Source organism: Hordeum vulgare, chromosome 5H (genome assembly GCF_904849725.1).
Source record: "Hordeum vulgare subsp. vulgare chromosome 5H, MorexV3_pseudomolecules_assembly, whole genome shotgun sequence".
Taxonomy (NCBI): domain Eukaryota; kingdom Viridiplantae; phylum Streptophyta; class Magnoliopsida; order Poales; family Poaceae; genus Hordeum; species Hordeum vulgare.
In genome coordinates this window covers 560,777,546-560,848,892 of record NC_058522.1, presented here as the reverse complement: position 1 = coordinate 560,848,892, position 71,347 = coordinate 560,777,546, and the positions used below count along the sequence as shown (strand labels likewise).

The 71,347-nt window shown below is 45.6% G+C and overlaps 4 protein-coding genes across 4 annotated transcripts; 2 read left to right on the top strand and 2 right to left on the bottom strand.

Annotated features, from left to right (window-relative positions):
* The first annotated feature begins 26,744 nt into the window (after positions 1-26,744).
* On the top strand, positions 26,745-27,752 carry LOC123452991 (CASP-like protein 4B3). Its single transcript, XM_045129744.1, has 3 exons — positions 26,745-27,118; positions 27,195-27,333; positions 27,442-27,752. The coding sequence occupies exons 1-3, from the start codon at positions 26,883-26,885 to the stop codon at positions 27,631-27,633; spliced, it is 567 nt and encodes a 188-aa protein (XP_044985679.1). The 5' UTR covers positions 26,745-26,882; the 3' UTR covers positions 27,634-27,752.
* Positions 27,753-27,759: 7 nt separating this feature from the next.
* LOC123452990 (SCAR-like protein 1) lies at positions 27,760-37,582 on the bottom strand. Its single transcript, XM_045129743.1, has 11 exons — positions 37,348-37,582; positions 35,978-36,141; positions 35,761-35,884; positions 35,551-35,677; positions 34,778-34,836; positions 33,566-34,635; positions 33,064-33,462; positions 28,725-32,962; positions 28,473-28,637; positions 28,271-28,390; positions 27,760-28,183 (listed from the first exon to the last, which is right to left on the bottom strand). The coding sequence occupies exons 1-11, from the start codon at positions 37,497-37,499 to the stop codon at positions 28,136-28,138; spliced, it is 6,666 nt and encodes a 2,221-aa protein (XP_044985678.1). The 5' UTR covers positions 37,500-37,582; the 3' UTR covers positions 27,760-28,135.
* Positions 37,583-45,810: 8,228 nt separating this feature from the next.
* Positions 45,811-54,313, top strand: LOC123397309 (wall-associated receptor kinase 2-like). The gene is given in 4 exon segments (XM_045091909.1): positions 45,811-46,768; positions 51,237-51,386; positions 51,641-52,486; positions 53,070-54,313. Coding segments are annotated over 4 exon segments (3,198 nt in total).
* Positions 54,314-55,217: 904 nt separating this feature from the next.
* LOC123452988 (glucose-1-phosphate adenylyltransferase large subunit) lies at positions 55,218-60,043 on the bottom strand. The gene is made up of 15 exons (XM_045129740.1): positions 59,733-60,043; positions 59,532-59,645; positions 59,249-59,422; positions 58,991-59,083; positions 58,542-58,625; positions 58,405-58,460; positions 58,063-58,156; positions 57,792-57,904; positions 57,441-57,513; positions 56,834-56,914; positions 56,379-56,465; positions 56,076-56,180; positions 55,897-56,003; positions 55,734-55,794; positions 55,218-55,503 (listed from the first exon to the last, which is right to left on the bottom strand). Exons 1-15 carry the CDS (start codon positions 59,898-59,900, stop codon positions 55,402-55,404), a joined length of 1,512 nt encoding a protein of 503 aa, XP_044985675.1. The 5' UTR covers positions 59,901-60,043; the 3' UTR covers positions 55,218-55,401.
* Between the last annotated feature and the right edge of the window lie 11,304 nt (positions 60,044-71,347).

The following is a 71,347-nucleotide window of genomic DNA, read 5'->3' as shown; positions in this document are numbered from 1 at the left end:
TAGTTCAATCTTGTTACCGGCAAGTCTCTTTACTCGTTTCGTAATACAAGATCCCATGACTAACTTCTTAGTCACATTGCTTGCAAGTCTTATTGTGATGTTGTATTACGGAGTGGGCCCCGAGATACCTCTCCGTCACACGGTATCCCTCCGGTGTCCGGGAATTGCATGATCTCTTGGTCATAGGAACAGATACATTGACATGCAGAAAACAATAGCAATAAACTAAGACGATCATATGCTACGTTCATAGTTTGGGTCATGTCCATCACATCATTCTCCTAATGATGTGATCCCGTCATCAAGTGACAACACTTGTCTATGGCTGGGAAACCTTAACCAACTTTGATCAATGAGCTAGTCAACTAGAGGCTCACTAGGGACATTGTGTTGTCTGTGTATCCACACATGTATTTTGAGTTTCCAATCAATACAATTCTAGCATGAATAATAAACGATTATCATGAACAAGGAAATATAATAACCAATTTATTATTGTCTCTAGGGCATATTTCCAACAGTCTCCCACTTGCACTAGAGTCAGTAATCTAGTCCACATCACTATATGATTACAATGAACCTAACACCCATGGGGTTTGATCATATCTTACTTGTGAGAGAGGTTTTAGTCATCAGGTCTGAACCTTTCAGATCCATGTATGCTTTACAAATCTCTATGTCATCCTATAGATGCTGCTACCAAACACCATTTGGAACTATTCAAAATGACTGCTCCACTATACGAATCCGGTTTACTATTCATAGTTATTCGGATTAGTGTCAAAGGTTGCATCGACGAAACTCTTTACAACGAACTCTTTAATCACCTCCATAATTGAGAAAAATTCCTTAGTCCACCAGTTACTAAGGATAAGTTTTGACCGTTGTCCAGTAATCTATTCATGGATCACTTCTGTACCCCTTGACAGATTCATGGCAAGGCACACATCAGGTGCGGTACACAACATAGCATACTATAGAGCCTACGGCTAATGCATAGGGGACGACCTTCGTGCTTTCTCTTTCTTCTGCCGTGGTCGAGCTTTGAGTCTTATTCAAATTCACACATAACAACACAGCCAAGAACTCCTTCTTTGCCGATCTATTTTGAACTCCTTCAAAAACTTGTCAAGGCATGCATTTCACTGAAAGTTCTATTAAGCGTTATGATCTATCTCCATAGATCTTGGTGCTCAATGTTCAAGTAGCCCAATCCAAGTTTTCCTTTGAAAAACTCCTTTCAAGCAACCCTTTATGCTTTCCAGAAATTCTACATTATTCCCGATCAACAATATGTCAACCACATATACTAATCAGAAATTCTATAGTGCTCCCACTCACTTCTTTGGAAATACAACTTTCTCAAAAACTTTTATAAAACCCAATACTTTGATCATCTCATGAAAGCGTATATTCCAACTCCGAGATGCTTGCTCCAGTTCATAGAAGGATCGGTGGAGCTTGCATACTTGTTAGCATCCTCCTTGTCCTTCGGTATGTTACTTGCCCGAGATTTGATCGTTGGTATCCGTATACCTATTTCAATCTCGTTACCGACAAGTCTGTTTACTCGTTCCGTAATACAAGATCCCGTGACTTACACTTAGTCACATTGCTTGCAAGGCTTGTGTGTGATGTTGTATTACCGAGTGGGCCCCGAGATACCTCTCCATCACACGGAGTGACAAATCCCAGTCTTGATCCATACAAACTCAACGGACACCTTCGGAGATACCTGTAGAGCACCTTTATAGTCACCCAGTTACGTTGTGACGTTTGATACACACAAGGTATTCTTCCGGTGCCAGTGAATTATATGATTTCATGGTCATAGGAATAAATACTTGACACGCAGAAAACGATAGCAATAAAATGACACGATCAATATGCTACGTATATATTTTGGATCTTGTCCATCACATGATTCTCCTAATGATGTGATCCCGTTATCAAGTGACAACACTTGCCTATGGCTAGGAAACCTTGACCATCTTTGATCAACGAACTAGTCAACTAGAGGCTCACTAGAGACAGTGTTTTGTCTATGTATCTACACATGTATTTGAGTTTCCAATCAATACAATTATAGCATGGATAATAAACGATTATCACGAACAAAGAAATATAATAATAACTAATTTATTATTGCCTCTAGGGCATATTTCCAACAGTCTCCCACTTGCACTAGAGTCAATAATCTAGTTCACATCACCATGTGATTTTAACGAATCCAACACCCATATAGTTCTGGGGTTTGATCACGTCTTGCTCGTGAGAGAGGTTTTAGTCAACGGTTCTGAAACTTTCAGATCCGTGTGTGCTTTACAAATCTTTTTGTCATCTTATAGATGTTGCTACTACGTGCTATTCGGAAATACTCCAAATATCTACTCTACTATACGAATCCGTTTTACTACTCATAGTTATTCGGATTAGTGTCAAAGCTTGCATCAACGTAACCCTTTACGACGAACTCTTTAAGCACCTCCATAATCGAGAAAAATTCCTTAGTCCATTAGATACTAAGGATAACTTTGACCGTTGTTCAGTGATTCAATCCTGGATCACTCTCTGTACATCTTAACATACTTGTGGCAAGGCACACATCAGGTGCGCTACACAGCATGGCATACTGTAGAGTCTACGACTAAGGCATAGGGGATGACCTTCGTCCTTTCTCTTTCTTCTGCTGTGGTCGGACTTTTGAGTCTTACTCATATTCACACCTTACAACACAACCAAGAACTCCTTCTTTGACGATCTATTTTGAACTCCTTCAAAAAATTGTCAAGGCATGCATGTCATTTGAAAGTTCTGTTTAGCATTTTGATCTATCTCCATAGATCTTGGTGCTCATTGTTCAAGTAGCTCTTTCCAGGTCTTTCCTTTGAAAAAACCCTTTCAAACAACCTTTATGCTTTACAGAAATTCTACATTACTTCCGATCAACAATATGTCAACCACATATACTTATCAGAAATTCTATAGTGCTCCCACTCACTTCTTTGGAAATACAAGTTTCTCATAAACCTTGTACAAACCCAAAAGCTTTGATCATCTTATCAAAGTGTATATTGCAACTCCGAGATGCTTGCACCAGTCCATAGAAGGATCGATGGAGCTTGCATACTTGTTAGTATCCTTAGGATCGATAAAACCTTCTGGTTGTATCACATACAACCTTTGCTCAAGGAAACCGTTGAGGAAACAATGTTTTCACATCCTATGTGCAATATTTCATAAATAATGCAGCAACTACTAACATAATTCCAACATACTTTTAGCATCGCTACGAGTGAGAAAGTCTCGTCATAGTCAACTCTTTGATCTTGTCGGAAACATCTTTGTGACAAGTCGAGCTTTTCTTAATGGTGACTTTTCACCATCATCGTCTGTCTTCATTTCAAAGATCCATCTTTACTTTAATAGTCTTACTACCATCAAGTAGTTCTTCCAAAGTTTACACTTTGTCTTCATACATGGATCCTTTCTCGGATTTCATGGCCTCCAGCCATTTGTCGGAATCCGGGCCCACCATCGCTTCTCCATAGCTTGTAGGTTCATTGTTGTTCAACAACATGACCTCCAAGACAGGGTTACCGTACCACTGTGTAGTATTACGCGACTTTGTCGACCTACTAGGTTTGTAGTAACTTGATCCGAAGCTCTAATGATGTGATAGCCCGATGTCGACGCTACAGAAGATTCCCCTTTTAATTCGTTGTCGCAGTGTGTTTTATTTTGTTTGTTGCATTCATCACGCATCATGCATCATCTCCATCATCTCTGGTGTGATTGCTTCCCTTGTTGTGTTCATTTGTTTTTCCTCTTCTCCTAGCCACTCCTTGTTCCTTTCCTTTTCCCTTTGCTTTCATTTATTTGAGTTGCAGATTTAAGTGCTCAAATAAATGATTCGGTTGATCCCATAAATAATATCTATTGTATAGGGTCACCATCAAAAATCTCAGTCTTTTTGGGGTTGGTTTGGTTATGGTTTATAATTTAGGCAAGCCTGAAATATATTCAAACTCTTTCGAATTATATTCTGTAAAAATCCCCAAACCAATTTTATTAAATCCTCCCTATTTTTCTGGCTCCGGGAAAATATATCTCTTGTTGGAATTCCAATTGCAACCATTGTTTTATTTCTTTGCAAGTTGTTGTAACAGAAATAAAATTAAAAGGTTAAGAGAGGGAGAAAAGAGAGAGGCCCAGGCCCAAGCCTCCCTGACCTAGCCCAACCCGCAGCTCCCTTTCCTCCCGCAGCGCCTCCCTCTTCCCTGCTCGCCCCGCCATGCCCGCAATCGCGCCGCCTCGCTCCGCCGCCAGCAGCCCTGCGCGCCCCGCTCACATCCCGAGCCGCGCCGCGCCGCCGGCTTGTTCCAGCCCAAGCAGCCCCCGCGCGCCGCCTCTTCCCCTGCTGGTCGCCGGAGCCGTGCTCTCCTCGGGTGCTCGCCGTGCCCGCCATGCCCTGCTCCACGCCAGTGCGCCGCCTCGCATGCGTCGTTCCCCAGCGCCTCCTTCTCCCCTCGCCTGCAGGTCTCTCTGCTCCTCCCCGCGTGCTGCACCGTCGCCGTGCCGCTCCGCCTCGCCGCCCCTCGCCGTGTCGTCGTGCGCCGCCTCGCGCTGTGCCTCGCCGGCCTCCCGTCGTCGCCTTCCCTGCCGCTGTTCCCGGCCCCGAGCTCGCATGGCGCCGTTCCCCGTGCTCGCACCGCCGGCCGCTTCTTCCGCCGGTGCTCTGCTGCTCACCGGTGCAGCCGCCCCGCTCCCCGAAACCCTGCGCCGCCAGCAGCTCGCCGTGCTCGCCCCCGGCAGCCCATGCTGCTGCTCGCCGATCCCCCGCGCCGCGCTGCCGTTTTGCTAGCCTGCTATTGCGTTCTTTTTGCTGCTGCTATGTTGTTGCTGGTTACTGTCGCGTTGCTGCTGAAGCTGTTGCCTGCTGCTCGCCCTGCCCTGCCCATCGCCGATGCTGCTGTTATGCTGATGCTTGCTGCCGTGCCGTCTTGGTCCCGTTGCTAGCTGTTGTTCCGGGCCGTGTGTTGATGAGGATGCCGATTGCTGCCTGCCTGCTCGCGTTGCTGATGCCTGTTAGTTTGCCTGCAGCTTGCTGGCGCCTTGCTCTTGCTATGGTTTGTGCCGCTGCTGTGCCTGTTGCTGCTACTGATGCACGCCAACTTGCTTGCTGCCGTTTTGCTCGCCTGTTGCTGGTTGCTGCTCAGGTTGCTAGTGCCTGCTGTGATGCGATAGTTGTTGCTCCTACTAGTTGCTAGTTGCACTCCTTGCGTGTTGCTGTAGCTGTTGCTAATAGCTGCTAGATAGTTTCTTGCTTTGCTGCTTGCTTGCTGCTTAGCTAGTTTTAGTTGCTTATGTGTTGCTTGCCTGTAGTTGTAGTTGCTGTTGCGTGCTTGCTGCTGCCAGATGCTAGTTTCATTGCTCGGCTGTTAGCTTGCTGTAGATGATGTTGCTCCTAGCTTGCCTGCTTGCCGTAGTGTGTCGATGTAGTTTGTTGTAGTTGCTGTTGTGTCGCGTGCCGTCGCCGCATGCGTCGTTCCCCTCCGTCGTGGAACCAACAAGATCGCCGTGCACTACCACGTCCTCGACGACCCCGGAAGCGAGTTCGACTTCCTCGACGTTGCCGAAGACCCGTGATCGACTACCGACGCCGAAGACCGTGTACCACGACGTCGAGTACGACTACCGTCGACGAGACCCGAGTACCACTACTTCCACGACGACCACGACGATCGTTGATCTCCTTCACCGAACCGATCCGCTTCGAATCGCACGCTTCGAAGGTATAACGATGAGACGTGGCCGAGAACCGTATGCATGTGTTGTATGAGTTGTTTCGTGTGTATGCACCGTATATTGCCCGTTGCACATGTACTTATTTTGTTGTGCCTCGACACATGGGAACCTGGTAACCGGGATCACCCCATTCTTTTTTAGCGTTCCCGCACACGCTCCCTATTAGTTGGCATGATATCTCGACGAGATACCGGAATAGGAACGTTGCCGTGGCATCGTTTCCATTTTGCCGCCACGGTTCCCTCTCGCTCGCTGTGGCGACACTTGATTCTTTCTCTCCTTGCCCGTGTTGTTGTATCTTGCATGCATGGCGCATTCATGGCATGATATATTGTGTTGCATGTCTCTTGAGCCGTAGCTCCGATCTATGTTTCACGTGTTACCCGACTAGGATGTCGTGTAGGGCCATCGCTTCACCCTTGCTATGTTAACAACAATTAAATATTGCCGCGTAAATAATCGGGAGTGAATTAAATAATTAATCGTGGAGTTTTCGTCATATGCAACCCGTTGCATATCGAGCTTCATTTAATGTGTAGAGTTTGCTTGAGGTGAATTGCCATGCCATCCCTTGCATCTTAAACTGATCATGCATCATAGTAGGGTATGCATCATGTTGTGCATCGTGTGGTGAATATCTGTGTTGATGTTTGTTTCGGTTTGCTCCGTCTCGATAGAGTTCCGCAAGCGTGTCGGAATGTGAGGACCCGTTCAACTACGTTGGTTCGTCTGCTTCACGGAGGCATTCTTCTTCCAAGCGGGATCTCAGGCAAGATGACCATCTCCCGAGATACCATTACTATCATTGCCATGCTAGTTTATCGCTTCTATCGTTTATGTCTCGTTGCCTACCACCTGTTAAATTCAGCCTCTCAACAATGCCATGAAAACCTTCAACCTGTTCAACCTAGCAAACCACTGATTGGCTATGTTACCGCTTGCTTAACCCTGTTTTAGCGTTGCTAGTTGCAGGTGCAGATGCTTCCATGCGAAAGCATGGGTTCCTTGTTATATCACCATATCAATTGCTATCTAATTTAATGCACCTATATATTTGGTAAAAGGTGGAAGGCTCGGCCTTTCTAGCCTGGTGTTTTGTTCCACCTTTGCCCCCTTAGTTTCCGGCTACCGGTGTTATGTTCCATAATTGAGCGCTCCTAACACGATCGGGGTTGTTATGGGGACCCCCTTGGTAATTCGTTTTAGATTAAGACTGGTGTGGCAAGGCCCAACTTTGGTACTACATTTGCCTAAACACCTAATAAAATTGCATAGGGACTTTTCGGACCCCGAGAATAATTTCATCAACCCCCGGGCCAGTGCTCCTCATGAATGTTGGTCCAAATTGGCAGACTACGGGGCCACCGTGGGGCAACCCGAGGTTTGGTTCTCCTAGTGTGACCCATCCGTCGTGTCCTGAGAACGAGGTACGCGACTCCTATCGGGATCGTCGACACGTCGGGCGGTCTTGTTGGGTTAGTTTTACCTTTGACGAAATATCTTGTGCATCGGGATTCCGGTGATGCTTTGGGTAATCTCACAGTTGAGGTTTTCCACTAGGGAATCCGACGAGATCGCGAGCTTCGTGATTGAGGATTTCTATGCGGCTTGTGGTAATTTATGATGGACTAGTTGGAGCACCCCTGCAGGGTTAAATCTTTCGGAAAGTCGTGCCCGCGGTTATGTGGCAACGTGGAAACTTTGTTTAACACTGGTTCTAGATAACTTGAAGTTAACTTAATTAAAACTTGCCAACTGTGTACGTAACCGTGACTGTCTCTTTCGTGAGATACTTCTCCGATCGAGGACACGGTGGGGTTATGTCTGACGTAGTTAGGTGTACAGGATCATTCATTTGATCGTCAGTAGTTCACGTCCGTTATGCGTAGATCTTCCCCCTCTTATTTCTGGTACTCGTAAGTTTAGCCACCAAATATATGCTTAGTCACTGCTGCAGCCTCACCACTTAACCATACCTCACCCATTAAGCTTTGCTACTCTTGATACCTTTGGAAATGAGATTGCTGAGTCCCCTGTGGCTCACAGATTACTACAACACCAGTTGCAGGTACAGTAAAGGTTACTTGACGCGAGCGCGTTGATTGTTCATTTGGAGTTGCTTCTTCTTCTTCATCATCGATCTAGGATGGGTTCCAGGCCGGCAGCCTGGGATAGCAAGGATGGACGTCGTTCTTCTTTTGTTGTTTGTTTTCGTCCGTAGTCGGACCCTGCTCTTACTCTTGATGATTATGTAATGTACTGATGTGACTCTGATGTAGCATGTGGCGAGTGTAAGCCAACTCTGTTATATATATCTCTTCTTTTCAGTACATGTACTTGTAACGATATCCATTCTTGCGACACGACGAGATGCGCTTCTATCCCTGACAAGGCCTTCGTGCCAAATTGAGGATAGGGTCGCATCGTGGGCGTAACAAGTTGGTATCAGAGCAGTACCGACCTAGGAGCCCCCTTGATTGATCGAACTTGGCCGAGTCGAGTCTAGTGAAAAACTGCTTTGAGTCTAGTTATATATCGGAGTGTAGGATTCTTTTTTCTTCTCTTCTATGCTCTGGTGAGGAATCTTGACGTAATAATTTAATTCTACTCCTCTTCTCACTCAAATATTTTTAGGATCACGCGGATATTTTTGAGATCTATATGATGCCGATGTGACGGAGTTCTGTCTTGGTGCCTCCTATCTGCTCTAAGTCTCACGGGAGTTGAGCTCCAGGGGATTCTTGAGCACATCGTTATCATTCAGATTTCTTAGTATCTCAGAACGAAGGATGTTCGTAATTGCTTCAATACTAGTAGTGGCGAGATAACCCCGATGTCCCCAGTACTGGTGCAGATTGTTCGGGGGTACTGCCATACTTTGTATCATTGTGATCACGAGGGTCTGTTGTAGATGAAGGTCCGAAATTCTGGTCATGTGTTGACGGATGTGATACAGGTGACGGGTTAGTTTAGGAGTTGTGTGAAATACTCCTTGTATCCGTGTACCAGATTGCATGACCAGATATTTCGGGAATTCTTAGGTGGGAATTCAAGTAGTTTCTTATAGGACAATCTTCCAACAAATGCATGATGTTAGGTTGGGGTTCGACATCTAGTGGATTCGTTTGTTCACGGTCGACTTACAGCGGTACACGTTGTGTCTTAAAGAGTCCGTGTAGCTTGCTACGACTCGGGGACGCTTCGTATGTCAGGTGCACTGCCTTGCACTTGATGGCTACTGTAAATCGAGCCCGTGCGACCTTGTCCACGAAAATATCGGACGAGATCTTTCTCATGAGTTTGTTCTGGCTTGTTTCATAAGCCTCACCCGTTGTTTTGTTGGAGTATGGTAATTTGTGTTGCTTCGATGTCAAGTGGTGATTTCAGATCTTTCCTAAGCGGTGTTCTAATATTTTTGTGGGAATGCTAATTCTCTTTGCTCAAATCAATTGTCTTATCATTCTTGTCAACCGGAGTCGTCATGTTAATTATTTTCCAACCGGTGTGTTCTCTCCAAGTGGATTCAATCCTCTCCAATTTTTGCAAGATCATTCCCTCGTTTTATTCCGGAGTTCATCTCATATGTCCCATGTTGTCTTTGTTTTCCCGCCCTCCCACCCTTTTCTGCAGTGGTTCAATTTTCTTTTCATTATGCTTCCGCTGTGTGTTCTTTTCTCTCTTACCCGGTGATTCGTTGTGAAGATTCTCAGGAGCTTCGTGTTCATCTTTGTTCATTCTTGTCATCCTTACCAGTGAATTCAATTCAGTTGTCCGTGTTCATCATATCCTTTTCATCCTTGTAATTATTTCCTATGTTGGAAATTTTTATTAGTCTATCTTCTTGTTGCCGTTTCTCTCTATTCTATCCGGGGCGTTGAAGTTATCTCAGAATTCTTGTTCTCAATTATTTTAATTATTTCGAAGTGCTAAACTCATCAAGTTTTCTTTATACCGGTGCATTCAATCTTTCTTGCAATCTTTTCAACGGTGGTTTCTTTGAGTGGGCCCATAACCCACAGGTTCTTTTCCAGAATCTTACCTGGCTCTTGTAATCTTTTCCAGAGACCTCTAAATCTTTTCAACTATGACGTAAGTATGATTTCCATCAGTCATATTACTTCTTCATGTTCTATTTGAATTAAATTCTCTTATTTGGCTCAACCTTTCATTCTTCTCTATTCCGGAGTGTCTCAGTAATTCCTCGTGGTGTTCTTCTCATCATTCTCTTCTTTCAAGACCGAAGGAGTGTTTCTCTCGAATCTTGGTCCATTCTCTTGGAGATTCATCATTTCAGCTTTGTGCCATCATCTTAATTGTTGTCAGTCATGGGTAATTCCTTTCTGGCTATCCGGTGCATTTCTGAGTTGTTTTTTTATTCTCGATCCTCCGAAGGCCATCATTTTAGAAGATTCTTCGTTCTTAGCTTTTAGCTTTCATCCTCGATTCTTCTCAATTGTTGTCTCTTCATTTGTCTCTCGTTTATCCGGTGCCTTGTTCAAGTTTTCTCTCAGGTGGCTTATGCTCTATTCATTCTCATGTATCTCCATTAATTCGTGGTGTTCCCATTCAATTTTGAACTCTTACCGGTGCTTCCTTCGTTTATGCTTCATGTGGTGCATATCTCTCTCTCTCTTCAAGATTCTTTCAAGAAGAATAAGTTGTATGCTAAATCCGTTGCTAGTCATCAATTAAACTTGATGAAGGATAAGCATAACATGATTCTTATTCTTGTTCTTCCTTCTTCCAAGAGATTTCAATTCTTCTTCCGGAGTGGCTCATGATATCAATTCCTTTTTCTCAACTGTTATTATCTTTTCTTTTCCGGAGTTCCAAGTTTTCTCAAGAATCTCTTTGTGAAGCTTCATTTAAATCCTGGCAAGGTCATAATCTTATTCTTGTCTACCTTCATATCGTTGCATCATTCATTTGTATACGGAGGTCTTTCTCGGTGGTTCATCATCATATCAATTCATTCTCAAAGTGTTCTTCATGATTCAATTGGAGAACCTCAAGTTTTCTTATCTTGCATTTCCAAGTGCATTTGTTCCTCCTTTATCCTTTGAGGTGGTATTATAACATTCTTGTTAGTGTAGGAGCCTCGAAGAGTATTCCTTTCAGGAATGAGATAATTAAACCCACCAATTCTATGGTCATGAGATATTTCAACCCATGGTTTCTTCATTGAGCTATCTTGGTTTGGATTTCACCTAAAGCTTTTCCTATGGATTGTTGCTATCATGGTGCTTGTCTTTAATCTAAGTTCTCAATGTTTCCTCTTGGTGTAAGAAGTTTTGATTTCTTGTTGCTCCCAATCTATCCTTGGTTCTTTTGGTGGTTGTTTGTCACCTCATATATGTTGAGATGATGTTCATAAGCCCACTACTGTCTTCTTCTTTTCGTTGTTGTTTTTCCAACAACTTCATTCAATTCTTCTCGCAAAGGTGCTTGCCAAGTTCATTGGAGTTAGTAGTTGTCATTCTTTCTTCATTATCTTCTTCCGTATGAACTAGTTCATATTCTCTTCTTCCGGAGGCCTTGTGATGTTGCTCTTTTGGGGCTATTATCTTGTTCTCTCAAGATCATGGTGTTCCCTTGCTCTTTTTACTTGTTTGTTGTGAATATTGTCTAATTCTCCTACCTTTTCAAAAAAAAATTGTCCCATTTTCCTACCGAAGTGCTGCTGAAATTTTCCGTGAGTTCTTGCTTGTTTCTCATATCATTCCTCATCTCTTTGCAACCTTCAAGGATCGTTGGTTTCACTCGTTTGTCAAGAAGCGACTATGTTTTACCTCTTGTTCTTTCTCATCCTCTCCCCCTTTCATTCTTGGATCTCGGGGCGAGATCCTCTTGTAGTATAGGAGAGTTGTGACAGCCCGATGTCGACGCTACAGAAGATTCCCCTTTTAATTCGTTGTCGCAGTGTGTTTTATTTTGTTTGTTGCATTCATCACGCATCATGCATCATCTCCATCATCTCTGGTGTGATTGCTTCCCTTGTTGTGTTCATTTGTTTTTCCTCTTCTCCTAGTCACTCCTTGTTCCTTTCCTTTTCCCTTTGCTTTCATTTATTTGAGTTGCCGATTTAAGTGCTCAAATAAATGATTCGGCTGAGCCCATAAATAATATCTATTGTATAGGGTCACCATCAAAAATCTCAGTCTTTTTGGGGTTTGTTTGGTTATGGTTTATAATTTAGGCAAGCTTGAAATATATTCAAACTCGTCCGAATTATATTCTGTAAAAATCCCCAAACCAATTTTGTTAAATCCTCCCTACTTTTCTGGCTCCGGGAAAATATATCTCTTGTTGGAATTCCAACTGCAACCATTGTTTTATTTCTTTGCAAGTTGTTGTAACAGAAATAAAATTAAAAGGTTAAGAGAGGGAGAAAAGAGAGAGGCCCAGGCCCAAGCCTCCCTGACCTAGCCCAACCCGCAACTCCCTTTCCTCCCGCAGCGCCTCCCTCTTCCCTGCTCGCCCCGCCATGCCCACAGTCGCGCCGCCTCGCTCCCGCCGCCAGCAGCCCTGCGCGGCCCGCTCACCTCCCGAGCCGCGCCGCCCCGTCGTGCTCCCTTCCGCGCGCCGCCGGTTTGTTCCAGCCCAAGCAGCCCCCACGTGCCGCCTCTTCCCCTGCTGGTCGGCGGAGCCGTGCTCTCCTCGGGTGCTCGCCGTGCCCGCCATGGCCTGCTCCACGCCAGTGCGCCGCCTCGCATGCGCCGTTCCCCAGCGCCTCCTTCTCCCCTCGCCTGCAGGTCTCTCTGCTCCTCCCCGCGTGCTGCACCGTCGTCGTGCCGCTCCGCCTTGCCGCCCCTCGCCGTGTCGCCGTGCGCCGCCTCGCCCTGTGCCTCGCCGGCCTCCCGTCCTCGCCTTCCTGCCGCTGTTCCCGGCCCCGAGCTCGCATCGCGCCATTCCCCGTGCTCACCCCACCGGCCGCTTCTTCCGCCGGTGCTCTGCTGCTCGCCGGTGCAGCCGCCCCGCTCCCCGAACCCCTGCGCCGCCAGCAGCTCGCCGTGCTCGCCTCCGACAGCCCATGCTGCTGCTCGCCGATCCCCCGCGCCGCGCTGCCGTTTTGCTAGCCTGCTGTTGCGTTCTTTTTGCTGCTGCTATGTTGTTGCTGCTTACTGTTGCGTTGCTGCTGAAGTTGTTGCCTGCTGCTCGCCCTGCCCTGCCCGTCGCCGATGCTGCTGCTATGCTGATGCTTGTTGCCGTGTCGTCTTGGTCCCGCTGCTAGCTGCTGTTTTGGGCCATGTGTTGATGAGGATGTCGATTGTTGCCTGCCTGCGCGCGTTGCTGATGCCTGTTAGTTTACCTGCAGCTTGCTGGCGCCTTGCTCTTGTTGTGGTTTGTGTCGCTGCTGCGCCTGTTGCTGCTGACGATGCACGCCAACTTGCTTGCTGCCGTTTTGCTCGCCTGTTGTTGGTTGCTGCTCAGGTTGCTAGTGCATGATGTGCTGCGATAGTTGTTGCTCCTGCTAGTTGCTAGCTGCAGCCTCCTTGCGTGTTGCTGTAGCTGCTACTAATAGCTGCTAGATAGTTGCTTGCTTTGCTGCTTGCTTGCTGCTTAGCTAGTTTTAGTTGCTTATGTGCTGCTTGCCTGTAGTTGTAGTTGTTGTTGCGTGCTTGCTGCTGCCAGATGCTAGTTGCTTTGGTCGGCTGTTAGCTTGCTGTAGATGATGTTGCTCCCAGCTTGCCTGCTTGCCGTAGTGTGCCGATGTAGTTTGCTGTAGTTGCTGTTGTGTCGCGTGCCGTCGTGGAACCAACAAGATCTCCGTGCACTACCACGTCCTCGACGACCCCGGAAGCGAGTTCGACTTCCTCGACGTCGCCGAAGACCCGTGATCGACTACCGACGCCGAAGACCGTGTACCATGACGTCGAGTACGACTACCGTCGACGAGACCCGAGTACCACTACTTCCACGATGACCACAACGACCACTACTTCCACAACGTCCACGGCGATCGTTGATCTCCTTCACCGAACCGATCCGCTTCGAATCGCACGCTTCGAAGGTATAACGATGAGACGTGGCCGAGAACCATATGCATGTGTTGTATGAGTTGTATCGTGTGTATGCACCGTTTGTTGCCCGTTGCACGTGTACTTCTTTTGTTGTGCCTCGACACGTGGGAACCCGGTAACCGGGATCACCCCATTATTTTTTTAGCGTTCCCGCACACGCTCCCTATTAGTTGGCACGATATCTCGACGAGATTATCGGAATAGGAACGTTGCCGTGGCATCGTTTCCATTTTGCCGCCACGGTTCCCTCTCGCTCGCCGTGGCGACACTTGATTCTTTCTCTACTTGCCCGTGTTGTTGTATCTTGCATGCATGACGCATTCATGGCATGATATATTGTGTTGCATGTCTCTTGAGCCGTAGCTCCGATCTATGTTTCGCGTGTTACCCGACTAGGATGTCGTGTAGGACCATCGCTTCACCATTGCTATGTTAACAACAATTAAATATTGCCGCGTAAATAATCGGGAGTGAATTAAATAATTAATCATGGAGTTTCGTCGATATGCAACCCGTTGCATATCGAGCTTCATTTAATGTGTAGAGTTTGCTTGAGGTGAATTGCCATGTCATCCCTTGCATCTTAAACTGATCATGCATCATAGTAGGGTATGCATCATGTTGTGCATCGTGTGGTGAATATCTGTGTTGATGTTTGTTTCGGTTTGCTCCGTCTTGATAGAGTTCCGCAAGCGTGTCAGAATGTGAGGACCCGTTCAACTACGTTGGTTCGTCTGCTTCACAGAGGCATTCTTCTTCCAAGCGGGATCTCAGGAAAGATGACCATTTCCCCAGATACCATTACTATCATTGCCATGCTAGTTTATCGCTTCTATCGTTTATGTCTCGTTGCCTACCACCTGTTAAATTCAGCCTCTCAACAATGCCATGAAAACCTTCAACCCGTTCAACCTAGAAAACCACTGATTGGCTATGTTACCGCTTGCTTAACCCTGTGTTAGCGTTTCTAGTTGTAGGTGCAGATGCTTCCATGCGAAAGCATGGGTTCCTTGTTATATCACCATATCAATTGATGTCTAATTTAATGCACCTATATATTTGGTAAAAGGTGGAAGGCTCGGCCTTTCTAGCCTGGTGTTTTGTTCCACCTTTGCCCCCTTAGTTTCCGGCTACCGGTGTTATGTTCCATAATTGAGCGCTCCTAACACGATCGAGGTTGTTATGGGGACCCCCTTGATAATTTGTTTTAGATTAAGACTAGTCTGGCAAGGCCCAACTTTGGTACTACATTTGCCTAAACACCTAATAAAATTGCATTGGGACTTTCCGGACCCCGAGGATAATTTAATCAACCCCCGGGCCAGTGCTCCTCATGAGTGTTGGTCCAAATTGGCAGACTACGGGGCCACCGCGGGGCAACCCGAGGTTTGGTTCTCCTAGTGTGACCCATCCGTCGTGTCCTGAGAACGAGGTACGCGACTCCTATCGGGATCGTCGACACGTCGGGCGGCCTTGTTGGGTTAGTTTTACCTTTGACGAAATATCTTGTGCATCGGGATTCCGGTGATGCTTTGGGTAATCTCAGAGTTGAGGTTTTCCACTAGGGAATCCGACGAGATCGCGAGCTTCATGATTGAGGATTTCTATGCGGCTTGTGGTAATTTGTGATGGACTAGTTGGAGCACCCCTGCAGGGTTAAATCTTTCGGAAAGCCGTGCCCGCGGTTATGTGGCAACGTGGAAACTTTGTTTAACACTGGTTCGAGATAACTTGAAGTTAACTTAATTAAAACTTGCCAACTGTGTACGTAACCGTGACTGTCTCTTTCGTGAGATCCTTCTCCGATCGAGGACATGGTGGGGTTATGTCTGACGTAGGTAGGTGTACAGGATCATTCATTTGATCGTCAGTAGTTCACGTCCGTTATGCGTAGATCTTCCCCCTCTTATTTCTGGTACTCGTAAGTTTAGCCACCAAATATATGCTTAGTCGCTGCTGCAGCCTCACCACTTAACCATACCTCACCCATTAAGCTTTGCTAGTCTTGATACCTTTGGAAATGAGATTGCTGAGTCCCCTGTGGCTCACAGATTACTACAACACCAGTTGCAGGTACAGGTAAAGGTTACTTGACGCGAGCGCGTTGATTGTTCATTTGGAGTTGCTTCTTCTTCTTCTTCATCGATCTAGGATGGGTTCCAGGCCGGCAGCCTTGGATAGCAAGGATGGACGTCGTTCTTCTTTTGTCGTTTGTTTTCGTCCGTAGTCGGACCCTGCTCTTACTCTTGATGATTATGTAATGTACTGATGTGACTCTGATGTAGCATGTGGCGAGTGTAAGCCAACTCTGTTATATATATCTCTTCTTTTCAGTACATGTACTTGTAACGATATCCATTCTTGCGACACGACGATATGCGCTTCTATCCCTGACGAGGCCTTCGTGCCAAATTGAGGATAGGGTCGCATCGTGGGCGTGACAAATGATCACCATCATCAGCTTCCACTTCAATTGGTGTAGGCGCCACAGGAACATCTTCCTGCGCCCTGCTGCACACTGGTTGAAGTGACAGTTCACTAACCTAATCAAGTTCTACCACCCTCCCACTCAATTCTTTCGAGCTTTCCTCGAGAAAGGACCCGTTTCTAGAAACAAACACTTTGATTTCCGGATCTGATATAGGAGATGTATCCAACTGTTTTGGATATCCTATGAGGATGCATTCATCCGCTTTGGCTTCGAGCTTATCAGACTGAAACTTTTTCACATAAGCATCGTAGCCCCAAACTTTCAAGAAACGACAACTCAGGTTTCTCCAAACCATGTCATATCAACGGAAATACGCGGTGCCCTATTTAAAGTGACTATGGTTGTCTCTGATGCATAACCCATAAGCGATAGTGGTAATTCGATAAGAGACATCATAGTATGCACCATATCTAATAGTGCATGGCTATGACGTTCGGACACACCATCATACTATGGTGTTCTAGGTGGCATGAATTGCGAAACAATTTCCACATTATCTTAATGTGTACCAAAACTCGCAACTCAGATATTCATCTCTATGATCACATCGTAGACAGTTTATCCTCTTGTCACGACGATGTTCACTCTGAAACAGCTTTGAACTTTTCAATATTTTAGACTTGTGATTCATCAAGAAAATACTCCGTACCTACTCAAATCGTCAGTGAAGTAAGAACATAATGATATCCACTGCGTGCCTCGGCACTCATTGGACTGCACACATCAAAAATGTATTACTCCCAACAAGTTACTCTCTTGTTTCATGTGGCATGATTTGCATGTCTCAAGTTATTCAAAATCAAGTGAGTCCAACCGATCCATCTCTATGGAGCTTCTTCATGCATTTATACCAACCGGTATGGTTTGCATGTCTCAAACGTTTTCAAAAATGAGTGAGTACAAAGATCCATCATCATGGAGCTTCTTCATGCATTTTATACCAACATGACTCAAGTGGCAGTCCCACAACTAAGTGGTACTATCATTATTACTTTGTATCTTTTGGCACCAATATTATGAACATGTGTAACACTACGATCGAGATTCAATAAACCATTAAAGGTAATTTATTCAAGCAAATAGAATAACTATTATTCTCTTTAAATGAATAATCATATTGCAATAAACATGATCCAATCATGTTCATGCTCAACGCAAACACCAAATAACAATTATTTAGTTCTAACACCAATCCCGATGGTAGAGGGAGCGTGCGATGTTTGATCACATCAACCTTGGAAACACTTCCAACACCTATCGTCACCTCGCCTTTAGCTAGTCTTTGTTTATTCCGTAGCTTTTATTTTGAGTTACTAATCACTTAGCAATCGAACCGGTATCTAATACCCTCGTGCTACTAGGAGTACCAGTAAAGTACACATCAATATCATGTATATCAAATATACTTTAGTCGACTATGCGAGCCTTCTTATCTACCAAGTATCTAGGATAGCTCCGCCTCAGTGACCGTTCCCCTCATAACAGAAGCACTTAGTCTCGGGTTTGGGTTCAATCTTAGGTTTCTTCATTAGAGCAGCAACTGGTTTGCCATTTCATGAAGTATCCCTTCTAGCCCTTGCCCTTCTTGAAACTAGTGGTTTTACTAACCATCAACAATTGATGCTTCTTCTTGATTTCTACTTTCGCAGTCTCAAACATTGCGAATCGCTCAAGGATCATCATATCTATCCTTGAAATGTTATAGTTCATCACGAAGCTCTAGCAGCTTAGTGGCAGCGACTTTGGAGAACCATCACTATCTCATCTGGAAGATTAACTCCCACTTGATTCAAGCGATTTGTTGTACTCAGACAATCTGAGAACATGCTCAAAAATTTGAGCTTTTCTCCTTTACTTCGTAGACAAAGAATCCTGTCGGAGGTCTCATACCTCTCAACAAGGGCACGAGCATGAAATCTCAATTTCATCTCTTAGAATATCTCATATGTTCCGCGACGTTTCAAAACGTCTTTGGCGCCTTGCTTCTAAGCTATTAAGTATTATGCACTGAACTATCACGTAGTCATCAAAAACGTGTATGTCAGATGTTCGCAACATCCACAGACGACGCTCGAGTTGCAGCACACCGAGTAGTGCATTAAGGACATAAGCCTTCTGCGCAGCAATGAGGACAATCCTCAATTTTACGGACTCAGTCCGCAAAGTTGCTACTATCAACTTTCAACTAAATTTTCTCTAGGAACATATAAAAAACAGTAGAGCTATAGCGCAAGCTACATCGTAATTTCCAAAGACCATTAGACTATGTTCATGATAATTAGTTCAATTAATCATATTACTTAAGAACTCCCACTCAAAAAGTACACCTCTCTAGTCATTTGAGTGGTACATGATCCAAATTCACTAACTCAAGTCTGATCATCACGTGAGTTGGGAATAGTTTCAGTGGTAAGCATCTCTATGCTAATCATATCAACTATACGATTCATGCTCGACCTTTCGGCCTCATGTGTTCCGAGACCATGTCTGGATATGCTAGGATCGTCAAGTTTAACCCGAGTGTTCCGCGTGTGCAACTATTTTGCACCCGTTGTATGTGAACGTTGAGTCTATCACACCCGATCATCACGTGGTGTCTCGAAATGACGAACTGTAGCAACGGTGCTCAGTCGGGGAGAACACAATTTCGTCTTGAAATTTTAGTGAGATATCACCTCATAATGCTACCGTCGTTCTAAAAAAAATAAGGTCCATAAAAGGATTAACATCACATGCAATTCATAAGTGACATGATATGGCCATCATCATGTGCTTCTTGATATCCATAACCAAAGCACCGGCACGATCTTCTTGTCACCGGCACCACACCATGATCTCCATCAACGTGTCGCCATCGGGGTTGTCGTGCTACTTATGCTATTACTACTAAAGCTACGTCCTAGCAATATAGTAAACGCATCTGCAAACACAAACGTTAGTTTAAAGACAACCCTATGGCTCCTGCCGGTTGCCGTACCATCGACGTGCAAGTCGATATTAACTATTACAACATGATCATCTCATACATCCAATATATCACATCACGTCATTGGCCATATCATATCACAAGCATACCCTGCAAAAACAATTTAGACGTCCTCTAATTTGTTGTTGCATATTTTACGTGGCTGCTATGGGTATCTAGTAGATCGCATCTTAGTTACGCAAAAACCACAACAGAGATGTGCAAATTGCTATTTAACCTCTCCAAGGACCGCCTCGGTCAAAACCAATTCAACTAAAGTTGAAGAAACCGACACCCGCCAGTCATCTTTATGCAACGAGGTTGCATGTCAAGCGATGAAACCAACCTTTCGTAAGCATACGAATAATGTCAGTCCGGGCCGCTTCAATCCAACAATACTGCCGAATCGAGAAAAGACTAAGGAGGGCAGCAAATCGAACATCACTGTCCACAAAACCCTTTGTATTCTACTCGAGATGACATCTACGCATGAACCTAGCTCATGATGCCACTGTTGGGGAACGTTGTATGGGGAACAAAATTTTCCTACGCAAACGAAGACCTATCATGGTGATGTCCATCTACATGAGGAGATTTGGATCTACATACCCTTGTAGATCGCACAGCAGGAAGCGTTAAGAAACGCAGTTGATGTAGTGGAACGTCTTCACGTCCCTCGATCAGCCCCACGAACCGTCCCACGAACCGTCCCATGATCCGTCCCACGAACCGTCTCGCGATCCGTTGCACGAACCGTCTTGCGATCCATCTCACGATCCGTTCCGATCTAGTGCCGAACGGATGACACCTCCGTGTTCAGCACACGTACAGCTCGACGATGATCTCGGCCTTCTTGATCCAGTAAGCAAGACGGAGAAGTAGATGAGTTCTCCGACGGTGTGATGGCACTCCGGTGGTGGTGAAGGATCTACTCCTGCAGGGCTCCGCCCGAGCTCCGCAGAAATACGATCTAGAGGTAAAACTATGGTGTCTAGATCTGAGTTGCACGTGGGAAAAGTTGTCTCAGATCAGCCCTAAATCACCACTATATATAGGAGGGAGGGGGAGGAGGCTTGCCTTGAGGACAAAGTCCCCAAGGGTGCGCCGGCTAGGAAGGGAGTAGGATTCCTACTCCAATCTTACTCAAAATAGGATTGGAAAGTGGAGTCCTTCTCTTCCTTCCCACCTCCCCTTTTTTTTCTTTGGTTTTCTTCTTATGGCGCCAAGGCCCTCTTGGGCTGTCGCACTAGCTCACTAAGGGCTGGTGCACCACCCCTAGGACCATTGGGCTTCCCCCGGGTGGGTTGCCCCCCTCCCGGTGAACTTCCGGAACCCATTCGTCACTCCCGGTACATTCCCGGTAATGCCCGAAAATCTTTCGGTAACCAAATGAAGTCATCCTATATATCAATCTTTGTCTCCGGACCATTCCGGAAACCCTCGTGACATCCGTGATCTCATCCGGGACTTCGGTAACCACACGTATAACTCAACTATACTAAAACATCATCGAACCTTAAGTGTGCACACCCTGTGGGTTCAAGAACTATGTAGACATGCCCCGAGGCACTCCTCGGTCAATATCCAATATCGGGACCTGGATGCCCATATTGGATCCTACATATTCTCCGAAGATCTTATCAGTTGAACCTCAATGTCAAGGATTCATATAATCCCGTATGTCATTCCCTTTGTCCTTCGGTATGTTACTTGCCCGAGATTTGATCGTCGGTATCCGTATACCTATTTCAATCTCGTTGCCAGCAAATCTCTTTACTCGTTCCGTAATACAAGATCCCGTGACTTACACTTAGTCACATTGCTTGCAAGGCTTGTGTGTGATGTTGTATTACCGACTGGGCCCCGAGATACCTCTCCGTCACACGGAGTGACAAATCCCAGTCTTGATCCATACCAACTCAACGGACACCTTCGGAGATACATGTAGAGCACCTTTATAGTCACCCAGTTACGTTGTGACGTTTGACACACACAAGGTATTCTTCCGGTGCCAGTGAATTATATGATCTCATGGTCATAGGAATAAATACTTGACACGCAGAAAACGATAGCAATAAAATGCCACGATCAATATGCTACGTATATATTTTGGGTCTTGTCCATCACATGATTCTCCTAATGATGTGATCCCGTTATCAAGTGACAACACTTGCCTATGGCTAGGAAACCTTGACCATCTTTGATCAACGAACTAGTCAACTAGAGGCTCACTAGGGACAGTTTTTTGTCTATGTATCCACACATGTATTTGTGTTTCCAATCAATACAATTATAGCATGGATAATAAACAATTATCATGAACAAAGAAATATAATAATAACTAATTTATTATTGCCTCTAGGGCATATTTCCAACAGTTCGAACGTCATAGCAGCGCCCTATTGGATATGGTGCATACTATGATGTCTCTTATCGAATTACCACTATCGTTTATGGGTTAGGCATTAGAGGCAACCACATTCACTTTAAATACGGCACCACGTAATTCCGTTGAGATGACACCGTATGAACTATGGTTTGGAGAAACCTAAGCTGTCGTTTCCTAAAGGTTAGGGGTTGCGACGCTTATGTGAAAAAAATTCAGCCTGATAAGCTCGAACCCAAAGCGGATAAATGCATCTTCATAGGATACCCAAAACAGTTGGATACACCTCCTATCTCAGATCCAAAAGCAAAGTGTTTGTTTCAGGAAATGGTTCCTTTCTCGAGAAATAGTTTCTCTCGAAATAATTGAGTGGGGGGATGGTGGAACTTGATGAGGTTATTGAACTGTCACTTCAACCAGTGTGTAGCAGGGCGCGGGAAGTTGTTCCTATGGTGCCTACACCAATTGAAGTGGAAGCTGATAATAGTGATCATGAAGCTTCAGGATCAAGTTACCACAAACCTCGTAGGTCGACAAGGTCACGTACTGCTCCATAGTGGTACGATAACCCTGTCTTGGAGGTCATGTTGTTGGACAACAATGAACCTACGAGTTATGGAGAAGCAATGGTGGGCCTGGATTCCGACAAATGGCTGGACGCCATGAAATCCAAGGTAGGAACCATGTATGAAAACAAAGTGTAGACTTTGGAAGAACTACTTGATGGTCGTAAGGTTGTTGGGTACAAATGGATTTTTAAAAGGAGGACGGACGATGATGGTAAGTGTCACCATTAAGAAAGCTCGACTTGTCGCAAAGATGTTTTCGACAAGTTCAAGGAGTAGACTACGATGAGACTCTGTCACTCATAGTGATGCTAAGAATCTGTTGGAATTATGCTAGCAGTTGTTGCATACTTTATGAAATCTTGCAGATAGGATGTCAAAACATTGTTTCCTCAATGGTTTCCTTGAGGAAAGGTTGTATGTGATACAATCAGAAGGTTTTTTTGATCCTAAAGGATGCTAACAAGTATGCAAGCTCCAGCTATCCTTCTATGGACTGGAGCAAGCATCTCGGAGTTGGAATATACGCTTTGATGAGATGATCAAAGTTTTTGGTTTTATACAAAGTTTATAAGAAACTTGTATTTCCAAAGAAGTGAGTGGGAGCACTATAGAATTTCTGATAAATATATGTGGTTCACATATTTTGATCGTAAATAATGTAGAATTTCTGGAAAGCATAAAGGATTGTTTGAAAGGAGTTTTTTAAAGGAAAACTTGGATTAAGCTACTTGGACATTGAGCATCAAGATCTATGGAGATAGATCAAAGCGCTTAATAGAACTTTCAACGAAATGCATGCCTTGACAAGTTTTTGAAGGAGTTCAAAATAGATCGGAGAGAAGGAGTTATTGGCTGTGTTGTAAGGTGTGAATTTGAGTAAGACTCAAATCCTGACCACGGCAGAAGAAATAGAAAGGACAAAGGTCGTCCCATTTGCCTTAGTCGTAGGCTCTAAAGTATGCCATGTTGTGTACCGCACCTGATGTGTGCCTTGCCATGAGTTTGTCAAGGGGTACAAAGAGTGATCCAGGATTGAATTATTGAACATCGGTCAAAGTTATCCTTAGTAACTAGTGGACTAGGGAATTTTTCTCAATTATGAAGGTGATTAAGGAGTTCGTCGTAAAGGGTTACGTCGATGCAAGCTTTGACACTAATCCGAAGAACTCTAAGTAGTAAACTAGATTCGTATAGTGGAGCAGTCATTTGGAATAGTTCCAAATGGCGCGTGGTAGCAGCATCTATAGGATGACATAGAGATTTGTAAATCACAGACGGGTCTGAAAGGTTCAGACCCGTTAACTAAAACCTCTCTCACAAGCAAGACATGATCAAGCCCTAGAACTGTATGGGTGTTAGATTAATTACAATCACATATTGATGTGAACTAGATTATTAACTCTAGTGCAAGTGGGATACTGTTGGAAATATACCCTAGAGGCAACAATAAATTGGTTATTATTATATTTCCTTGTTCATGATAATCGTTTATTATCCATGCTAGAATTCTATTGATTGGAAACTCAAATACATGTGTGGATATAGACAACACACTGTCTCTAGTGAGCTTCTAGTTGACTAGCTCATTGATCAAAGATGGTCAAGGTTTCCTAGCCATAGACAAGTGTAGTCACTTGATAACGGAATCACATCATTAGGAGAATGATGTGATGTACAAGACCCAAACTATAAACGTAGCATATGATCCTGTCAGTTTATTGCTACTGTTTTCTGCATATCAATGTATTTGTTCCTATGACCATGAGATCATGCAACTCCCGGACACCGGAGGAATACCTTGTGTGTATCAAACATCGCAACGTTACTGGGTGACTATAAAGGTGTTCTACAGGTATCTTCGAAGGTGTCTGTTGGGTTGGCATGGATCAAGACTGAGATTTGTCACTCCGTATGATGGAGAGGTATCTCGGGGCCCACTCGGTAATACAACATCACAACAAGCCTTGTAAGCAATGTGGCTAAGAAGTTAGTCATGGGATCTTGTATTACGGAACGAGTAAAGAGACTTGCCGGTAATGAGATTGAACTAGGTATGGAGATACCGATGATCGACTCTCGGGCAAGTAACATACCGAAGGACAAAGGGAACAACATACGGGATTAACTGAATCCTTGACATAGAGGTACAACCGATAGATATCTTTGTATAATATGTAGGATCCAATATGTCCATCCATGTCCCGCTATTGGTTACTGATCGAGGAGTGTCTCAGGTCATGTCTGCATAGTTCTCGAACCGGCAGAGTCTGCACACTTAAGGTTCGGTGACGTTTCGGTGTAGTTGAGTTATAGGTGTTGGTGACCAAGGTTGTTCGGAGTCTCGGATGATACCTTGGACGTCACGAGGAGCTCCGGAATGGTCCGGAGGTAAAGATTGATATATAGGAAGTCCTGTTTTCGTCACCGGAAAATTTTCGGGCTCACCGACAGTGTACCGGGAGTGACGGGAGGGTGCCGGGGGACCACCGGGAGGGGTGTGATGACCCAAGAGCCTTATGTATGTGAAAGGAGGTGGGATGGACGGAGCCTCTCTCAAAAGCCCATGAGACTAGGAGTGGAGATAAAAGGCAAAAGTCCTTTAAAAGGAAAGGAAGGAGGAGTCCTCCCAAAGTAGTCCACCCCCCTTGTGGGAAGGTGGACTCTTCCTTGTAGGGTTCGACCGAACCCTTCTCCTTGGAGTAGGGGCCAAGGCTGCCTCCTCTCCTCTCCTCCTATATATACTAGAGGCTTTGAGGGTTTTGAGACATAGAAATCAGCCACGGCTACCTCTCTCTCTCTAGATATGTTTCTCCTCTAGTCTAGTTCGACAGTGCTTAGGCGCGAAGCCCTGCTGGATTAGTTCACCACCACCACCACGTCGTCGTGCTGGATAACTCATCTACCTCTCCGCCCCTCTTACTGGATCAAGAAGGCGGAGATCGTCATCGACCTGTACGTGTGTTGAACGTGAAGGTGTCGTCCGATCGACACTAGATCGAGATGGATCATGATGGGGTCGTGGGATGGATCGTGATGAGATCACGGGACGAGCTGCATTTGAATCGCGAAGATGTTCCACTACATCAACCGCGTAATATACGCTTCCGCTTAGCGATATACAAGGGTATGTAGATTCACTCTCCCCTCTTGTAGATGATCATCACCATGGATAGGTATTGCGTGTGCGTAGGAAAATTTTTGTTTCTCATGCAACGTTCCCCAACACTATAGTCACTATCCCATGAACCAAACACATAAGTGGAAGATTATTCTAGCACTAGAATGGGAATCGTTTCCAGCCAGAGCACCGGCTGAAACGTCCCGCCGGACGCGCAAGGCACGTTGGATCTACCGCAATCCAAAGACCCCCGCAGCGTCACGTGGACACCTTCTCAGTTTCTTTTTCAGTTGCCCACCGATTGCTACAAGGGGATTCTTTTGCTACAACCGTTCACCGGGTCGACTCCATTTCGAGCGTTCTACTTGGACTATAGGGATGGTGGCGGCTCCGACAACTAGAGGGCGATGGCGGCGGTTGCGCCTGGAAATCAGAAGAGGCGGTGGCGGCGTTCTCCAACGATCTATAGCTCCCCCGGAAGGTAACCCCTCTCGTTCTCCCCAATTTTCCCCCTCTCCCCTCATTCTCGCTAGGGTTTCATGGTGTGTCAATTAGGATGCACACTATGGATGCAGCATGTAGCAAATTAGTATGTTGGTTGTAGCAAATGCATACTATGAATGCAACAATTAGGGTGCACACTATGGATGCAGCATGTAGCAAATTAGTATGCTGGTTGAGCAAATGCACACTATGGATGCAGCAATTAGGATGCAGCATGTAGCAAATTAGTATGCTGGTTATAGCAAATGCACACTATGGATGCAGCATGTAGCAAATTAGTATGCTGGTTGTAGCAAATGCACACTATGGATGCATCAATTAGGATGCAGCATGTAGCAAATTAGTATGCTGGTTATAGCAAATGCACACTATGGATGCAGCAATTAGGATGCAACATGTAGCAAATTAGTATGCTGGTTATAGCAAATGCACATTATGAATGCAACAATTAGGATGCAACATGTAGCCAATTAGTATGTTGGTTGTAGCAAATGCGCACTATGGTTGAAGCAAATCCCAAGTCCCGTGATAGATGGGGAAGACCCTCCTCGAGCTCTTCCTGTCGCCGGCAACCAAAAACCCGGCGAATCTAGCCGTCGTCGACGTAGATCGGGGACGGGCCGGCACGGGGAGCGGGAGGTCTCTGTTTTCCTCGTACGTGGTTGGGTGGGATGAGGTTGCAACATAGATAGTATTGATTTGCTGCAACGGTTTGCTTCAGTGCCTTCAGTAAGGTTGCTCATAGATCTGACGAAGGTGGCTCCCTGCATCGGACGGCCTGGGGTGACCGGCGGAACCGTTGCGCCGGTCAGCGGCGCAGATCACTGGCCCACTAGTATCCATCACCCAACGTCGAAGTGACTCAGCCGGTTAGATTAACCAACCGCGAAACCTCACCGGTTTGTCGCCGCAGCCTCGGCCCGCCGGCGTGCGGCCGGCACGCCAGAGTTCTATATACCAGGTCATCATTTCGGCGCCAAGTGTGCATCATCGCGTCCGTTCCGACAGCCCCAGTCAACGATGTCGTTCTCCCCAGCCAGCAGCGAGCCGCACGACGCGCCGGCCGCCGCCGGCAGCAGCGTGCCGGCGTCGAGGTCGATCGCAGAGCGGTGGAAGATGGAGGCGGCGCCGATCCGGGCGCGGCTGCTGCTGCGGGCCTTCGCGTGGCTCTTCTCCCTGCTGGCCCTCGTCGTCATGGCCACCGACGTGCACGGCCGCGGCGGCGCCCAGGACTTCAGCACCTACCCGGAATACAAGCACGTCGTCGAGACCCATCCGTCGATCCCCGTCTCATCATCTGCCACCTGATCTGACCCTTGACCTGTCGCGCAGCTACTGCCTGGGCATGTCGATCATCGCGCTCCTGTACGCCACGGCGCAGCTGGTGCGCGACGCGCACAGGCTCAGCTCCGGCCGGGACCTCGTCGCCGGGAGGAAGGCGGCGGCCGTCGTCGACTTCGCCGGAGATCAGGTGCCAACCCCCAGCCGTCTGTCTGTCTGTCTAACCACCAATATCTGTCAGCCGGCTTTGACCCAACAACCTGAAAGATTTCCCTGGTCTGAAACTTTATCGTGGCAGGTGGTGGCCTACTCCCTGATATCGGGCTTGTCCGCGGCGGCGCCGGTGACGGACTACATGCGCCAGGCCACCGACAACCTGTTCAACGACTCCGCCGCGGCCGCCATTAGCCTGGCCTTCTTCGCCTTCTTGGCCATCAGCCTCTCGGCCCTCATCTCTGGGTACAATCTTTCCTTGGAAGCCATTGTTTAGCACAAGCACACATGACTCTCCCATGTATCTGTCTGTCACCAAGGGAAAGAAAGCACCTGTATAACTGGATCAAATGGATACTCATAATTTTGTAAAATCGTAAATCAATTCGGTATCAATCCAGGATGATCACAGCACGCTAATCCATTTTGCATTTCAAGATAAATGTACTATAGATCTATAATGCAAACAAAGGCTAAGAATGAGAGGTTAACAATTTACACTAGACCTGAACAAATTGGTCTCCTAAGAACATGCCTACCGTCTGCAGCCTTTGCTGCCGGGGGAGGCAAGTATACACACAGCGAGGCCAAAAAGAATGGAGAGAAGAATGGCAAAAAGACATAAACATATGGGCATTTCCCTATACTATATGTACAAGAGACAAGACGTCTCAGGACCATAAGATGGCATGCATGGCTGTGCACCCAGTCCAAGATCTTGCTGGTTTGGCACCTTTCTGCCAAGACAAGAACACCAGGAGGGCAAAATAGCTGGTGCTCTATGTGTCGCTCCAATTATCGTCGTCTTCGTCATCGCTTCCCACCGCCTGCTCCATAACAGAAACATATGTAAGAGACAAATAACAGAAAAGATGTCGACGACAACACTGTGAGGTTAACTTTAGATGGGCAACCTGTCGTATGGCATTCGCTTTCTCTATTATTGCAGCAACTCTCAAGTTTCCACTAGAGGCCCTAGCAGGGGCTCTCATGGATGTCGGTTGAGCAGAACCCACTGGTTTCAGGTCAAAGGTCTGATCAAGTGCAAACAAAAAGCAAGTCAGTGAGATAGTGGGAGGGTTTACAGGGAGAAGGGGGAGATTTCTATTTACCAACCTTGTTCCTTATCTGCTCAAGCCACGAGTTTTTATCGTTGGTATTTGGCTTATCTGCGGTGGGAGCAAGCTCTCCAACTTTGTTCCTTATCTGCTCAAGCCACAAGTTTTTATCATTGGTATTTGGCTTATCTGTGGCGGGAGCAAGCTCTGAAACCTTCCGCATCTGCGAAAAATATAAATGGGGTTAGGTTAAAGACAGGAAACACAAGCACATCACACGTGTATGTTCATGAGGAAGGCGGAAGAATACCGTGCTTCGATCATGAGCAGCAACAGCATCAACCAGTGGATTTCTTGGGATGTTTCTCACTGAAACTGGCTTTCTGGTCAAGCGATAATCTGTGACCTCAGGTTCAAACCGGCTCCCTTCCGATGATATTCCATAATTAGGATGAAGCATCTGAGGTCCAACAGTCCATCCCGTCACTGGTGGCTGCTCGGCATGTGCATAGCCGCCTTCACCAAGGTCATCAAGATATTTACTTATATTGCTAGGCCACAACGGGTTTGGCTGAAGTATACTCTCTGTGTCCAAGTTATGATCACCATGAGGATAATCTTCAGATACCATTGATTCTGCAGTATGTGACTGGCCTTCAGACGGACCACCCTTGAGGTTGTCCGCATCTTTTTCCTGTAACTTACTCTCCTGGCTATTGCCTTCTTCTAACACTGAGTGCGATGCAGTATGTTCTGTTGTGTCTGAAGGTAACCCACTTATGATTGACTGGTCTTTCAGATTCTTCTCATCTGATGCATTTGAACTATGCTCTTCCTTGTCTGAAGTCCCTGATAACGATTCCCCGTGCAGAGATTGCCGATAACTACCATTTTTAGAAACATGCCCTGCTGTTGAAGGGCTCGCTGTGTGTAAATGCACGTTACGTGCACCATTGTGATCATCCACCGTTTTGTCATCCTCCGATGCAGCTGGATCGGTAGATTTCAGATGCTCAGTGGTGCCTGAAATATCTGAACATAAGAGGTGCTGTTGGCGATCTTGCTGCTTAATTACATGTTCAGTGGCCCCACTGCCATTCCGATGTTCTTCAGCCTCCGTTGGTGATGAAGTGATATGCCCCTCATGCTTAATGTTCCCACAAGCCTCTGAAAATGGCATGTCATGTTCCCCTGTGACATCATTTACTGTTTGAAGTGTAGAAGGTTTTCCAGATTCTACCCTTTGATCACTATTGTCTACCATAAAATTCTGATACCTCTCTTGGATATCTTGAGAGGAAACTGACGCTATTGGTTCTTCCATTTGGTCAAGTGAAACTAGGCCATTATCCATATCTTGGCTCGATACAGGCAAAATGGAAGTTGTTGTGCTTGCAGGGTCAGGCACACGGTCTTTTGTACTCAGAAATCCCAGTCGAGGCCTTCCAAGCCTCCATTGAAGAGGAGGAAGAGGGGGTAGTTTTGGAGGATCTTCACTGCATACACTTGGAAACGGTTCAGTGTGTGGTGGAACAGGAGAGACCCGATAGTTCTCCTCGGTACTATGCATGACAGAAGTAGAAGCCATTGCTGATCTCTCAGCTAGCGCACTAGAATTCAAAGAACCCGGTGCAATTCGGGGTGAGCAATAGGACGCATTCTCTGCTTCCACTTGGACATTGCATGACGAAGATCCATCTAGTTCACCAACCCTGTCCTCACTCATGGGGCACAGAGCACTTTGAGAATCCAATTCAGGGGATGCACATGCTTCCCACCCTTCCTCTACCTCCATATCATGTATTGATGTAGCAGCACCTGGTACATCAATCTTATCATTTACTGAAGAATATGAAGAAATTCTGGTATCAAATTCAGGTGAGTAATAGGGTCCATTCTCTGCTTCCACTTGGACATTACATGCTGGAGTCTCATCTAGTTTACCAACAATGTAATCACTTAAGGGGCATGGAGCAAACTGAGGATCCAATTCAGGCGACGGGCAAGTTTCCCATCCTACCTCTGTATCATTTACTGATGTAGCAGCACCTGCTACATCAATCTTATTATTTGCTGAAGAATATGGAGCAATTCCAGTACCAAGTTCAGGTGAGTGATAGGGTTCATCCTCTGCTTCCACTTGGACATTGCATGATGGAGTCACGTCTAGTTTACCGACATTGTGATCACTTAAGGGACATGGAGCAACCGGAGGATCCAATTCAGGAGACGGACAAGTTTCCCACCCTACCTCTGTATCATTTACTGATGTAGCATCACCTGGCCCGACAGTCTTGTCATTTACTGACGAATATGGAGCAATTTGGGAATCAGGAACACCTAAGACATGATGTTCCAACTCGTCTTCTACCAACACAGAACCACTCAAAGGAGAACAATCTAGTTCGTCTATTTTCTTGTTAGGCAAAAACCATGATGCAATTTCAGAATCAAGTTCACCTGGAGCACAAACCTGTGCCTCCTTTTCCACAAGAACAACATTGCTCGAAGGAGGGGCACCAGATTCATCAATCTTCTCACAAATGGAAGATGTGCCAATCTGAGAAACATTTTCACCTGTAAACCGATTTTCAGACTCCTCAGCTGCAAGAGCAATCCTCAGAGGAGGGACATCTATATTGTCAACCGTCTTATCCGTTGAGGAAGGTGGAACAGATTGAGAGTTAGGTTCATCCAAGACACAACCGTCTGATTCCTGGGTTGCAATAGGTTTCCTTGAAGGAAGGCCATCTAGTTCATCCAAGCCACGTGCTCCTACCACCGGTTCCACTGGTGAGTTACTCGAGTGAACATCCAGTTCACCTACCTTTTCATTAATTAAAGCTCGTGGAAGAAGGTTAGCACCGGGGTCCTGCTCTTCTTTCACTGGAATAATGTTGCCTGAACGAGAACCATATATACCACTATCCGAAACAACCTCAGGCAAGGGATGTTGTTCCTGCTCTAGTTTCACTGGAACAGATGGGATATCAAGTTCAGGATTTCTCACATCGCCGAGAGACTCGTGAGATCTCAAGTCAGAATCCACTGCTTGTTTCCCGCCATCAGGAACTTCCATGGCAGATATGGGCACAAATGTTTCGCCTATTATATCCATGGCAGATGAACATTCAGCAAGCTGAGAATCCGGCTGAGAACAAACCGCTACCTGGTCTAATTCCGGCTGAGAACATTCCGCTGTAATATCCTTAGAATCTGAGGATGGTTTACAATCAAAGCCTTCTGTGGCAGCAGTAAAATCAATCTCATGGTATTCATGGCACAAGGATCTGAAGTCCTGTTCAGTCATGACTTCTGATGGTAATGGTGCTTCATCGGGTGGAGTTGCAGGTTCCCAAAGAGAATCATCAAGCAGGTACAGATTCTCTTTTGCTCCAATGTTAACCTGCTGGATTAGAAGTTCTGAGAGAAAATCATCTTCTTCTTCAGAGCAACATGGTTGATAGCTCATACTGGGCAAAGGATCAGTAGAGCTCACTATGTACCCAGGATCGACGAATGGGTTTGTGCCAAAGGAATCTTGAGCAGATAACACCCTCACCAAGTCTTGATCGACATCTGATAGTTGCTCCCCCACCATGTTACTGTTTGAGCTTACTGTAACATCCTTGTCCAAATTACATTGACATGGAACTTCTTCAGCAATTAGAGTGGTCTCATCTGGTAATTCCTCTTGACAAAAAGATTCTTCTGGAAAATGTGAATGTGGAACATATAGAATATCATCACTGCCACCCAGTGTTTTGCCTGACGTTCCTATTTCAATAGGCTGTGGAAGATTGGCTGTCTGCAACATACTTTCTCTATAGATATGTCCTCTTGACTCTTCTAGTGATCCAAGGTTTTCACAGGTAGCTTCACCTGCTTCAATGTCTTCTCTGAAAGGACTGGACTGCAATGGTACATCATGACTAGAGTTTTCCTCCCTATAATTTGTTGGCAGAACCTCTGATTTCTCAGTATATTTGGCACCATCACCGTGCTCCTCTTCAGAAGGTATCATGTCATCTTCAAACCTGCTGGTAGTCGATTCTTCTACAAGCTCAGCATCAACTAGAACTTCACCGCACTCCACATTTTTCCCTGTTTCAATTGATTCATGGTATTCCATGCAGGACATGCTGGTACCAAGTATAGGGGCAGTACTAGAAGCTGGTGGGGCATCTATCAACGATGGCTTTATATCATCATTCAATACTTGTGGAGATGGTTCCAGCATCTCACTTGGATGAGCTGCCGTGTCATGTTGAGAAGTCGGTACAGATTCAGTACATTCTGGGATCACTTGAACATCAGAGAAGTGCATGGGCACAACAGACGCCTGCATGGAATCTTCTCTGTGCGCGTCGAGCCAAACTGAACAGGGCCCTTTTTCCAGCACAACCATTTCTTGATCTTCTGCAACATGCTTATATAGATCTTCATCTGGTAAACAGTGCAATTCCTCAACCAATTTACCATGATCTGATTCATACAACTGATTATCCGGCGTGCTTGAATGAATTGGTATAACTCCTGAATCAAGCTCTACAAAAAATGTTCCAATAAACCAATGTAATTCACCGGGCTAAATAAATGATTTAAGTAAAACAACCGGCGATGAAAGGAAAAAAAAACGATTGACTTACTATCAAGATGCTTGTGGGAACCATCAGGATACAAACTAGTTGGAGTTGTACTCGTATAAATTTCTGCAGGATGTGCAACATTGTTGAACTCCAAGTCATTCATGTGCACAACAGGATCCATGTCTGGCAGTGATGCAAATTTGCTATCTGTTTCTTGGACAGCTGTACCTAGAGATGTGCATTCTTCAAACTGTTTCTTGGGCAACTGTAACTGTTCTTGATTGACTATCCTACTATGGAGTAAAGAATCATCAGCATGTGGAACTTCAAATTTTCCACCAGCATGTGAAACATCATTGGGTTGTCCAGATATCGTAGAAGTATCATCCACCTTGTTTTGGCCACCCTCCGCTGAGCGATATGCTATTTCATGGTAATCACTGCTAATGCTAGCCAAACCTGGCAACACAATAACTATGTAAGGTCAAAGAAAACGCAGAGAAAACTCATTCGAGGCAATTTGGGTCTACCCAAACATATACAAGAAGATAGAAAGAATTACCATCCAAGCCACTAGTTGTCTGGGATAACTGTTTTTCAGAACTAGGGATAGCAACAGCATGATCATTGGAAGGGAGAATAGACACCTCCTGGTTTTGTACAGAGCCATTGAGATTAGTCTCAGTTTCAAAGTTACCATTTTCATCAGAGGTTACACTGGATGATGAGCTGACATCCATTAGATCAACATCATTACAAGACTCTTTGTCGTTGATCCAATTATCACCGCTCAATTGTTTGCAAGAATCTGAATCAGAGTCTGTATCTTTTGTGTCTGACACTGCAGAAGGAGAAGAGTCACTTAGCAGAAATGAATCTGCACGGGTTGGTTCTGTGTCATTGCATGGATTGCTCAACCCTGATGACAGGACTTCCGCGGGGCCTAGTTCTGGAAACTGTACATCCAGCACACTTTCAGCTTCCTTGCCATCACAGTTCAAATTATCCACTTCCATTTTGGCACTGAGATTCTTTTGACTTTTCATGCTATGATCGGCTTCACCTTCTGATTCAGTATTAAGGGTGTCAATAAACTTGTCTTGATCACTACCAATATTATCAGGCCTGCAGGGATCATCGTCATGGTAAACAGGATCTACAGCCAATTGAAGTTTCTCTTCCTGCACTGACTGCAATGGAGATCCCTTGCAGATTTGTTCCATTTCGAAATGTTCCTGTTGTGTTGCCAGAAATTGACCATCATCTACCTCAAGGAAATCCTGTCCATTAATGGGTGCAGATGCAGTCACCAAGGTATCAGATTCATCTACCGGAACAACCTTCGTCAGTTCATGTTTAGTAAAATACTGAGCGGAAGCACTGAAATTGTCTAATTCTCCAAATGAAGATATTATTTCACTTGAGTCAGTTGACCTAAATTTTGCATGGAAGTTCCTTGCGGAATAGTTTGACAAGATCTTTTGTTGTGATGAAATTACTTCTTGCAATTGTTCCCTGCAGATTCTGCTTATAGTTTTATTATAAGAATCCCGTAAATGCCTGGATTTCAGTTTTGTTGTCCTTGGTGGAACTTTTCTAGAAGATCGATCTTTTGAGGAAGTAATTTGAGACCTGCAGATTTTGCGCAAAACAGTATTACATTGTGTCATGGTAAATATAGTCTAAAATCATTTCGAACTAAAATTGCCCCTAGTATATAGGCTCCTTTTGGTGAATCTTATGCACATGACCAATCCAGTGGCCCTAAACTTACTCAGAGTTCGCAATAAGCAATGATTCGAGTGTTTCCCCTTTCCTTCGCATAGCCTTCTTCTGAAAGAGAAAGACTTCGGTAAGTTTCTAACTTCAAGGAAATTGTTCTGATTTGATAAATATAAGGAACCACGAAGATCTGCATATACTTAAACAGAATAAATGACTTGACGAACATACCACAGGTAAAGAACCGGGTCTACTCTCAAAAGTCCAAGGCAAGTTCAGATGATAACTTATTATGTATCAGCTATTGATAGATGAAAATGACCATAAAGCAACGACCATAAAGTAAATGACATGGTCGTTGCTTTATATATAAAGCGGGGCGCAAGACTTTTTCAGTTTGATGGATAGATGAAAAATGCAATTTCTCTTGACGGTCCTTCAAACTGAATAAACACTACTGTGCAGCAGCTTTTTCTTGCATCAATATTTTTTGTGTTGTCCAATTTGGATGACCCCGAATCTCAAGCTGAAGCTAAGCTTATGTGCTGTAAAGACGATTCTAAACTTCATGTGCACATGGTCAATTTGGTAAAATACTACGTTAGCCTTTTCCAAATAGAAAAGTTATTTTAAGTTCATGAAGGACATAGCAACTACCATCGCATTTTACTTGGAGGGGGCTCTTTCGGTAAAGTATGTATCACAAAGTGAAGAATAACTGAAGGGGGCAATTTTTTTATTCGGAAAAAAAGTGTGTGTGTGTGTGTGTGTGTGGGGGGGGGGGGGGGGGGGGGAGCTGCCAGTAATTGAGAATGTATTACTTGCCTTTATCCTACGGGGCTTCTTCTCTCTTAAGTAATCCGGCTCAATCATGTTGGAGGTCTGTCCCATCTTAAAGAAAGAGGGGTCTGAATATCGTTTTAAGGAGGCCCCAGCACCAGCAACATCGAACCTGCAGAATAATACTGGTGTGTAATTGCTGATAACGCATCCATGGTATATACCCACACACAAAAATAGAAAGCATCCACATACTTATCCAATGTGAACAAATGTGGTGGGCCACGACATTCTTCATATGAATCCAAAATGAAACGAGGCATATCTCCTATCGTGATCAAATTCTGATTAAGCTGAAGATTTGAATGCCACTCAACACCTACAAGAGAATGCACCAAGAACTTCAGACGTAAGAACATAATAGTACAAAAGAGTAATCATAAAATGTGGTCGTTTTGAACTTTCAACTAACCATCATCATGTAGATAATTTGAATGGTCGGTCTGTGCTATGATTGCCTTCTCAACTGCAGGAAATTCTGCCTCTAGCTGCTGCAATCTAAGCATCAAACCATGCCCTCTAGAAGCAGTGGCCATTACATCTTCATGCAGGTCATGAAAAATTTCTGCGGCGAACCTTTTTTGCACAAAGGAAATACAAAAGCTCTTCAGTACGAATGGAAAGAATGACATGTCCACTTCTAGTTTAGAACACTGTGTTTCCTACACATATTACAACATGGATGGAAGCATTGGCAATCGACAAGATACGCGTCTACACAGCAAACTATTGCAACAAAACTTCAAGAGGACAGTAAAACTAGCAACAAAACCTGCTGAAAGCCATTAAAATTGTTCACGTAACAATTCACGTTTGTGAATTCTAATTGGGGACATGATGTGTCAGGATAGATTTTTTTCTTCCAAAGAATGACTATTACTTGACCAAAATTTATGTTGAGAACACTGCGGAATCTGGAGACTAGGATGAAAACACTATACCATCATCTAGGAAGCATGGGCAATTCTATTATAACCAATTCCATCCACAAATATCGAGGGCACTCTCGTCTTATTTGTAAGAATTTATTCTCTGTATTGAGATCCACAACAATGCTATCATTTGTCAGTTCTCTAGATAAACCTCAATTCTGATACAAGGTTGTGCAGAAATACAAGAAAAATGAAGACCCGTATCTTTCCACTGCAATTCAAGTGCGTCCGTTGTCTACCGAATTGTGACTTGTGTTCTAAAGTGCAAGCTCAAAGCTGTCTCTGATAACCAGAATCCTTGTTAAAATCAACTACCAACTGTGGCACGCAGAACATGAATTCTCCCCAAAACCAGAACGTCGGCATTGGCCCAGCTCACAATGCAGGGAAACAACTCCACCCCATTAAAATCGAAACCGCCACAGACGCCTCCTATGAATAGGGAAACAATTCCACACCCATAAAAGCCGAAAGTGCTGAAGGCCGGTCATGTGCCCAAATTGGACGGAAAATTCTGAAGTGTATCCCTCAATGGTTAAGAATTTGGAGCGAAATGCTGCCCGTGAAGCGAATTCCCCAGCCAATTGGCGCCTTCGAACTGCGCAGACGAGCCCAACCACCCTCCCAGAATATGCGGAAGCCTCCTTATGAAACCTAAAAGGCAGTAAACTAAACTAAACTCATAAAGTCATCTATCTACACTACACATAGATGCTCCCAAAAACAGCATACGCCCAATTATTTTACTCCGCGGCGAGGGCAGCCTCGCAACAAGCTCTCGCACGAACCCTCGCAGCAGGCGCAGAAGGAGGCAGGGGGGGTGCAGTACAGTAGCGGAGGCGGCACTTACTCTGCGAGATCCCCGAGCTGGCGGAGCAGGCCGACGAGGCCGGCCATGGCGACGCCCTCGAGCAGCGCCTCCGGGTCATCCTCCTCCTCCTCGGGCGCGTACAGCGCCGGATCCGCCAGCCCGTACTCGTTCCGCACCTGGTACCGTATCATCTCCGCTCCCGCTCCCTCGCCCGCTCCCTAAGCCTTCAGGACTCCGCCACCATTGGAGCGCCTCCTCCGCTTTACTCCACTCGCAGTCGCACTCGCACTCGCGGCGGCAGCGGCGCGTGAGCTCGGGTGGGTTCTCGCGGGTGGGCGTAGCAGCGCGTGGGGGGGAGGAAAAAATATTCCACCACCACTACCCGATTCAGTGCAGGTGCAGGGACGGGACGGGAGGAAGACGAGGTGGGGCGTCAGAGAAAGTGAGAACACATTCTTATCACGGGGCGGGCTCTCTGCCACGTGGGCCCGCGTGCTCCCCGCCGCGGCCCGTGACCCCTCCCCGGTTCGCGCCCACGCAGGGCCCGCCTACCCTGCTCGCTGCCGTGTGGGTGCCCCCACCGGTCGAACACCGTGGGGCCGTGCGGTCAGTGGGGCTCTAGGTAGGAGGGGCTTCGGCCAAAGACGTTGTTTGATTAGCGCGGGGATTAGGGATTCGATTTGGAGTAGATTAGGCTTTGACGGTGGTGGAGCCGAGGCCGGATCCTGCTGACCTGGCAGGAAGAAGAGTGCCTCTCTTTTTTTTTTTTAGGGAGAGTGGCCATTCGAGTATTTAGAGCGTGAGTCCCATGACTAAGGCCCTGTTTGGATACTCTAACTTAGCTAAAGGTTAGAGTTAGTTTTTAGCTCATGACTAACCCTAAACTAACTCTAGCCAAAAAGGTGTTTGGATGATAGGGTTAGATTGACAATAGTTGTACTTGACGGAGAGAGGAAAGTGATTTTTTAGTGGGTCCCTCGAGAACTAGCTCCAATTAACACCTATTACCTAGTGGATAGAGAGAGAAAAGTGACTTTTTAGTAGGCCCCATGAAAACTAGCTTCAATTAGCACCTCTTGGATTAGCTAGTTTTTTTGGGTGGGTTAGATGCAACTAGCTCCAATCTAACTCTCATGTTTGGATACTTTAGAGCTATTTGAGCCCCAACTAGCTCAAACTAACTCTAGCCTATGGATCCAAACAAGGCCTAAAAGTAGTGAGACTAAGAGGGTGCTTGAATCCAAGGGACTAAAACTAGTCTCTTTAAGAGGCTAAAGTTCAAGCACCCCTGACTAAAGAGAGGCTAAAACTAGTCTTGAGGCTAAAATCTTTTAGTCAGGGGTACCCCTACTAAAATGTGCATTAGTCCTCTCTCTCCTCATTTAACTCCTCAGGCAAGTTATGGATTGGAGGGTCTGGAAGATAATAAATGTTCATTAACTTGATTTTAGTCTTTTTAGTACTCCCTCCATCACAGTTTAGAATGCACGGTTAGACTTGCGTGTGTTTTAAAAATAGACAAAGATTAAGGCACGTTGCATTTACTCCTAGCAGCTAATTAGTACTTCGTTGTACTACTTCTATATACATGAGTAGTGTGAATGCTTTTTTTAACTCATTTCACAGCCAATCAATAACCACCTAGGTACTAAAGAATTTGCATGCACGCCTTCTAAACCGTGACGGAGAGAGTATTTTGATCCAAGCATGGGTGAGGCTATCAAGTTTTAGTCTCATTACTTTTAATCATGAAACTAAAACGTATCCAAACACCCTCTAAAACTTGCTAGCCTCACTCATGCTTGGATCCAAATACTCCCTCCATCACAGTTTTCGGGCCAGTGACAGTGAGCCCATCAGGTGCAAAAATTAGAGTAAAAAAGGGGTTGGAAGCTCTATCATCATTCTCATGATCCGATAGGGCAACAGCAACTGGCTAGCGAGTGGGTTCGGCGAGGGTCCAGCATTTATTAGGGGTTAGCGAGCCACAAATGCAGATGAGATTTGTTCTTCTCCTCTCCTCGAGTGCGTTACATGTGTGCGGTCATCACTCATCACCAGAGACAACGCGCAGGCGCAGGCAGGCAGTGCTGCTGGCCTAAACTTATCAGTTTCTTTATTTTACTGGAAAATCTTATCAGTTACCAACTACTCAGGTTCGTGTCAGGTGTCCCTTAATCGTGCAGCTAAGCTCGATCTGCACCACTACTGCTACTACTAAAAGTCAAGCTGGTTTCGTTGGTGTACGTGCTGCTAGCTCATGGCAATGGCACCCCGTGTGCACTGCTGCAGACGCGTGTGGTGCAGCTGAAGCAAGCCACAGGCACGGCGCCTGTCAGCCTGTGGGCCAGCACATGTATGTAACTTCCGAGTATGTTCGGGCCCACATCCTTGGTGTTACGTCAGCCTGCGGTTTCACCTTTCCCTTTTTGCCATGGCGCGCTACCTCTGCCTGCCTGTCATGTGCGGAGTGAGTCAAACGCTTCTTAAATTCCTCTTGCGACCGGTCGGCATCCACTCGTACAGTGCTACGTTATTTATATTCAGCTCCATCTGGTAAAGGAGCAGTACGTTTGTAGTACCCAACTGGACGTGGACTGCGCCTTGAAAAACAATTTTCTTGGCTGCCTGCAATAATCAACCCTTGCATTTAAATTCGAAACAGACACGAGCGGTTCGTACGTACGGGGCTCCACCCAACGCAATCACCTGACCTGACCCTGATTCCCTCCCTAATCAAGCAACAAACAGTGTTGAGTACTTGAGTACGGTACTTTAAAAAAAGTATGATCTTTTTTAAGGGACAAGCAAGGGAGTGTTGCCTGCCATTTACATTAAGCACGAGCAGAGAGTCAAAAGTGAAAAAGAAAATGAGAAATGGCTTTTTGCAGCCTCGGAACATCTACAATCCGACCTGATAAATTCGTCCCTTATACGTTCGCGGGCGTATCCGTGGACAGCACTAGCATATCCTTCATATGTTGCGTCGCACATTCACATACCTCAAATGCAATCTTTAAATCAAATCATAGTTTAACACCTCCCCGCGGCGCCGCCATCGCCTCCGTCTCTTGCTGCTGCAGCTTTCGGGCAACGTTTTTCACCTTGCAAGACACAATGGAGAAAGGGAAGCCGATAGACAAGGCGGATCATGTTTTCGTCGCGGCGGTCACGAACGAGCTGGAAGACATCACGACGACGGATCGAGACCGATAGTGAGGGTGCGGAGCAAGGATGACGGACGGCGAGGGCTCGGACGCGGGATTGAAGGGTAGCGAGAGGAGGAGGAATGGTTTGAAGGATACGATGTAATTTGCGGTAAAATCGGATTATCGGTTTCGGGCGTGTTCGAAAGTGTTCGGATGCCCCATATCCGTCTTATATTTGGACCGAATGTGCAAGGTGTTGGTTAGCTCGAATATATGAGACAAGTTTAAGATGTCAATTTGAATCTAAATTTTGTGACCGATCAATGACTATTCAGACGTATAAGACGGGTTCCAGGCGTCCGGCTGGTTATAGATGCAGTACGTTGTACTCATACGGTACGGTCCTTTGGATCTTGTAGCGGGCACATCCCAATTTGGTGCCAAACAAAAAGGTGTAGGCGTTGGCGCTGGCTTGTCACCTTCTCCTTGTCTCTCCGATAAGCCAGGGGAAAATCCAGTCCAGTACACTTCTGCCTTTTGCCGAATCCCACACCACCGATGGCCTTCACGTGCTCGCGATAATACCATCCTCACGGAGGCAACGAACGGTTTTTTCAAGCTGTACGTGATGCGAAGAAGACGGCAAGAGACGGTGTCGGCCGGTGCGGCCAGTTCGGCACCGTCGTGCGTCTCGTCCCGACGCCACACGACCGAAGAGCGACGGCGAGGACGACGTTGGGTCGGGTGCACCCACATGCATGCATGCATGGTGGGTCGACCCCCATCGTCTACCCTTGGCATCGAGCGAGATCGCGCTGCCGCCATTAATGGCGTGCCGGGCCACACACAGTCCACACTAGTCCGGCAGTTGGGCTTTACTGCCTTGTCGCCCATCGTCCACCGGGCACCGGCCATCGCGTTTGCCGAGAGATTTGACGGGAACTCGTTTGATTTCCTCCGTGGTTTTTACCGTGGGTACTTCGTCCGTTGCTCGCTGCTGCTGGCCCCGGCCGGAACTGAAAACCAGCAACGCACCGATTCACAAATCACAATCACGTGGGTTTTCCGGGGATACGGGTGTACTCACACTCACAGTGAGGCCAGCCGGTTGGTCCCAGTATGGCATGGGCAGCATGACAGCACAGCATATCCCACCGGCGGTTTCACGGTTGCCGCCACGTTGTGACCGTTTATTTATTGGGGAGTACTAGGCACGCTAGCGCAGGTCGCAGGCTGATCGTCCGATCTGCACGATGGACCATCAGATCTTTCCATGTAACATTTTTATCTTCATGCAATAAATTTCGACGCTATGCAGCATTTTTTGCAACGGTTGCAACAAAAAAAATTAATTATAGCAAAAAAATTATCTACATGATCGTAGCAAAAAAACGAAGAAGATGATGCGTGGTAGCAAAAGTTAAACGCTGGTTGTAGCAAAAATATACGTGACGTGTATGCAACTTTTTTAATGAACGGTTGCAGTAAAAAATAATACCGATTGTAGCAAAAAATAACACGGTTGTAGCAAGAGTCAAAACGCTGGTTGTAGCAAAAATTCAACGAACTCGAGTTGCAACCAAACGTATATGCAACTTTTTTACTGTACAAATCTAGTAAATAAAAAACGCTTGTAGTAAATATGAACGCTGGTTGCAACAAATTTACACGAGAAAAAAGCTGCATGGAAAACATTTGTAATAAAAAAAAACACGGTTGCAATAATTTTTACGAAAAAATGCTGCATACACCTGCCAGCGAGAACGATTCGGCCGGCACCGGGGGGAAACGTTTTCCTTATTTATTTGACAAGACCGTATAGTAACGAACTCTACTATGAAGTGACTGGTTGCGTTGCAAATAGTTTCTCTTTTTTTGTCTGTTATACTTCCTCTATCCCAAAATAACTCTCTTAACTTTATAGTAAGTCTAATACAAAGTTCCATTATGGTTATGGTTGAGGCACTTATTTTGACACAGAGAGTATTTGTCAAGCTGTGGGAAAATGTTTTTAACCAAAAAGGGTTCGGGGTTCCCTCAGCCCCATTTTGCTAAATGGAGGCAGCAAAAAGTAGACTGTTCACAACGCTAGAGCAAGCCAACGTTGTTGTATTCACCAAAAAAAAGAAAAAAGAGCTGAGCCTTAGCTGTGGGAAATTTGAGCTGCGTGAAGTATGTGGATGCGAGATCCAGTATGATGATCACAGAACAAGGACCTGAGCAAGCAATTAGCCTTCTTCTTCTTTTTTAGACAAAGCAATTAGCCTTCTTGTTTGTGTTCAAACGTTGGCCCAAATGAGGCGGCTTTAACTGGGCCTCGAGGTTTTGCTTGGACTCGGTGTTGTTGACTGCACAATGATCATATTACGATTTTCTTGATTGCAACGGGGGCTTAGACGGGAATTTCCTTCATAAGCTCATTGTATAGACTAGAACTTGAGCAGTACAATCGTGCAGGGTAGCTACTGATCGGCTGGCCCAAATCGAACGAGTGGCACCGCTCGTCGGTTGTGTTTCGTCCGCCTAGATACTGCGCACTACACATCCTCAAAAAATAAATGCCGCCTACTGCATAACGGAAAGACGACTTGCCTTCCACGCTCCCGCCTACTGTAGCTCCATAGAACAGTTTCCATGAGTTTTATTTTATTCAGATTTTTTCTATATAATTTCTTCATTTCTTCGTTTTATATTTTTGTGTTTTTATTTATCCCCTTTTTCAAATAAATGTCGACTTTTTTTAACTCAAAGTCACATTTTTCGCACACGCTAAACATTTTTTATATGCATGCTGAATATTTTATTAATACATTATGGTTATTTTACCCGAATTTATGTTGGATATTTGTCAAATGCACGATGAACATTTTTCATATAAATGCTAAAAAAATTCAAATACACACTGAATATTTTCCAGAATACATATTGAGTATTAGGAAAATAGGCATCGAACATTTAAGAAAATAAGATAACATTTTCAACACAATTTGAACATTTTCCAAAATTATAAGAAAATGTGCAGAAAATTTCTTAAGTGTTACTAACAATTTTCAAAATGTTAAAAATTTGTATTTAATGTACGAATTAATTTTATAAAAATAAGTAAACAATCTTTACATTGTATGCGCATTTTTATAAAATGTCATAAACATATTTTAATGTGATAAGCATTTTCTACAAATCCCCTGAACAAATTTGTTACATTACATGAACATTTTCAATGAACAGTGAGTTCACTTAAAAATAACTAGGGTAAAATAAAGAGAAAAAAGGAGCAAAGAGAAAAGAACGGAGCAAACCAATAAGTACTCTCTACATGGTAGGCCCATAACGGGCTCCATCAGGCCAGCCGTTCTTCCATCTCGCTAGAGTGTCACAAAGAGGTGCTCGTTTTCTTATATTTCTCTCTAGGTTTAGCTTTTGTATTCCTTCTACCAGTTTTTATCTTTTCATTCTATTTTTCACTCTTATGATTTAATTATTTCTTCCTTTCTTATTTTTAATTCAGCAACATTGGTGAACATTTTTAATCCCTCAAAATTTTAAATATCAAGAACATTTTAATTTTTGGGAAACATTTTAAAAAATCACGATTATGTTAAAATTCATGAATATTTATATTTCAAATACTTATGCAAATTCATGAATAATTTTAAAATATATAAATTTTCAAAATTGAGGAACATTGTTTTACGTTGTAAATATTTAAAAAATTCATGAATACTATAAAACCGTTGCTCTTCTTTCCACTTATTTGTCTAGTTAAGGAGCAACATAATTTTTCTCCGGTGAGGTGTTATCCCTGTGTTTTGTTGGATCGGTACATGCTACTGATCGTAGCAAATAGGAATACTCGATTAGGCCCATCTTGGGTCGATGGACATAGCCATCTAAGGAACGTTTGCCTAGAAAAACTATCATCTAAGGAATGTAAAAATCATCTGATACGACAAAAAAATGCAATTGCTAAAAGCGACCAGTAATAAGATCACATGGTTGTCATGCAAATTGGTTGTCGGTAGAGCCGACACCGGAAACAACAACTACATCCTCTTCAGACTCCACAAGCTTTGCTCTACAATTCCGACGACCGCCCCCACCTTCTTTCCCCAACGTGTGCAACCGCCGTGCCACTCCACAATCATGTCACCATGGTGCCAATCTGGTCGCCCCTGGACTTGCTGCCATCGATTTCAATCGGTTGTCCTTGACCGTGCAACTACTATTATCTCCAACCACACAGTCGTCCGATCCAATGGTCCTCCACCTTGATTTGGCCTTGCTTCTTGTGATGGTGGCGCCACATGCTGCTTCTTGTTCCTCATGCGTGAGGCGACAATCATTCGGACAAGAGAGCCAACGGCGGTCATGGCTGCGCCAGTTTTTGTTGCGTGAGGACCATTGTGAGGCGGTGTTTGTGAGGACCAACATGAAACAATAACGATATCGATTGTCAGGGCAAGACAAAGGTGGCATCAAATGACAATTGTGTTATGAGAGAGTGAACTTCCATGATGAGACAAAGGTGCGACGTCGTGAGCTCCAGCGGTGTTTTTGAGCGTATTGGCATTAAAGGGCGCGATGTTGATCGTTTTTTTTTCTTTACTCCCGCTGGCCATAGCCTAAACCATCGGTGGTGCTATCTTTTGGCCCATCGGTGGAGGGGTAATGTAGGGTAGTGATTCTTTCGAAGAGTTTGGAGTAGATTGTTTTTTTTTTAAATCAAACTAGTGATTCTAGAAATCCTTTTGAACTAAAGAGGCTGTAAAGGGAAGCATTGTATACGCATTAATCCGTACATACAATGATACAGGACCAAACTTGTTTAGATCACGCACCTACATACATTGCAAGTCGGAATTGCCTATCTGATTTAGACCGTTTCAATTCCAATAACAATGTGAAGTCTTTTTCCGGCAAAAAGCAAAACAATGTGAAGTCTTCTCGATTGCGCTTAATTTGCCGCTTTAAAGTACGTACGCTCTAACCGGCGAAAACATGCAGACCATCATTCATCTAGGAAATGAAATTAGTGCTTCCGATGGAAGAGTGTTGCCAGTGGCCACGACTCGGGCCCCTTTGCCAGGCATGCCGTAGTTAGTGCGCTAATCCGGCCCTTGAACCCCAGAGGGAGACAGCGACGTGAACACCACCATGACCATCTTCCGAACGATCGTGGACGCCATCAACTCGTCGTTATTCTAACCTAGCAACATCCAGTGTCGATGTGGAGACGGCAAGCAAGCTCCACTGTATATATAAGTGAAATGAAGGGCGCATGTCAACCCTCATCGTATCGTACACTGCTCTGCTCGCAGCGCAGGTCGAAACTACCTAGGATCGATCGCGATCTATGGCGCCAGCCAGCTCGGCAGCAGCGCTGGCAGCAGTGCTGGTGGCGCTGCAGCTATCTGCGGTGGTAGTGGTAGCGGCGGCTGATGCGCACGGCTGCACCAGGAAGTGCGGCGACGTCGGCGTGCCGTACCCGTTCGGCGTCGTCGGCGATCCGGGCGGGGCAGGCTGCTACCTGCCGGGCCTGAATCTCACCTGCGACCACGACCCCCCTCGGCTGCTGCTCGGCGACGGCACCCTTCAGGTCGTCGAGATCTCCCTCGACAACGCCACCGTGCGTGTCGTACGCGCCGGCGACATAAAGATGTACGACTACGACAGCGGGACGTTGGGCGGCGGACTCAAGGTCCACGGGACCTACTCGCTGTCTGCCGGTAACGAGCTCATTGTAACGGGTTGCAATGTGATGGCGGCGCTGTACGAGGAGACCAGCCACGTCATCATGAGCGCATGTGCCTCCTTCTGTCCCGTCCTCGACGCCGTCCTCACGGGCTTGGGCATGGGGTACGAGGACGCCCCCGGCAAGTACTGCAACGGCAAGTGGTGCTGCCAGGCGCCCATCGCCGCCGTCCGTGACGCGGCGACGAGCTATGTGAAGTTCAAATGGTTCGGCCACAACATAAGCGCGGATCAGGAGTCCGTGCAAGCGTCTGCCCACGTGTTCGTAGCCGAGGAGGGGTGGTTGGATAGTTACGACAGTGCTGTGGAATACCCTTTGTCGAAAGATACAGTGCCAGTTCCCATGCTGCTGGGCTGGGAGATTGTCGATGTAGACCCATCCCCATCCACGACAGATGACACCAACGGGTGGTGGCAGACCCAACGACGTGAGTGCCCCGGTAGAGTGGCCACCAGCATATGCAAGAGCAACAAAAGTACGTGCATTCAGGGTAGAGGCTATCGCTGCTACTGCGAGGACGGTTACCAAGGCAACCCTTACATGCTCGACGGCTGCAAAGGTTAGTAGTTAGTTGGCTGTAATAACATCTTATATTATGAGATGAAGAAACTAGTAGTATACATCAATTGACACAATCTACTTTCTTAACTAGATAATAATATGTACACATTGCTGCGAAAATATTGTTAAAATAAGTACATATGTGCTAAAAATAACTAAAACTAATGTTAAAGCAATCTCCATTTTACAATCGCAAAAAAAAAACCATCTTCATTCATATTCATATTTTAAAAACAATAAAATCTAAGAGCATGAATCATACGATAAAATGTCGACTTTTGCTTCTGCATCCCTAAAAGTTTACACGAATCTTAAAAGTTACTTGAAAAAGACTATTGCCATATTAGCATGTAGATCAAACATATTGAATTGGTTAATTTGGATACAAAAGACACTATTGCACTTTTGATAGAGTGGTAACTTCTAATCTCCACCTATAGTCTGCTTTGAAATCCATAAGCTTTTCTATGGGGTGCGGACCCCACAAAGTTCTAAAATGTTACGAAAAAATATAGCGCTTTTAGATTGTGATGAGATGAACTTTAGCAGACTAGCCATATTGGTAGCCTCCATAACATATGGGGTGCGGTTCATATGCTTTTGGAGGCTACATACACAAAGCGTAAACATAGAATCGCCATTAACAGAGTTCTAAAATGTTCCTTCATGTGGGACTCGCTTGTCAATGGCTGAACCAGATCTATTTCTTTTCGGCCTCATGAAATAACAATTGAGGCTTCAAACTTGACTGCAACATCGATTTCTAGTAGGAGTTCAATTATAATGCCTAGTATGATTTGAACAACATAACTAATCTCTAGAACTATTTGAACCTGAAAAAACATAGATTTCTACTCCCATCTAGTTCAGGCTCGTCCTCTATTTGAAAGTGACCTTGCAGGCGGGGATGCTTGGGCGACCTCCACTTCTTCGTTCACGTGCTCTACGAATTCCTGGGCGTCCTTGAGGTGGCTTCAGGCAACGACTTTGAAGTGTCGTGTCAAGGCAACATCCATTTCTGCAATGGTCGCGTGCATTATGAGACCAAATTATTGTTGGGCGTCACGGAGGTGATGTGGCCCTATGGTTGATTCAACCTTGTAGAATGCGTCTTCCTTGACCCACTCAGAAAAGGCCCAAGCCTTCTCTCAGAACCCACTCTCAGCGTGGTCCTCTTCGGTCTCGCCGAGGAACGGTCCAAGTAGAGGGGCCAACCGTTAGGACATGGTCGATGGGGGTGAGTCTGGCGGTGACGGGCAAGATGGGGGCTTAAGCATGGTGACAGCGAAGGGGGAAGATGGGTGCTCACTGGTGAATGGGAAGATGAATGAGGAGTGGAGTTAGCAAGCGGGTGTGAGTCAGTTTAGGCTGATCATAGCGGTGGTATCTTAGCTAGTAACATGCACTCGGGAATAGGAAACATGTTGGTGTGGCAGAGAACTAAAGAAGAAAGAGAAGGTTAGAGTAACATAGGTAGATACCGTATCATGTTAAATGCTATGCTACTTTGTGTCATGCATGGCAATAAATAAGAATATATAGGATACTATTCTATGATACTATGCACTATGATACACAAGAAGGAAGTAATATCATACACTAGTATCATATGGATGATACTAGTATATGATACTCTCCATTATGAGTAGTCTTATATACATGTGAACTGTCGCGCTCCACCGGGAAATGAGGGTGGAATTGGCGCGGGCGGGTGGGGAACGGATGCGAAATGCCATGACAACCATCAATGGACGCTCTTCCTGGTGAAAAAATGGTACTCGCACGACAAAGTGGTCAACCAAATTCCACCTATAGTTTGGTTGCCCGTATATAAACCACCATCTCCACATAGTTTGGTTGCCCGCATATAGGTTAGATGCACGTGAGAACTAATTTTGACCCGCCGTTTGGTTGGCCGCATTGTATTAGACACACATAGGACACGTTGTTTGGTTGCAACCTGCATAAGGTGCTCTCATCACTTCTCACTAGTGATGACCTTTCCACACATGATCTTAACTGTTTTACTTCTAGCTACAGAACAAATAATGGTCCATCCTAACTACTATGAAATGGAAGTACATATTATTAAGAGCCATATGGCTGAATGGGGAAAGTTCATCATCCATCTTCTTCCTCTTATTCTTCTTCTTCTTCTGCTAGTTCTTCCTTTTCATCTTTTTTTTTGTTGCTCTTACTCTTCTTATTCTTCAGATCCTTATCTACTTATGTTATCCCACATTGCCTTTGTCAACTCCGTCCTTTTGTTCTTCCATGCTCCGTTGTTAAATGACTCCGCACTATGGCCACCGATGTCAACATCGCCAGGCATCACATCTTCGTCCTCGGGCACGAGTTCATCAAAACCCATTGCAGGATCCGGTTATGAAGAATGCAACAAGCAATAACAAGATTAACTTGAATAGGGAAAGTGTGAAATGGCTTCTTATCCAGGATCTTAAACATGTTCTTGAGAGCTCCAAATGCCCTCTCAACAGTTACTCTAAGACTAAAGTGTTTGAGATTGATTAGCTCCAGAGAAGTCCTAGGATAGTTCCTACCAGAGAACTCGTTTAGATGGTATCTAATTTTCCCGAAGGGTGGAAGAACATATGGCTGACATGCATAGCCGACATCTCCTAGGTAGAACTTGCCATCACGGATGTTGATGCCACCATGGGGAATCATGTCGTCACTGAGTATGTTAGCATCATGTACTGACCCTTCCCAAGCAGCCAACACATATGTGAACTTCAGATCGAAATCAACAGCAGCAAGCACATTCTGGCTTGTGTAGTGCTTCCTCCCCTATATGCTGCAGATTGTGACCTCGACACTCTAACAGCGACATGAGTGTCATCTAGTGCCCCAATACAATCCTGAAATGGCAATACAAGATTGTGTTCGTGCTCATCTTGAACCATCCACGCATATCAAGTCCTGAACTACATACTGTGAGTGCTCACCTTGAAGTATGGATATCATCTTGGGCTAGTGCGACTCTTGGTTGGAGCCTGACCGGTTGGTGCCTTGATCATCTCTCCACTGAGCTCCCCAACAGCATAGAGCACTTGCTTGAAGTACCTAAGATGGTCTACATTGATCTCCTAAACGTGTCGTGGATAACCCTGAACCTCTATTTATGGCCAACAACATGGAGGAACATAGTCACTTGCTCTCTCACACTAGTGTGGATGCTATCTAGTAGCAGCCCCCTGCTCCTGAAGGTCTGAATAACTCTGGCAAATGGTGCTCTTTTCGTTGGAAGCATCAAGAGAGCCACTGTGTCATTGCAGTTGTAGATGTTGTTTAGATTGGCGATCCTCTCCTGCTCCAATATAACCATGGAGCATAAGTGATGACATGTCTCTCAGCACGACAAATAACTCTCTTGCTCATGAACATGAGCCATGCCTGAATCACACATATCAATGCCGCTGCCTGAAGTACCAACCACATCCGTGCATTCATAACCTAGTCCATATCGAGGGTGTGTTGATCAATGAAGAAATCGATCTTACACCTTGCCTAATGGCCTAACAAAGTACCTAACATAGGGGAAAGTGGGTATTGCTTATCGGCATCAGATATGAGGATGGTGAAGGGGGGGGGGCATGGCCGAGTCAAGGATGACCAACCGGTGGCAAAATGGAAAGGGAGTAGCAGCTCCTGCTGCGAGATAGAGTTGCCCGATTTCCATCTCCCGCCATCCCCACTCGCTTTCGGTTTGCTCCCCCGCATGTGAGCTTGTGCCACACTCAGCCCGGCTTGCTAGAAATTGCCAATCCATAGCGTGGCTCGCTAGAAACTGTCGATTCGGCAATTTCTAGCGAGTCGGGTAATGTGTTGCTTTAAGCTTCGTGTCGATGCGAGCCAGCCCACCGTGAAACCTAACACACTTTTCGTGGCCCAACTGGACCTGATTTTGGCTGATGCGGCCAATCAAACACGTCCTATATGTATGTACTAATCATGTAGCCAATGAGATGGAGAAAACCGAACACTTACCAACATCTGGTGAAGTAGCACGATTTAGAATTTTCAAAAAATTGTACGCTCCTTAGGCTGGCCTGTCCAACCATTTTTGTGTAGCTTCGAAGCATCCATCATAAGTCCATGACTTTACATAAATTAATTGTTACTCCCTCCGATAATGAAATATAAGAACATTTAGATCATTAAAGTAGTGATATAAACACTCTTATATTTCTTTATGGAGGGAGTATTATTTACCTCTTAGCCATATGGATTGGTAGATTAGTGCAAAGTGTAATTTATTACTACCATATGCATGGCTTGTTGATGCGCATTAATACATATAAAGGTAAAATAAGTATTGTGCTAGTATAATATTTGATCGTTGATGTTATCTGTAGTTATCAAATTACAAAAAATTACACAACCAATAACTTATTTTGTTACCCCACAAAAAAAGATAATTTATTTTGTTGATTACGTGACACCAGATATAAATGAGTGCGAGGAACCAGGAGGAAGTCGGTGCCTTGGTAAATGCACCAATACACAAGGATCTTTTTAGTGCGGGTGTCCAGAAGGAACCCAGGGCGACCCCAACCTGCCCGAAGGTTGCATCGTCCCTTCTGTCACAGTCACAGGTTAGTGAGGGCGCAATCTTTTCTCCACTTTCTCTTACTCCCTCCGTTTCTAAATATAAGTTTTTTAGAGGTTTTTATAAAAGACTACATACAGATGTATATAAATGTACTTTAAATAAGATTCATTAATTTTGTTTCGTATGTAGTTTTCTAATAAAATATTTAAAAAGATTCATATTTAAGAACGGAGAGAGTATAATACACCGACATACTGTATTAATTACTTCATGCAAAACCGATACTACTACCTGCAGGTAACTGCAACACGTCATGCGGTGACGTGAAAGTACCGTACCCTTTCGGCATGGGCCCTCTCCACTGCTACAGACCAGGGTTCAACCTCACATGCGACACAACAAACGAGAACATCACACGGTTGTTGCTCGGCGACTATGGGGACTTTCAAGTCCTCGATATCTCCCTCGCAAACACCACGGTGCGTGTTGTTCACACCGGTGCCTTCTTAGGCCTCACCTCTGGAGAAGACACTTTCTATTTCGAAGATGTTTTCAGGGAACCCTGGGAGAAGCCCTACTCCGTGTCGAGCCGTAACGAGCTCATCCTCATGGGATGCAATGCCAAGGCGACGCTGCTCGCGTCCGACAACAAAGCCATCCTTAGCGGATGCGCCTCCTTCTGCTCCTCCGACGTGAATGGCACCTATGCTACGACGGTGGCAAGGCGCAGCCACGGCAAGTATTGCTATGGCATGGGTTGCTGTCAGGCACGCATCTCCATGTCCAAGTACGGCGTGCTTGGGGCGTTGAGCTTAGAAGGGCTCGACCGAAGAAACGCGCTGAGTCCTAAATCAGCATATGTGTTAATCGCGGAGGAAGGGTGGTTTGATTTGGGTAGGTTATCTGAAGAGCTGGTGCGGACGATTCAGCACGAGGAAATTCCGATGATTCTACAGTGGGAGGTCTTGTTGCCCGGCTTTCCTCCAGCTAAAGTGAGCTCGCAGCAGCCGAATTGCCCCGCCGAGGTAGCCGATAGCATCTGCAAGAGCGAGCACAGCCACTGCGTACAGGAGAGACGTGGCTATTCGTGCCAATGCATGGACGGCTACCAGGGCAACCCCTACCTCCTCGATGGATGCCAAGGTTTGTTAGAATCTACTACCCATCTACTCCCTCCATTCCTAAATACAAGTCTTTTTAAAGATTTTATTAAAAGACTACATAAAGACATATTTTAAAAATAGATTTATTTGTTTTGCTTTGATAGGTAGTTTTTTAGTGAAATTTTTAAAAATACTTATATATTTAGGAAGGGAGGGAGTAGTTCAACATCTAGTAGTACCAGCTTGCTGCTTACGCTTCTATATATGCCTGTGCTCTATGTATGGGTCCTGTTAATTTGGCTCAATTGTTTCTCTATGATGAGACGTAACTAATGAAGTTAATTTAACGTTTTTGTCTCCAGCTCCAGGTGGCCGCCGCCGGTTATTATTTAAAGGTGAGTCACACTGCAATAACTCTGGGAGAATTTTTGATCTATTTTTTTCCTTCAAAGTTGCCAGTACTACTACTACATAGCATAGCCCATCAGCATTCTGATTATGAATCGACTTATTTAGCTTGTTGTCACTACAAAGCATCCTAGCTGTTTGTCGATATGGTTGGATTACACCTTGTTGATTCTTAGCAAGCATGTATACATGTGCTATAGATATATATCTGTTAGAGAAAACGAATAATAATATTTGTAACTTTGCAGATAAAGGTGTCATTATAGGAGTTGCCAGCGGGGCAGGCTTTGTACTTTTGGTTTTTGTCGGGCTTTTTATATCCAAGAAGTTAAAACATCAAAGGACACAAATGTTGAAGCAAAAGTTCTTTGAGCAGAATCGTGGTCAATTGCTGCAACAGTTAGTATCCCAAAGAGCCGATATTGCAGAGAGGATGATCATATCTTTAGAAGAGCTAGAGAAGGCGACAAACAACTTCGATAAAGCTCGTGAGCTTGGTGGCGGAGGACATGGCACCGTGTACAAAGGAATTTTATCAGACCTCCATGTTGTGGCTATCAAGAAACCAAAGAAGGTGGTTCAGAAAGAGACTGATGAGTTTATCAATGAGGTTGCTATACTGTCACAAATCAACCATCGAAATGTGGTAAAACTCTATGGTTGTTGTCTTGAAACAGAAGTCCCAATGTTGGTCTATGAGTTCATATCAAATGGTACCCTTTATGATCATCTTCATGTTGAAGGGCCAATATCGTTGTCATGGGGTGACAGGCTACGAATATTAATCGAAACAGCTAAATCTCTAGCATATCTTCACTCAACAGCTTCAATACCTATCATTCACAGAGACATCAAGTCAGTTAACATACTTTTGGATGATACTCTAACAACAAAGATAGCGGATTTTGGAGCATCAAGGTATATTTCAGTGGAGAAATCAGGGTTAACAACCATGGTGCAAGGCACCGTTGGATATTTAGACCCTATGTACTTCTACACAGGGCGACTCACGGAGAAAAGTGATGTATACAGTTTTGGTGTCATGGTTGTAGAACTGTTGACTAGAAAAAAACCATTTTCATATTTATCCCCTGGTGGTGAAGGCCTTATTGCACATTTCGCTGTGTTGTTTGCAGAAGATAACTTGTCACAGATACTAGATCCACAAGTTATAGATGAGTCGAGCAGAGAAGTACCTGAAGTTGCTAAACTTGCAATAGCATGTACACAATTAAAAGGAGAGGATCGCCCAACCATGCGACAAGTGGAGTTGACACTAGAAAGCCTACAATCATCAATGCATATTGTTTTAGATAATGTGGTGGATGAGGAATTTGAGAATGACATTATTCCAACAAATTACCCAATGAATGAGCATGAAAGAGGCAGCGACGAGGATTCGAGGAGACAATATAGTATGGAAGACGAGCTCATGATATCATCAAGGTATCCTCGGTAGTTTGCACATGGTTTGGACATAGTTAATCTATCTTGTCCGGTTTTCTAAAGATCCTTGTTAAAATGACATTGTTGGCCCCTTTTCTCCGTCGTGTGTCAATTTTGATTCTTGTTGTTTCTCACCATTCACTGTAATTTTACAAATTTAGCTGTAAACATGTTTTTATCTTCAATAATATAAGTTGAGCATACTGAAAATCCCTTACTATACTTTTTGTCATTATGTTACTTGTGTGTGTGTTATGTACTTATGTTTAGGAGTGCATCATTTACCCCCGCGTGCTCATTCCAACTTGCCGCGGGAGTAGTTCTTTGTATCCCACTTTGCGGTCATTTGCCTTAAATCTTCACTGTCAATTAATGAAAATGGCAAATTTGTTGCCTTGTTTTGTTAAAAAAAACAGAGAGGGGAACGACAAACCATCATCAAAGAAAGCAAATGTTAGACGGACAGTTTCAGTTGATGATGTGATGTGAGCAGAAAGGGGGGAGCTGTACGTCGGTCGCTACAGCGCATCCGCACATGACCGTCGATTCCACCAGAATTTCTCACCGGAATTATCAGGCCGTGATCTCATCGGAATTCAGAGGATGCCACGACCAAAGGCTTAGCAGTGGATGCTCACACTCTCCAACAAGCGAAAAAAACCCGAAAAGCTGAAACAAATTTTTCAAAATTTCAGCACTTTTAGTGGGTACCCATTTTTTTAGATAACCTGAAAAATTCAAGCTTGGTTCAAACTGATTTCAAAGAAATCGAAATATAATTAAAAATCATTATGATCAGGTGGATTTTGATAGATTGAAATCCAAAAGAATTTGTGAAATTCCTGAAATTTGTTGAGGTTCACATATTTCGGTGCGGTGCGAAAGTTTTCTATTTTCAAAATTTAAAACCTCGGTCATATTGAAAACGCTATTTGAATTTTTAAATCAATTCGGTGACACGACATTGCATGTTTGAGGACCAAAGTCATCTTGTATACACAAGGAGAATTTTCAAGGTTGCCACGCATCTTATTGGAAGAGTACAAACGAATTCTTTATTTCTCTTGCTTAACTGGAGACTGGAGAGTCACTTCTTTCAGATCATATGACTAATCCATCCGCGATCACTGAGTTCTTCAGCACAACCGTGATGCCGGACCGGATGTGGAAGCCTTCTGATGTCCTGTCTGATTCCTGTACACCCTGCAAAGAACCCAACAGCAAACCACAGGTTCAGTAGATAATCCAATGACACCAACTCTGAAGGGCGGTTCACTGGAAATGAATGGTAGTGTTTCAGCCGAACGCCGTAGAAATCTTGTCAAATGAGAGCAACATTGTGGAACCATAGCTTGTTGATTCATATGCTGGTAGTCCGATCATCATGCGGCGGTTCTTGAAGAAGAAAAGGTGGCAGAGAACAACATGCTTACCTCGGTGTTAGCAATGGTCACGTTCTTCCCTATCCTCGCATTCTTGTCAATGATGCAGTTTCTGGGCACAACAAGAGGGGGGCATTTGTCAGACAAGAGTAATACTACAACACGATGTCTGAATTGGTGAGCGGTGAGCTAGGAAGCAAATATGTGTGCATACTGAATCGAAGTGTTCTCCCCGATCCCAATTGGAACCTTTCCTTCAGCCAGCTGGTCACCTCTTTCCGCATCAGTTTCATAGAAATCAGCACCGAGCATTACCGTATCCTGAAGAAATGGAGAACCACATTAATGGATTCTTATTGGTGTCCTATGCTTTTTGCAAGCAAGAGGTCTGACCTTGAGGTGTACGTTGGAGCCTATCCGAGAACGGATTCCAACGACACTGTGCTCTACCCTGCATTTATCCAAGAAACATCCGTGGGAAATGATCGAATCAGTGATCTGCAATGGTATCCACATGTTAGGCGGCACGGTAACCAAATCGACTTCTTAGTAACTAAGGGCGCAAAGGGAAAGCACCACGATAATGACGATACAATGTCATGGAAAGAATTTTGGGTAGTAAAAATGGTACACGCAGAATTTTCACAAAAGAATAGTGCAAAATGGGAGTCATACTAGCCTAGAGCCAACACATACCTTACTACCGCTGATCATAGATGGTGGTAGGTTTCTCCGTGATGTGTACATCGGTTTGCTAGCATCATAGAAGCTGAACTTTGAAGGCTGCATAGTTTAATGAAAAGATGATCACATGTTACAAAAGGTCCAGGTTTTTGCTTTATTCCTTGCAAAATAAAAGTTCATTGCTTGATACGTATTACATTATCACTATTAGTACATTGCATTTATCTGTTTTGTAGAGTGCTTTCTGAAGTTCTTGCACCTTGTAAAGTGTCAATGTATATATCTACTGCCTCACTGGGTCATATCAATAAAGAGTGATATTTCATAAGAGTAACTATTAACACCATACATTGAATAGAACTAACACCAGAACCAATAACATAGCGGTGCAGGAAAAGAAGGGCAAAGGTAAAAGGATAACAAAATAAAGAGGCAGCTTGTCATTAGTTTGCACAGACTAACCATACCTGTTCAGCAAGGGCAAGATTTGCTTCGAAGAAGGATTTAATAGTTCCAATGTCTTCCCAGTAATCATTGAAAAGATATGCCTGGAGGGTTAAATATTAGATACTGGTGACATCATACGGAAGTTAAGGTTTACTGAAAAAAACAACAACATAAAGATACAGTTTTAACACTTTGAAACAAAAAAATACTAATAGGGAATTAAAATGGCAATGTGCTATGCCATCATCCTACATTTCTGTCTTCAGTTGTGCAGTTTTAGATGCCTGGCTGCAATTGAAGAAGGCACCAGTAGGTGATGCTGACAAAATCACATGCTAGGTAGATGTGGAATAATAATTTTCACAGGTAGTAACGGAATAGTCATTTTCTTTTTTGGGCAAATTTTAACATGCTTCCTCTTACCCCCTTTTTTTACATGTGAGGTAAGAAGGTAAGAGTTAATCAAACCACTAATTAATGAGATCAACTGCTCAGATCTAGTATATACTCTTACCTCTCATGACAAAAGAGGGGGTAAGAGGGAGTATGTTAAAACTGTTTTTTTAACTGCTCAGAAAAGCTTACACAGCATGCCTACTAATGATTGCACTTATGATATCCACGTACCTTTACATTAATCTCTCTTGCTGCAGCAGGAATTATTTCAGAGCCAAAATCATTTGCAGTGGGAAAACGCCATCTGACCTAACAACAATGCACTGCTTATTAAGATCTACTTGTGATCAAGTTGTTCTATGAAAAATGCACCTTACTACAACATAAGGTAGTGTCCCAAAAAAATCTACAACATCAAATATTTGAAGATGAAACAGCTTGTTTTAGTACTTTGCATGTTTATTGGAACTTTGGCAGTTTGCCTTATATTTGGGGAACTGAAAACACTTTTTTTCAAGGAAGAATCAAATATAAATATTTAACTGACATCATTTTGAGATCCAATAAGTTGAATTGGCATACCTCAAAAGATTTAGAAGTATCTCTTTCTTGAATATGTATACCCCCATTGAAGCTATGTATGGTTTCTTTTCTGCTTCCTCCTTCGGTAAGCCGAGGAGAGTGGTGTCAACTTGCTGCCAAAAACAAATGGCCATGAACTTCTGTTTTATTTTATTTGAATGGCATTCTCAGTGTTGTACTAACTGATAAGCTGTGCACTTGGCCATCTAGAATGTTATTCTCAAGTGTGGACTGGAGAGGTGAGTGGCACGAAGAAACCAATACAACTTACCATTGCTTTCAAGTCAGCTCCTTTCGGTTTTTCACTAAATGAAATAACTCTTCCTGTGTCGTCTATCTTCATTAGACCAAAATCAGACGCCCGGCTAACATTGAAAACAAAATTATTCATTTCTAATCCACAGGACACAAACTGACAGAGTGTTAAATCGAAGAGTTCATTATATGCTAAAAATCAAACATTTTCCTTAGCAAAGCAATGGCAATTCATTTTTTTTCAAAAACTTCAAAACTGAAGAAGAATTATAGTATTTCCTCTGCATGTAGATGATGCACGGTGGAAGGCCACTTGTGACCTTATGTACATTAGCCACCGAAATAGAGAGGAAATCACCTGTCGTCAATAGGCAAGCAACAGATGCTGATGCCTGCATCTCTCTGCCGATGACTCTGCATACGGAGTGGGGAGAGCAATTTAGCCATGTAACTGAACAGACAAGTGTGGAAAACAATATTTATGCGGTAAATTACCTGAACAAAGTCCATGTAGTCCATACGGTAGAGGTGATCGCCCGAAAGAATCAATACATCCTCTATGTCTTTAGATTTGGCATCCTGGAAAGCAAAAAAACGTGCAGAGTTACAAGCATGAGGTTTCCAGTAGCGGGACCGAAAGCACATCTGAAAAACAGGTTCTTGATCCAATGATTGTGGAATTATATCAGTATATCAGGAGCACAAATAAAGCTCATCGCACAAGTAATGCAATGGACTAGACACAGCAAGCACCATAGTGCTGTTGTGTCTAAGAGGCTCTGTGTTTTTCTAAAGTGAAAATGGATTTGTGCAAAACTACAATGAAACCACACCACATGAACATCTTCCTAGCTACCACGTGCACACTCCCTGCATCGCGATTCATCATCTGTAGTGATGAAAGAAAAATGCATACCATTCGCACACACCGAGAGAAAACGTACATCGAAAAGCCAAGCGAATTGCCGAACCGCGTCGGCGGTACCCTGAAACCACCTCTTTCCCTCCGATCCAGGCCTCTGAGTTGCTGCCAGAACCTGAAAATAAAACAGTCAGCTTCCACAGTTCCACTCTGTTATCCCTGTTTCAGATAATCAAAGCAAGACCCGAAGATTCCTTGAAGAAGTGCGTCTGCCATCCATAATACATTATCCCCTAATAACTAGTATAAGCAGTCTGAATTGAACTGCAGGATTTGGCACCTCGACGAAACCGTCTCCGAAGCCGACGCCATTGCTGAAGTTGTAGGCCCTGGAGAGGTGGCGGTTGAGGGAGGCGGAGTTGAACTGGGTGAGGACGTACACCTTGTTGATCCCGCTGTTGATGCAGTTGCTCATGGGCACGTCGATGAGCCTGTACGCGCCGCCTATCGGCACCTGCGGCGGGTGGCACCGTCGACGAGTCAGTCCAATGCCTGTCAAACAGTCTAATCTACTCGCATTTGCCGAATCATGGAAAGTGGAGTGGTGGTAAGTGGTAACTCACCGCCGGCTTGGCCCTGCGCTTGGTGAGAGGGAAGAGCCTGGTCCCGGCGCCGCCGCCGAGGATGACCGCCACCACCGTCCTCGGGTTCGTCGTCTCCGCGTCCTCGTCCGCCGACTGCACGGCAAAGAGTCATGGACTGCATGACCAGAGCTAGCCAGTGACTGGGGAGACCGAGAGGGACGGGGCACGTGTGTCACTTACGGCGGCTACGGCGGCGGCGGCGGCGGCGGACTCTGTGGTCGCGACGGAGACGCGCACCGAGGGGCGGCACTGGCGGCGGCCTTGGAGCGGCCGGACGCGCGCGCATCCGAGCGCGCCCCGGCGCGCGGCGGCGGCCACGGAGGCGGGGGCAGCGACGCGCAGGTCCATCGCGCAACCAATGAATCCGCCCGGCCGGGAGCTTGGTTTGGGCTGTGCTTCTTGCGCCGGCGGCGTGCTCGCGAGAGTCACGGGAGTGTGAGGTGGCCGCGTCCAATCCTCAGCTCGGCCTCACGATAGACTTGCTGCTTCATCGGCGTTCCACGTGTCCACTTTGGGCGTATGTGGAGAATCACGTGGGAATGAGTTGCTCGGTTCCGCTAGAGCAGTTTTGCATTGCGGTTGGTAAAACATTTGATTGATTTTGTTAGGAATAGTTTTGCATTGTGTTTTGGTAATATAATTTCTTGTATTTGCTAGGATAATTGTCTGGATTTTTTCTATGAATAGTTGCTTTGGATCTTGCTAGAAGTGTGGATTTTTGCTATGGGTGCAGTTGCTTAGAGTTTGCAAGAACAATTGCTATATGAAGATGTGTATAGATCCATACACATAAGATGAGTAGGAGTTGCACAAAGTGTGACACTCCAGATGCTAGGGGAGAGATCAGAACTTGCATGGGGGAATATAATACAGTTTGCCCACAAATCAATGCAAGTCGAACATATTTTTTCGCACGAAGTTGCGTGCAGAAATAGTATAAGTTGGATATGACATTTCACTACTTTTCCACCTAAAATAGTAATGCTAGAATTATTTCAGGGGTTTTAAACTATCACGCATGTGATGAGTGGGGTTGGAGAGGAGTGGGGTCGAGAGCTTGACGAATACAGGAGTTGCTCAAAACATGAGGACCACTTGCATAGTAAGGGAAGATGAGAGCTAAGTTGTTCATCAGGGGATCTAATTTGCCCTACAATCTCGAGAAAAAATTGTAGGGTCTAAGTTGTCTATTGATGTCTATCATGCAACTTTATTCTTGTAGATGTTGTTGGGCCTCCAAGTGCAGAGTTTTGTAGGACAACAACAAATTTCCCTCAAGTGGATGACCTAAGGTTTATCAATCCGTGGGAGGTGTAGGATGAAGATGGTTTCTTTGAAACAATCGTGCAATCAAATACAAGAAATCTCTTATGTTCCCAACACACCTAATACGAGTGTAGTATGGATATTAGAAATATATTTTTATAATCTGTATAAATAAAACACCGAGGTAACAATTAGTAAACAGCGAGCAAAACAATATATTAATGCTCAGAAACAAGGCCTAGGGTTCAACCTTTTACTAGTGCAATCTCTCAACAATGCTAACATAGTAGAATCATATGGTCATCCCTCAACATGCAACAAAGAATCACTCCAAAGTTCCTATTAGTGGAGAACATAACAAGAAGTTGTTGTAGGCAGCAAACTACCTCAAAGTTATTCTTTCACATCAATCTTTTGGGCTATTCTATAGGTGTCACAAACAGTCCTAGAGTTCGTACTAGAATAACACCTATGATACATATCAATCAACCCTAATGTCACCTAGATACTCCAATGTCACCACAAGTATCCGTGGGTTAATTATTCAGCATGCATCAAATAATTTCAGATTCATCATATTCAATCCAACACAAAGAACTTCAAAGAGTACCCCAAGATTTCTATCGGAGAAGATAGGTCAAGAACGTGTATCAACCCCTATGCATAGATTACACCATTGTCACCACGGGAATTTGTAGTCTTACTCAACTTCACACCTTGCAATATAGACAAGAACCCTTCCTTGGATTGATCCATTTTGAACTTCTTCAAAAATTTGTCAAGGTATGTGATCTGTGAAAGTCCTATTAAGCGTCTTGATCTATCTCTATAGATCTTGATGCCTAATATGTAAGCAGCTTCTCTTAGGTCCTTCACTGAAAAATTCTTATTCAAATAATCCTTTACACTTCCCAAAAATTCTATATTGTTTCCAATCAGCAATATGTCATCCACATATAATATTAGAAATGTTATAGAGCTCCCACTCACTTTCTTGTAAATACAAGCTTCTCCATAAACTTGTACAAACCCAAACGCCTTGATCACCTCATCAAAATGAAGATTCCAACTCCAAGATGCTTGCACCAGTCCATAAATGGATCTCTAGAGCTTGCACACTTTGTTAGCATTCTCTGGATCGATAAAACCTCCTGGTTGCATCATATACAACTCTTCCTTAAGGAAACCATTAAGGAACATTGTTTTGACATCCATCTGCCAAAATTCATAATCGAAAAATATAGCTATTGCTAACATGATTCTGACGGACTTAAGCATCACTACATGTGAGAAAGTCTCATTATAGTCAACTCCTTAAACTTGTGAAAAACCCTTTGCCACAAGTCGAGATTTATAGACGGTGATATTATCGTCGGCGTCTGTCTTTTAAAGATCCATTTATTATGAATGGACTTTCGCCCTTTAGGTAATATTTCCAAAGTCCACATTTTGTTTTCATATATGGATCCTATCTCGGATTTCATGGCATCTAACCATTTGTTGGAATCTGGACCCACCATCGCTTCTCCATAGTTCGTAGGTTCATTGTTGTCCAACAACATGATGTTTAATACATGGTTACCGTACCACTCAGGAGCGGTGCGTGCCCTTGTCGACCTACGAGGTTCGAAAGCTACTTGATCCGAAGCTACATGATCATCATCATTGACTTCCTCTTCAACTGGTGTATGCTCCCCAGAAACATCATTCTGCGCTGCGCTACTCTCTTGTTGAAGTAAAGGTTCTACAACCTCATCAAGTTCTATCTTCCTCTCACTCAATTCTTTCGAGAGAAACTCTTTCTCAAGAAATGTTCCATTCTTAGCAACAAACACTTTGCCTTCAGATCTGAGATAGAAGGTGTACCCAACTGCCTCTTTTGGGTATCCTATGAAGACGCATTTCTCCGCTTTGGGTTCCAATTTTCTGGCTGAAGCTTTTTGACATAAGCATCACATCCCCAAACGTTAAGAAACGACAACTTTGTTTTCTTGCCAAACCACAGTTCATATGGCGTCATCTCAATGGACATAATGCCCTATTTAAAGTGAATGCATGTGTCTCTAATGCATAACCCCAAAATGATACAATTTTAACATGGATAATAAATGATTATATCAAAAACGAAATATAATAATAACTATTTTATTATTGCCTCTAGGGCATATTTGCAACAAACACGATCATGGAGGGGTTCATCATCCTCATTTGTGCTCCTTTGATGACGCGTGAGCAGTTCATGGCCACGGAACACAGGAGACCGAAAAGTCAAACATGAGTCATATAGTAGATATGGTCAACATGGATATGTTCATCATTGAAAGCACGTCATCTCATGTGATGATCAGACTTGGGTTGGTGGATTTGGATCATGTTACACTCGGACAACCTGAGGGATGTTGATTTGAGTGGAAGTTATTTAGTAATAAAATTAACTGAACTCATTATCAAGAACATAGTCTAAAGATATCTTTGCAAATTATGTTGCAGATCAATAGCGCACGGTGTAGCTCCCCTGTATTTTGATACGTTCGTAGAGAAAAATAAGTTGAAAGAGGATGGTGGCAATTGTGCGGAATGGTTCCGTGATCTGAGGATTGTTCTCATTGTTGCATAGAAGGCTTAAGTCCTTGATGCACCGCTCGGTGTGCCACCCACTCAAGCGTCATCTGTGGGTGTTGAGAACATTTGACATGCACGTTTTGATGACTACTTGATAGTTCAGTTGTCATATTTTATGGCTTATAAATGAGGCTCCAAAGACGTTTTGAACGTGACGGAGTATATGAGATGTTCCAAGAGCTGAATTAGAATTTCAGTCTCGTGTCCGTGTTGAGAGGTACAAGACCTACGGAAGTTCTTTTCCTGCAAGATGAAGTAGTGAGCATGTGCTCAGGTTGTCTGGGTGCTACAATTGCTTGAATCAAGTGGGAGTTGATCTTCGAGATAAGATAGTGATTGGCATAGTTCTCCAAGTCACTTCCACCAAGATACTAGATCTTCGTAATGCACTATAACATGCCAGGGATGGAGAAGATGATCCGTGAGCTATTCGTGATGTCTTACACCGTGAAGGTAGAAATCAAGAAGGAGAAACAAGTGTTTATGGTAAGAAAATCCACTAGTTTCAAGAAGGGCAATGACAAGAAGGGAAACTTTGAGAATGGCAAGCCAGTTGTCGTTCCAATGAAGAAACCCATGGTTGGAACCAAACCCAAGACTGTGTGCTTCTATGTGAGGGAACGGTCACTGGAATCGGAACTGCCCGAGACACTTGGGAGATAAGAAGGGTGGAAATGTCAATACAAGTATATTTGATATACATGTTATTGACGTGTGCCTATCTATTGATCGTTGTAGCCCCTTGAAGGAGCGGTCAAGGTTGTGCCTCCCTTCCCCCTAGCGTCCTATATATAGTGGAGGGGAGGGGAGGGCTGTGCACACCAATTCGCATGCCCTGGTGGCAGCCCTCCCGTTAATTCGTTTTCTCCTCAGATCGCGTCTACGATAGCGCTTGGTTGGTTGAGATCCCATCACCATCTTCACCATGCCGCCGTGTTGGTTGAGATCCCATCTACTTATCCTCACTCGCTTGCTGGATCAAGAAGGAGGATACGTCATCGAGCCACACGTGTGATGAACGCAGAGGTGTCATTCGTTCGGCGCTAGTTCGGGACGGATCACGATTAGATCGTGAAGACGTACGACTACTCAACCGCGTTTCTTAACGCTCCGACTTAGTGATCTATAAGGGTATGTAGATACACTCCCCCTCTCGTAGCTATGCATCTCCTTATATAGATCTTGGGTGCGCGTAGGAATTTTTTGTTTTCCATGCAACGTTCCCCAACATGAAGAATTCGGCAAGTATGTGGTCTTACCGACTGAGTGAGTTCCTTTGTTAGAAGGATTACTCAAACATTGATGATTGCTCAAGTATGTTCATGAAGAAATCCAAAGATGAATTTTGCATCATTCATGGGTATGTTGATGATCTAGATATTATTGGGACTACACAAGAAATACAAGAGACAAGTAAATCATCGTATGCCATCGTTTCAGATGAAAGGTTTGGTTGAGACCAAACCTTGCTTGAGTTTCGAACTTGAGCATGTTCCTTCAGGAATACTTTTTCATCAGTCCACATTTATCCATAAGATGTTTGAAAACTTCAATATGAATAAATAATATCCATCAAGAACTATAGTTATCATATCTCTCGATAAAGATTAAACCCATTAATACCTAAGGGCAGTGACGAAGAGATGTTTGGACCTAAGTTTTCATATCTCGTAGCAATGAGAACACTAATGTATCTAGGAACTGCACCAGGCCTGATATATTATTTGCAGTGCATTGATTGGCTAGGTACAATGCATCACCAATAAAAGGTATTGGGTTGGTGTGAAGAATATTTTCATATAGCCTGTCGGCACGAGATATTTTGGTTCGCTCTATGAGAATAAAGAAAATCAAGATATGCCCATGGCTGGATATTGTGGTGTTGGGCATGCATCGATCCCCATAATACCAGATCACACACTGATTTTGTATTCTCGAACAAGTTGAGTGCACATATTTTAGTGGACGCGTCCACTAATCATTCTGAAATCATGATTTTTATGAAGCATCATGTGAGTGTGTATAGCTTCAGAGAATGATAAATTTTGTTGAAAGTTCAAGTGAGATTGATTGGTAGGAATCATCCACTATTATCTATGAAGATAATGTTGTTTTATGTTACACAAATGCAAACATGTTATAAAGAGCGACATTAGAATATGTATAGCTCTGAAAGTATTTTCTTTCCCATGAGTTGGAGAACAGTGGAAAGATAAATATCTTGCAAATGAAGTCATGTGACAATTTTGATGATTTCTTCACAAAGTTTTTACCAAGTTCTTCACTCCAGAAACATGTTAATGGAACCGGTATGAGATGACTTTGTTATTTGCAAGTTTCACGGGGAGTGCACTCCAGAACGATGACCTGTTTAAGATATACAGTTCTTTGATATTACACTTTTTTCCTTTGAGTTTTTCCTATATGGTATCTCATAAAAGTTTTTAATGAGGCAATAGTAATACAAACATTTTAATATGTCTTTTCTTTTTATTTTTTCACTGGATTTTTGAACGGAGTTTTTCATGACATATTGCATATTTCTCTTTTTTTCGCGGGGCTTTTAAAGGGGGATGATTTCAAGGATGATCCGTCTATCGGACGTGTCTCTTGCAATTCTCTTTTAACAATGAGAAAATGGAGGCAAGCTGCAGAATCGTAGAGCCCACCACGGAGTCATCGCACGGGATGGTTGTGAGGGGGCGTTAAAGTGGTCGTGACATAGGCCAATATAAGTGTGGATAGAGAAGGTGACAGATTTCAGACTCAATGGAAACATTCAAAAAATTGGCTGAAAATTGTATTTATAGTGACAAGATTGTAGTATTCAAAAAATTGGTTGAAAATTGTATTTATAAGGCAGAGCGGAGCGGCGTGACGGGCGGGCGGGGCCGGGCGGAGGGGTGGCGTGGCTGGGCGCAGGGGCCGGCGACATGGTGGGGCGGTAGCGCCTGGACAGCGTCGTGGCGAGCGCGGCGAGCACGGCGAGCAGGGGGAGGCGTGGCGAGCGCGGTGAGCGGGGTGAGGCGGGGCGAGCGCAGCGCGGCGGCCTGGCGAGCCGGGGGGCGAGGCGGGCGGGGGGAGGCGTGGCGTGCGCGGCGAGCGGGGGGAGGCGGACGAGTGCGGCGCGGCGGCCTGGCGAGCCAGGGGGGCGAGGCGCGGCGTCTTGCGGGGCGGCGCGACGCGACGTCCTGCGGGGAGGCGGGCGAGCGGGGAGAGACGGCGAGAGGTTGCGGGGCCGAGACGGGAGAAGACGTGGGGATGTGTGATTAGCGCTAACGAAAAACTGTTAAGTTTCGTTAACGAAGTATCCAGTCCGTTGATTAAGTGTTTAGAGGGTTCAGATGTAGAGTTGGATCTGCCCTCTCGTGCTTTTATTAGTGGAGATGTGACTATCAATGGAATCGACATAGTTGATTCGTTCTTGCAATTCTCTTTTAACAATGAGAAAATGGAGGCAAGCTGCAGAATCGTAGAGCCCACCACGGAGTCATCGCACGGGATGGTTGTGAGGGGGCGTTAAAGTGGTCGTGACATAGGCCAATATAAGTGTGGATAGAGAAGGTGACAGATTTCAGACTCAATGGAAACATTCAAAAAATTGGCTGAAAATTGTATTTATACTGACAAGATTGTAGTATTCAAAAAATTGGCTGAAAATTGTATTTATAAGGCAGAGCGGAGCGGCGTGACGGGCGGGCGGGGCCGGGCGGAGGGGTGGCGTGGCTGGGCGCAGGGGCCGGCGACATGGTGGGGCGGTAGCGCCTGGACAGCGTCGTGGCGAGCGCGGCGAGCACGGCGAGCAGGGGGAGGCGTGGCGAGCGCGGTGAGCGGGGTGAGGCGGGGCGAGCGCAGCGCGGCGGCCTGGCGAGCCGGGGGGCGAGGCGGGCGGGGGGAGGCGTGGCGTGCGCGGCGAGCGGGGGGAGGCGGACGAGTGCGGCGCGGCGGCCTGGCGAGCCAGGGGGGCGAGGCGCGGCGTCTTGCGGGGCGGCGCGACGCGACGTCCTGCGGGGAGGCGGGCGAGCGGGGAGAGACGGCGAGAGGTTGCGGGGCCGAGACGGGAGAAGACGTGGGGATGTGTGATTAGCGCTAACGAAAAACTGTTAAGTTTCGTTAACGAAGTATCCAGTCCGTTGATTAAGTGTTTAGAGGGTTCAGATGTAGAGTTGGATCTGCCCTCTCGTGCTTCTATTAGTGGAGATGTGACTATCAATGGAATCGACATAGTTGATTCGTTCTTGCAATTCTCTTTTAACAATGAGAAAATGGAGGCAAGCTGCAGAATCGTAGAGCCCACCACGGAGTCATCGCACGGGATGGTTGTGAGGGGGCGTTAAAGTGGTCGTGACATAGGCCAATATAAGTGTGGATAGAGAAGGTGACAGATTTCAGACTCAATGGAAACATTCAAAAAATTGGCTGAAAATTGTATTTATACTGACAAGATTGTAGTATTCAAAAAATTGGCTGAAAATTGTATTTATAAGGCAGAGCGGAGCGGCGTGACGGGCGGGCGGGGGCGGGCGGAGGGGTGGCGTGGCTGGGCGCAGGGGCCGGCGACATGGTGGGGCGGTAGCGCCTGGACAGCGTCGTGGCGAGCGCGGCGAGCACGGCGAGCAGGGGGAGGCGTGGCGAGCGCGGTGAGCGGGGTGAGGCGGGGCGAGCGCAGCGCGGCGGCCTGGCGAGCCGGGGGGCGAGGCGGGCGGGGGGAGGCGTGGCGTGCGCGGCGAGCGGGGGGAGGCGGACGAGTGCGGCGCGGCGGCCTGGCGAGCCAGGGGGGCGAGGCGCGGCGTCTTGCGGGGCGGCGCGACGCGACGTCCTGCGGGGAGGCGGGCGAGCGGGGAGAGACGGCGAGAGGTTGCGGGGCCGAGACGGGAGAAGACGTGGGGATGTGTGATTAGCGCTAACGAAAAACTGTTAAGTTTCGTTAACGAAGTATCCAGTCCGTTGATTAAATGTTTAGAGGGTTCAGATGTAGAGTTGGATCTGCCCTCTCGTGCTTCTATTAGTGGAGATGTGACTATCAATGGAATCGACATAGTTGATTCGTTCTTGCAATTCTCTTTTAACAATGAGAAAATGGAGGCAAGCTGCAGAATCGTAGAGCCCACCACGGAGTCATCGCACGGGATGGTTGTGAGGGGGCGTTAAAGTGGTCGTGACATAGGCCAATATAAGTGTGGATAGAGAAGGTGACAGATTTCAGACTCAATGGAAACATTCAAAAAATTGGCTGAAAATTGTATTTATACTGACAAGATTGTAGTATTCAAAAAATTGGCTGAAAATTGTATTTATAAGGCAGAGCGGAGCGGCGTGACGGGCGGGCGGGGGCGGGCGGAGGGGTGGCGTGGCTGGGCGCAGGGGCCGGCGACATGGTGGGGGCGGTAGCGCCTGGACAGCGTCGTGGCGAGCGCGGCGAGCACGGCGAGCAGGGGGAGGCGTGGCGAGCGCGGTGAGCGGGGTGAGGCGGGGCGAGCGCAGCGCGGCGGCCTGGCGAGCCGGGGGGCGAGGCGGGCGGGGGGAGGCGTGGCGTGCGCGGCGAGCGGGGGGAGGCGGACGAGTGCGGCGCGGCGGCCTGGCGAGCCAGGGGGGCGAGGCGCGGCGTCTTGCGGGGCGGCGCGACGCGACGTCCTGCGGGGAGGCGGGCGAGCGGGGAGAGACGGCGAGAGGTTGCGGGGCCGAGACGGGAGAAGACGTGGGGATGTGTGATTAGCGCTAACGAAAAACTGTTAAGTTTCGTTAACGAAGCATCCAGTCCGTTGATTAAGTGTTTAGAGGGTTCAGATGTAGAGTTGGATCTGCCCTCTCGTGCTTTTATTAGTGGAGATGTGACTATCAATGGAATCGACATAGTTGATTCGTTCTTGCAATTCTCTTTTAACAATGAGAAAATGGAGGCAAGCTGCAGAATCGTAGAGCCCACCACGGAGTCATCGCACGGGATGGTTGTGAGGGGGCGTTAAAGTGGTCGTGACATAGGCCAATATAAGTGTGGATAGAGAAGGTGACAGATTTCAGACTCAATGGAAACATTCAAAAAATTGGCTGAAAATTGTATTTATACTGACAAGATTGTAGTATTCAAAAAATTGGCTGAAAATTGTATTTATAAGGCAGAGCGGAGCGGCGTGACGGGCGGGCGGGGCCGGGCGGAGGGGTGGCGTGGCTGGGCGCAGGGGCCGGCGACATGGTGGGGCGGTAGCGCCTGGACAGCGTCGTGGCGAGCGCGGCGAGCACGGCGAGCAGGGGGAGGCGTGGCGAGCGCGGTGAGCGGGGTGAGGCGGGGCGAGCGCAGCGCGGCGGCCTGGCGAGCCGGGGGGCGAGGCGGGCGGGGGGAGGCGTGGCGTGCGCGGCGAGCGGGGGGAGGCGGACGAGTGCGGCGCGGCGGCCTGGCGAGCCAGGGGGGCGAGGAGCGGCGTCTTGCGGGGCGGCGCGACGCGACGTCCTGCGGGGAGGCGGGCGAGCGGGGAGAGACGGCGAGAGGTTGCGGGGCCGAGACGGGAGAAGACGTGGGGATGTGTGATTAGCGCTAACGAAAAACTGTTAAGTTTCGTTAACGAAGTATCCAGTCCGTTGATTAAGTGTTTAGAGGGTTCAGATGTAGAGTTGGATCTGCCCTCTCGTGCTTTTATTAGTGGAGATGTGACTATCAATGGAATCGACATAGTTGATTCGTTCTTGCAATTCTCTTTTAACAATGAGAAAATGGAGGCAAGCTGCAGAATCGTAGAGCCCACCACGGAGTCATCGCACGGGATGGTTGTGAGGGGGCGTTAAAGTGGTCGTGACATAGGCCAATATAAGTGTGGATAGAGAAGGTGACAGATTTCAGACTCAATGGAAACATTCAAAAAATTGGCTGAAAATTGTATTTATACTGACAAGATTGTAGTATTCAAAAAATTGGCTGAAAATTGTATTTATAAGGCAGAGCGGAGCGGCGTGACGGGCGGGCGGGGCCGGGCGGAGGGGTGGCGTGGCTGGGCGCAGGGGCCGGCGACATGGTGGGGCGGTAGCGCCTGGACAGCGTCGTGGCGAGCGCGGCGAGCACGGCGAGCAGGGGGAGGCGTGGCGAGCGCGGTGAGCGGGGTGAGGCGGGGCGAGCGCAGCGCGGCGGCCTGGCGAGCCGGGGGGCGAGGCGGGCGGGGGGAGGCGTGGCGTGCGCGGCGAGCGGGGGGAGGCGGACGAGTGCGGCGCGGCGGCCTGGCGAGCCAGGGGCGAGGCGCGGCGTCTTGCGGGGCGGCGCGACGCGACGTCCTGCGGGGAGGCGGGCGAGCGGGGAGAGACGGCGAGAGGTTGCGGGGCCGAGACGGGAGAAGACGTGGGGATGTGTGATTAGCGCTAACGAAAAACTGTTAAGTTTCGTTAACGAAGTATCCAGTCCGTTGATTAAGTGTTTAGAGGGTTCAGATGTAGAGTTGGATCTGCCCTCTCGTGCTTTTATTAGTGGAGATGTGACTATCAATGGAATCGACATAGTTGATTCGTTCTTGCAATTCTCTTTTAACAATGAGAAAATGGAGGCAAGCTGCAGAATCGTAGAGCCCACCACGGAGTCATCGCACGGGATGGTTGTGAGGGGGCGTTAAAGTGGTCGTGACATAGGCCAATATAAGTGTGGATAGAGAAGGTGACAGATTTCAGACTCAATGGAAACATTCAAAAAATTGGCTGAAAATTGTATTTATACTGACAAGATTGTAGTATTCAAAAAATTGGCTGAAAATTGTATTTATAAGGCAGAGCGGAGCGGCGTGACGGGCGGGCGGGGCCGGGCGGAGGGGTGGCGTGGCTGGGCGCAGGGGCCGGCGACATGGTGGGGCGGTAGCGCCTGGACAGCGTCGTGGCGAGCGCGGCGAGCACGGCGAGCAGGGGGAGGCGTGGCGAGCGCGGTGAGCGGGGTG

What these genes read in the sequence shown, in the direction of transcription:
- LOC123452991 (XM_045129744.1), top strand. Translation starts at nt 26,883, where the DNA reads ATGTCGTTCTCCCCAGCCAGCAGCGAGCCGCACGACGCGCCGGCCGCC. An exon ending in AGCACCTACCCGGAATACAA is followed by an intron (nt 27,119 to 27,194) that starts GCACGTCGTCGA and finishes CCTGTCGCGCAG; the next exon opens with CTACTGCCTGGGCATGTCGA. An exon ending in TCGACTTCGCCGGAGATCAG is followed by an intron (nt 27,334 to 27,441) that starts GTGCCAACCCCC and finishes TTATCGTGGCAG; the next exon opens with GTGGTGGCCTACTCCCTGAT.
- LOC123452988 (XM_045129740.1), bottom strand. Translation starts at nt 59,900, where the DNA reads ATGGACCTGCGCGTCGCTGCCCCCGCCTCCGTGGCCGCCGCCGCGCGC. An exon ending in TGCTTGCCTATTGACGACAG is followed by an intron (nt 58,157 to 58,404) that starts GTGATTTCCTCT and finishes TTTCAATGTTAG; the next exon opens with CCGGGCGTCTGATTTTGGTC. An exon ending in CTATGATCAGCGGTAGTAAG is followed by an intron (nt 56,181 to 56,378) that starts GTATGTGTTGGC and finishes ATACCATTGCAG; the next exon opens with ATCACTGATTCGATCATTTC.
- LOC123452990 (XM_045129743.1), bottom strand. Translation starts at nt 37,499, where the DNA reads ATGATACGGTACCAGGTGCGGAACGAGTACGGGCTGGCGGATCCGGCG. An exon ending in AAATTATCTACATGATGATG is followed by an intron (nt 35,885 to 35,977) that starts GTTAGTTGAAAG and finishes ATTCTCTTGTAG; the next exon opens with GTGTTGAGTGGCATTCAAAT. An exon ending in AGAAGCCCCGTAGGATAAAG is followed by an intron (nt 34,837 to 35,550) that starts GCAAGTAATACA and finishes TTTCTCTTTCAG; the next exon opens with AAGAAGGCTATGCGAAGGAA.